Raw genomic sequence first — 72,089 nt, forward strand, 5'->3', positions numbered from 1 at the left:
TGAAATTATTTTAGAAAAAAGAAAAATAAGAAATAAAATAATCTGATTTTGTTTTTGGCTAAAAATGCTATTGAAAAAAATGTGCAATTCAATTATATTTTTAATCCTTGGAAATGTAAAATGGCTTGCAAATAAGAAACAACAATATTGTATAATAATAATAATAATAATAATAATAATAATAATAATACTAATCGTAGTAGAAAGAAATTGTATTGAATTTAATTTGCTATCAATTTGTTGTATACCATAAAGAAGTTTAAATTTTCAACACATAAACTAGATTTACAAAAACCATGATAATTACAACAATCTTAACCAACCAATTCCTATAATGTGCTAGTCCTACATATTGATGATGTGATTTTGTTATGAACTACTTTCATCTATATTTCTTCTAAAGAAGAAATAACATGTATCACATCATCTTAATACCTTCTTGTGCTAGTCTCGTTGATATCCCACATCATCTTGTCTTTATCTTCATTAATTCTCACCGTACAAAGAGTAAATAGTATTCTCAACTTCTCATCAGACAAAGAGTACCTACAAAGACTAGGGATGAAAGATGTTGATTATTATCTGTATGAGCCATCAATTTATGCATCCAACTCCAAGTAGTGAAAAATTATACCCTGTATCAACTATATATATCATCTCTCTTATAGCAAGTGGATCCCAATCTATGTTTATTCCAAAATTGTGGGTTTCATGGGTTAATTTTCGTAGGGTGGTGGTTTCGATTTGGGTTAGCGTGTGGTGGGATTGGGTGGCGGTGGTTGGTTGTGATTTGTTGGTGGTTCCAATTTGGGTTTGGTTTGTGGCTTGCTTCGTGGTTTGGTTATTGGTTTATGGTTTGTTGGTGGGTTTGGTCATGATGTTTGTTGTTGGGTTTGTGGCTCGCTTCAAACATGGTGTTTTCTAGGTTTGGGTGCAGTGTATTACTATGGTTCTTGGTGCGATTATGGATGGTTAGTGGTGGTTCTTGGGTGTGTTTTGTTTTTATTGGGTAGTGGTTGTAGTTGTGTGATATAAGGTGGTTGTTCATTTAATGTTAATGGATTTTGGTGGTTGTTGATGAGTGTAGCCTAGTGGTGGAGTGCTGGTGGTGATTGTGGTAGGTATGGCTAATTATGGTTGTGGTTTCAGTTTTAGTTGGCAATGGTGGCTAATTTTTGGTTAGTTGATTTGGGATTGGGTGGTGGGCAGATGTTATGGGTTGTTGAGAGAAAGATACAGAGAGGAAGAGAGAGACACATTTGGAGAGGAAGAAAGAGAAGAGAGAGAGAGAGAGTTGGGATATATTATTTTTATTGAGATATTTATATTATTTTAATGTGTTGTATGTTAAAACAAAAGTTGGGATGTTGGGTGAGTTGTAAAATGCTATAGTAAAATAGATAAAGTAGCAATTTATGTGTGTTAAAAATTTTCCCTTAACAACTACTTGTTTAATATGTTTAGCAAACACTTGATAATTTTAAATGAAAGTGGTTTATCCAACATCATTTAAGAGAGTATATTTTGTGTAGTATAACTTGGTCCATTCTTTATTATAATTTACCATGATGTTTTAGTGAAATATGTGATATGCCTGTGTTTTGAATCTCAATCCTTATATAACCTGTCAATCAAATTCACCAACAATATTTTATTATTTTATTTTTGGTTCATAAAACAAATAGTGTGTCTAATATTTGACTCAAAGTGCTTGGGGGTCTAGAGGAGAAAGGGTTCGAGCTGCAAGGTTAGCAGCATGTTGTAATTATCTCTCAAAAAAAAAAATTTTAGTCAGATTACAATCCTTGTATTCTATAGATGCCTTATGAAAAGTCATTTTTGATTCCTTAATTGAATAAATAAATACTGGCAAAACCGTAAAAACAATACAAATTAAACATTGTGAATTACTTCATAAAGTTTTGCTTTTTGTCATTTGTCTCAATTATTTTTTTTTTACAAATAATCTGAATTTTTACTTTTTGTAATACATTTAACATTAAAGTTACCAAAAAGCCTTATCTTTTGATAAGCAATATGCACATTATAGTAAATAATATGTGTCAGTTTGGAAAGTAGTAAAAAAAAAAATTTTTAGAGCATCCACTTTTTTTTTTTTTTTTTTTTTATTTATTTGAGAAACACACACACATATATAGAGGAAGGGGGATGAGATAAGGGAATACTCTTGATTCCGAGCTACTTTTAACAATTTTCGTTAGACCAATGATCTTTGCTAATACAAGTATGCCCCTCGGCTAACGACCAGGCCCTATTGGTTGGGTCGTCTCTCAGTTGCTAGGTTAGTTAAAAATGAACTAAACTGGTTATCAAGGGTCAAAAATGAAAGATGTAAAATCTAATATTTATAATATTACCTTACCTTTTTCAATTTTCAAGTGTGGCCCATAACAACCATCGTTATGTGATGATAAGTTGATAACCATAAGAACATGAACCAGTTTAACCTCCATGACTTTGCATTCACATCCAGTTGCAACTGGGTTATAAGTTCGATTAGTAATAGATCAAAGGTCCTCGGCTCCGCAATCCAAATCAAAACTTAGCATCACAAGTCACAACACCTTCTCTTGGGCCCACCCATGAAATCCAACACCACATTTAAACCCAAACACAATCAGACCAGCCCCACATTTTAAGCTCATACCAAAGCCCCATTTAAAATAAATTTAAGACTAAAATATAAAACAGACCCTCTAACTTTTACCTTATGTCATTTCAATCTTCCAAGTTTTAGTTTTGTCATTTTAGTTCTCTAAGTTTCAAATTTTGTCAATTCAGTCTTCCTCTGTTAACTGCTGCCATCTACTAACCAAAATGACACAATTTTGGACTCTAATTTTTTTTTTTTTAATTTCTTAATTGAAAAAAAACTGAAAACATTAATTATAAAATATAAAAACCCTTAAGCTCCGCTTGCGAGGAGGGAATGGAATGGAAAGAAATGAAAAGAATCATTTTAGAATATTCTTTCCTTCCCTTGTATGGGAGTTTTAATGGAGGGAATGAAAAGTTCATTCACTTGTTCGGGAGTTTAAGTAGGAGGGAATGGAATGGATAGGAGGGAACAATCATTCCTCTCTATTCCCTTAAAACCTCAAATTTTCATTCCCCTCGAAATTGGGAAGAATGAGAGGGAATGGAATTTGATTTAATGATTTTTTACTAAAACTCCCAAAATACCCCTGTATATTCAATTCTTTATTTTAAAATAGGGGTCTAATAGTAATATTTTCATAAAATGATTCCATTACATTCCCTCCGTGTTACTCCCAAACAAGATTACTTACATTTCATTCATTTTCATTCATTTCCATTCGTTTATTTTAAAACATCCAATCAAGGTTACTTAATTTCATTCCATTACATTCATTTCTCTTACTTAAATACATTCCATTCATTTCCATTCTCTTATGATCATTCCATTCCATTACATTCCCTTATGAACTCCCAAGCGGAGCCTTAGAGGACTGCCAATTGAAAAACAATGCGAAAAACCCCACCCCCACCCACCGATACGATTCCTAGCCTCAAATCATGAAACCAATTTCTCTGAGAAAAAATTTAAGGGGCTGAGGGAGAAACCAAGAAAGAAAGAAGGAGAAAGAGAAAGAGTGAGAGATCGAGATAGGGAGAAGGAGAAGAGGTCAGAAGCCATGGAAGGACAAGTGTGATGTGATTAAAGAAGGACTTCTTGAAGATGAAGAGCGTCGTCGTTGCTTGTTCTTGCTTTTGTGCTTGGGTTTGTCATTCTGTTCACTATCTTTTCTTTGATTCTGTTGGGTGCTAGTAAGCCCATGAAATAAAAGATCACAATCAAGGTATTATTAAAGATAACATTTTTATGGATCTTCTAGGAAAATTGTGAAATGGGTTTTGATTAAATTTGACCAATTTTGTGTGTTTGTTTTGCTTTCTTGTCAACACAGCCCAAGTAAATATTAAAAAAAAAAATGTAAAAAAAACAATAGTGTTATGTGTATTAAGAAATAATAGTGTTTTGTGTTTTTTGTTTTTGTTGGTAGATGATTGCATCTTAATATATTAAGAAATAATGATTTTTGTGTATTTGTCTTGATTGAAAGTTTCTTAATACTATATGGATGTGTATTTGAATTTTTTTTTTTTTTGTTTATCTCCGACCCCCTTAGCTTGAAATCTTCGTTCCATCCCTAGACTAAAATGACAACAAGTAAAAGTTAGAAAGTGAATTTTGCATTTTTGCCTAAATTTAACATGCTTATATTTGGGTTGGGCTGAGTGAGTTTGGTTTGACTGTGGTGCTTTGGATTTTGAGATTCAAATGGGCTAAGCTTTTGATGGGCCTAGCATGTTTTTGGATTGGATTAGTGTACTTGAGAGAGACATTCAGGGCTTGATATATATATATATATATTTTTTTTTTTTTTTGAATTTTCAGTTGGGCCTTTTTATATATTTATTTTTTTATTCTTGAGTGGTTTTGGATTTGATTATTTGAATGGGCTTGCAGCTTATAATGAGAGAGATGGGTTTAATGGACATTTGGGTTAGGCTGGGAATGAGAGTGGACTGCAAGTTTAGGCTATTTCAGATTGGACTGATGGACCTAACTTCTAAGGGCTTGAGATTGCTGATTGGTGGTGTCCGGCCCGTCCGGGTCCCTAGGTTGAAGGGAGGTGTCTGGATCGGAAAATACCCCAATTAACCTTTAGCATAAATTCATTGATTTTTAACGTGGTGATTCTTGTACAGTTGTACGAAACAATTTGTTAGGCACTTGATTTAAAATTTAAAAATATATATATGGAAAAATCAAGAAAAGCAATTTTTTTTTTTTGAGATTATTATAATATGATGCTAATCCCGTAGCTCAAACTATTTTCTCAACTAGAATCCAAAGTACTTTGTTCATGGAAAGTTCCAAATTTAGTTACAAGACCCAGACTAGAAAAGCAATTTGAGAAACACACCTCACACAATTCCAAAAAATATTTAGGACCTTATTGAAACTTTTAAATAAAGGAGTGCACATTATTTAAATATTAAGCGACAAGTTTGTAACTCCAACTTATTTGTTACAAGCATGTAACCCACGCATGCGCATAAAGACATTTAAAAATAAATATATTTTTGTAATCATAAAAATATTCATAATTGATTGAATTATTATTAAAAAAAAATAAACGTAATTAGATGCATATTTAAATCTCAGCTTAAGTTTAATACTCCTTATGATGATTTTTATTCTAATTTTTAATAAGATAAAAAGCATGGTGATTTTTGTTTTTTGTTTTTTTTTTTTTTTTTTTGAAGGAACGTGGTGATTTTTGTTGAGTAGATATATATATATATATGATTGGTTTTTTATTTTTATATTTAATTAATATTGGACTCTTAGTATTTTACATTCATTAACTTACTTGGCACAAAGATTAAAAAACTTTAATGAATACATGGCACAACATTAGCCCACAATTGAAATCTAATTTGGGATCTAATTAAATTGTCTCTCAGCTTTGGCTTTAAGAGTATTCACATCAATCTCCTCAAATTTTTAGCCAAATTAATCCAAAGAACCCTACTTTTTCTAGTTTAGCTTTTTTCTTTTTTTTTTTCTTTTTTAATATATGAATGCATCAGGCTCAATATTATATCACTCTTTCAATTAAACATTATTTCCTTCTCTTTAAAATTTTTATGAAAACAGTGACTTTATGTAATACTGCTAATGAAAGGCTGGTATTACATCAAAAAGAAACAAAGCACCCAATATAAGATCACAATATTAGACCCAAAAGAAAATGGACAAGAGTTTGTTATTTATTTAGAAGACTGCTCTACAAGTCCTTCACAAGCATACGACAACACACTGCACATTAGATACATTCTCCTAGTGTAGCTCCAGTAAATTATTGCACTCCACTGACACCACAAAACAGGACGATAATTTTATTGCAATCCAACACACCTTACTCTCTTTAGGCTATTCCACTATTTTTTTTTTTTTTCATAATTTTTGTCACAATTTTGATTCGACAAACTGTAAATAGTTGCTTATTACTTACACATAGATTAATTATTTTTTTTCCCTACCAATCACACCTTGTCTCATCATAATTGTGATAAATAAGTTGTAAAATAGATTGTCATGCAGCTCATGCTAACTTTTTTTCAGCTGAAATCCAAAAGGATATGAAAAAGAACCACATAAAAAGATATGAGATTCGGCATTTTGAGCCTGTGAGGTTAGGTTTTTTTTTTTTATAATATTTTTATTATTATTATGGGAAATGAAAATTACTTCATTAAGTATTGAAATTATTGAAGTACAACAGAGGATTAGCTACAATCTGCTTGGATAAGCTCTGACAACATACAAATAGCAAACAAGAACATGGGAACTTTTTTATTTTGCTTCTCCAATGGAGTACCCAAATCCAAACGGTCTTTTTTCTTTTTCTTTTTTTGTTTTTTTTTTTTTTTTCCTAGAGTAATATGTGGTGTCGGTGGTGATCTCTCTCTCTCTCTCTTTTATATCTCATTTAAACCTATTTTCAATTGACGTAGAGTCAACACAAAAAATTGAAAATATTAAAGCTTAAGACTAATGGTCAGTGAGAGATCCAAAGAACAGTTTGCACGGAGTGATAGGGATGTTAATTGTCATCTGTATGAGATATCAACTTATACAGTTATACATATTTCCAACTAGTGTCACAAGGGTCGGCCTCAATACAATTTGAAATTTAAGATACTAAATTCAAATGGGTCTTTTTATAATTAAATATTACTTGAATAATATTTAGTTATTAATTATCAATTTCATTAATGTTTGATATTATTTTTATTTAAAAATTATTATTCTTAAGGTGTATTCTATACTACTATTTAAGGGACTTCCCCTATTTGAGATTCTCAAATTTGATTGTTCAAAATACCCTCAAATTTATCAGTTCATAAAGCTTACCTATTAGGGTTATATATATATGTAAAATTGCTAATTTAAAAACTTCTAAATTTTAGCTCTCACCTAAAACATAACCTATAAAATAGGACAATTTCCGGTTATCAAGGCTTACTTTTTTCTTTTTAATTTTCGATTTCCCTTGCTCCCTATTCTCACTACATTTAATTTGGCTTTTTTTTTTTTCACCTCAAATGCATAATATAATTAAACATACACTTAAATCTCAAACAGTAATGAATAGAAAATTTAAAGATTACACCAAAAAAAAAAGATCAAACCTCATGCACGCGCAAAGCATGTGCAAAGAGGCTAGTATGATTAATTCATTTAAGTGATGCTAAGAATACTATAAATTTTATTGTATAGACCTTACAATTTGATGTTTCACCAATAAATAAAAATTGATTCAAACATTCATTTAATATATATTGTTTAATTGGTACATTTAATATTCTTGCTACATCAGTTAGTAAGTTTATTTTTATAGTAAATTTTGTACTATCTTCAGCATTTTCATTCACTCACTTAATGAATGGTTATTTGGTTGGATTACTATTGATTTATAATTTTTTTCGAATAAAATTACTACAAATTTTACTACAAAAAGCTTACAAACTAATGTAAAAAAAGAAATATATATATATATATGTGTGTGTGTGTGTGTGTGTGTGTGTGTGTGTATAGAAACTAAAAAAATATAACTTGGTGGCACTTCAAAAACTATAAGATAATGGTTAAATATTTGTGTGCGCTCCAAAGACGGGCTTGCTGGGGCCAAACCGCTATTTGGGCTCACAATTTATTTGTATGGTGGGTTTGGGTATCCTACCTTGGGTTGTTCTAGGCTTAGGGACCCAAGGAGATCACTTTCCTCTCTTTTTCTACGTTTTCTTCTTCTCAGACCCTCTCTTTCTCTCTCCTTTCTCCCCCCAAAATTGCATCCCCCATCCATTCATTCGTTTCTCCTATTTATAGCCCCTTGTTAATGGGGTGATCATCATTATCTTTTTAACTAGTGCAAAGAGAAGTCCAATGTCAATCAATTTAAGTGGAATTTTAGGTACGAGTGGCTTTGGAAACGGTTTCCACTGCAGCAAATGTGTTCGGCAGCGGAGTTTCCTAGGGTTCTGCCGAGCACTCAAATGGCGATATGACCGAGCATGTGTATACCGCCCGGGAATGGTTTCCCGGCAGTATGTGAACAGGGCATCCACAGTCCGCTTTTCAAGTATCCGGACAATATCCAATTTAGACTAGTAATTATTGTGGGATTGGGACGGAGCTTTTGACGGTGAGGAGGTTGGACCCCTGGCCTATATCATTAATTCATGGCCCAAGGCCCAAATGAACTTGGACGTTAGGTGCCGTACAATTTGAATTAGTTATAATGATAAATGACACAACAATTTGTAAGACTTATATAATAAAATTTGTAATATTATTTTTTTTTTCTTTAATAAGACTTATATAATAAATTTTGTAATATTTATAACATTACTCATTTTTTTCACTTCTTAACAGTAGAGGTAAAAAATATACAACTCAAATTTTTTTATTTTAAAATAAAAAATAATTTATGCTTTATTAGGGCCCTACATGGGAATTTTTCTAAGGCAAAAAATAACTTGGAGCTCATAGGTTTCCTTCTGTCCATAAAATCAGTCTTTATTTTCATTAATTCTCACCGTACAAAGAGTAAACAATATTCTCGTAATCTGCCTTTTTGATCTTTTGCAGTTCCCATGTGGAGTCCACAAAATAGCAGCTAATATATGATCCTCGGCTGCCATGACTTGACAAGTTAGTTCAAGAGATTATTATTATTATTATTATTTGTTTTTAATAATGGGCAATTCAAGAGATTCATTGAATTGCATGTCCTGCTTCATAGTCACTGGACTAGAAGCTTCAGCTTCCGTTGGTCAATGATATAAAACTATTGTTTTATAGTTTAAGAATTATCCAATTATTGTGTGTGTGTGTGTTTGTTTCTCAACAACAACAACAACAAAAAAAAGGGGAGGTAATTGTCTCACATTGTTTAAGAAAGTGTGTTGTGTATAGTATAACTTACCTCACCCACGAGAAATTATATGGTCCTCTTGGTGGACCACGTCATTTGCCCACCATTCCAGTAAAAAACTCCCACCTATTTAAAATTACTGAGTCAATATTTAATTTTTATTTAAAACTTCACAATTTTAAACAAGTGGGAGTCTTTTCCTAGAATGGTGGACAAATGACGTGGTCCACCATGAGAACCTTATAAGTTTCTCCTCACCCTTCCTTAAAAGCTACCATGTCTTTTGAATGGAGTTGTGATGTGCCTTTATGTTAAAACTCATTTCCCTCTCTCCTTTTGTGTGTGTGTTTGTTTATAAAAAAATATATATATATATATATATCTATGGTTTAAGAATTATCCAATTATTTTCTCAAAAAAAAAAAATTCAATATTAAAAGAAAAAAAAAAGTAAACTTCCACATTACTTTGTATCAATATTTAATGAATAAAACTAGGTACACAATATTTTCACAATAAATTTTAGATGGCAAATTGTTAATAGTATGTAAAAAAATAATGGTAGTTGTGAGTACAAATAAGAAACATTAATAAATTGTTACCTAAGTTTTGTTTTGAAAATGTTATAGATTAAGCATTATTCATATTTATTAGGAGAGTTAGAGTAGGATATATAGAAATGTGTAAAAACAATTTCATTAAAAAAAAGATTGAATAATTTTTATGCTGAAAAATTGGGACATATTTTAATATATCATCCATATGCAAAAGAAACTTTTTATGTATTGATTATATTTTTCCTATATTACTTTACACTAGCTTGTAACCTCATGAATATGTATGGATATACTTAAAGATATACAATAAGATGTATAATATAATTTATATATATAATTTAAATACTATTGATAGTCATTTTTATATTTTGTTAACTCTTTAAAAAAATTTGTAAGGATATTATTAGGTATAAAAAGTAAATTGTCCATGTTTTAAAAAAAAAAAATTTGTGAAGCACTTTTTTTTTTTTTTTTTTTACGATTCATTTATTCTAGACTCTTTGATTTTTGTACTTAATAACTTAGATGAATATTTATGATGTGATCCCACATTTAATTCTAAAATTAAGAAATAAAACTCTTTAAGAATAAATAATTTAGGACACATGACGCAAAATTGGAACTCTAATTTGAAAATTTAATTTGAGTTTCTTTCAGCTTCACCTATTATTATATATATAAACTAATATTATGCTCATGCGATGCACGGCTTAATAAAAAATATCTTGATAATATAATTAAATTTAATAACAAATAAAATGAAAAAAGAATTAATTCAAAATTTAAGATTAAAAAATAAATTGTACTTGTACACTTAAAAGAAATTTAATTTTTATTTCTTATTTTGATATTTAAATCACTTGTTTTAGTGTTGATTTTATTCAAATTGTTATAAGTTATATCAACCCTAAACCAAAATATGTATCCATATGTAACATTCTAAATTAATAAATAAAAATATAATACTCTAACTTAATGTAACATTCTAACTTACTAATAAATAAATATAACACCCTAACTTAAAGTAATGTTTGTAATTGTATTGTGTTTTAGCCTTTAAAAACACATATATTATTTTTTTATCATAAAAAAAATACAAATATTAATATTACACATAAAAAAATAATGAATTCATAATTGAAACGGTTGAAAACAAAATTAAGTCAAAACCTCAATTCCTTAATGAAAAAAATATCCAAATTTTTGAATTTCAAAAAAAAAAAAAAAAGAGTCAAGTAAAGATAGACTTACATAGAAATTTGGATGGATGATTCCCTCGTATCCAATTTCATGTTTGATAGCAAATTTTGCTTTTAATTAAAGAATATAGATTACATGCAACAAAGCACCAAACAAAAGCCATTAAAAATTAAATCCATTATAAAATATTGATGTCAACAACAAATAATCATGTAATAAGAAATTAAAAAATACAAATATATTACTTGCTATATTGACTTCTAAAAAAAACACTAAAAGGTGTAATCAAATATAGAATTTCAGCCTTTGTATAAAACTTGTTAATAAAAATCATATTATATATAACAAAATAGCAACAAATACACAAAATCTGTTCAATTTGATGAAGGAAAGGCTGAGAGGAGAAAGGAATAATATAGCAAATAATTGTAAAGTACGTAGTAGAAATAATGAAACACCAAAAAACTGTGTGTATATATAGTGGGAATTTTAGGTTGTGAAGAAGATAATATGAACAAAAAGAAAAACATAGAATTTCAGCCTATCTATAAAACTTGTTGATAAAAATCATATTATATATAATAAAAAAGTAACAAATACACAAAATCTATTCAATTTGATGAACAAAAAAAAAAAAAATTACTTACAAGGTTGTAGGTAGGGCAAAGAGGAGAAATGAAGAATATAGCAAATAATTGTAAAGTACGTAGTAGAAATAATGAAACACTAAAAAACTGTGTGTATATATAGTAAAAATTTTAGTTTGTGAAGAAGATGATATGAACAAAAAGAAGTAGTTAAGGTAAAATTCAAATACTTTTTTTTTTTACTTTATTATTAGAAAAAAGATGACATAAGATGCACATTTATCCATAAAAAAAATAAAAAAACATAGGAAAAAAAATGCAAGTTCTATCTTTTTTTCCTTTTACGTTTTTTTATCTCTCTTTTTTATTTAAATTCAATCCTTAGGTAATTCTATTCTATTGATTTTAAGCTTTGTTGATAACATTTTCGATAAACACAACTGTTATAGTTGTAAATCAAATACTATTTTCTTTCATTACTTGATTTATCATATTTATCCAAAAAATATATATCTATTCTTAAAATCTAAAAATTTATTAAAATTTCTGCAATTTGGTGAAGTTATTTGGCGCAACCACGGCGTCTAAGCCCAACTTTTATTAATATATAATATCATATATAGATATGTTAAAGTATATAAAAGTGACATTTATTATTTAATTTAATTGAAATTAATAATTTTTTGTCCTAGCTTGGAATCAATTATGAATAAAATAAGCTTGGATAAACTACGAACCTAGCCAATAACCATTTCCTTACAACAATGCCAAAAAAAAAAAATATATATATATATATATACAATTTATTTTTATTATTTGTCAAGGTGATAAATTGTGATTTATGCAATATTGATTTTATTGAGATCACCACAAAAATCATTTGGATTTATTATATATCAATGTGATAATCAACTCTCTAATTTTTTTAGTTTCACCGGGTTTGTTATTTATTTAAAGCTCCTAGGAAGTACATGTTAATTTTATTGCATGGTGCTTATAAGAGATCAACTCTTTTAATATAATTTTAATATGTATGTGGGCGAGAGATGAGCCTAAAACATTTTTTTCAATTTTAATTAAAAGATTATTATGGTGCGGTTTGGATCCGCGTTTGCGTTTGCACGTTTTGCGTTTTCTCTTCTTCTTTTTTTCTTTTTTTTTTTTAGCGCTTATGAACAGTAACGGGCACTGTTCATGCATGTGATTACACTGTACGGGAGACAAAATTACTGTTCATGGGACCCACAACTACTTTATTCAGGAAAAAAATATATTAAAAATGGGTCCTACGGCACTATTCACACATTTAAAAATTATTTTGCTACAATATTTTTAGTTTTCAGGAAAATAAGTTGTATCCAAACAAACCTTATACTGGATTATATTAATGGGTGCTCTTAGGTATATGTTAACATTTTCCTATTATATTAACCACCGCTTGAAGGTTGAAACAAATGCTCAAAGTAGCTGGCAACAAGAAAACCAATATTGAAGATATCACTTAAAATTTATTGTAAAAATATTGTGCATGATATTTCACCTTACAACCATGAAACTTACCTCTAGTAAACTCCATTAATGCTCCAGTACAGTAGAGTAGAGTAGACACCACAAGCTAAGACTAGAATTTTATTACACTCCAACAACTTAGCCATTTACTCCAACACAACGCACCTTACTCTCTTTACCAAAAAAAACACTTCCTAATTACTCTCTTTAAGAAAACCCAGCCTAGGTACTGACACAAGTTCTTTCTTTGCTTCACTCTCACTGTTTGCCTCTTTGCTGCTTAAGACTTTTGAGTTATATAATGAAAGAAATGAGCTCCTTTAATTCTTTTCTATTTAAGGAAAATACTAACGAATACCCTTAAGGTATTGGTTAATAATTCATTTAAAGAAAGTTTTTATAGAAAAAAAAAATTAATATTTTGACCGCTTTTTTCATTTCCCATAAAAATAGTGTCAAATCTTTCTTAAAATAGATTGTTAACTGATGCCCTAAGAGCACTCATTAGCATGACCCTATATTTTATACTAGCCACAGGCATTGAAGTTTCCAACTTTCATTATTTTTCTGTGTACAGTAATTGCCAAAACTCATCATGTCACTTTTTGGAAGGGCAATAATTTTCACGCGGAATCCATATATATATATATATATATATGTATGTATATATATTGAAAAATAATTACAACATACTGTTAACCCTGCAGCTCGAACTATTTTCCCCCTAGACCCCCAAGCACTTTGTGCATGGGGAGGTGTCAATTCAGGTACAAGGCCTTTGGCAATTCCATATGTATTGTTGAGTGTGATATATTCGACCTTTTGGCTTGTAAGGAGAGAGTTTTTTCAAGGCCAATAATTATTTGAATAATACTAGAGGTACAAACTATTTTATAAAAAATTTTACAAACTGCTGATGTGGTGAGTGATTATTGGTAAATGAAAAAGTGATATTAATAGTGTGCCTAAATGAAAACTAATAAGAGTTAGCCACATCAACATTTTGTAAAAATATTGTAAAATAGTTTGTATCTGTAACATTACTCTAATTATTTCAAGCGGATCAGTATTCACTACAAAACACGCGGGTCTTAGGCAGCGTTTGTAAAAACGTGGCTACAAACTGGATAAAGCCTCATTTTTAAAAATCGCGGCTTAAAGTGGACAAAAGAAGCCGTATTTTAAACATGCGGCTATAGAATATGTCTATAGCCGCGTTTTTAGTGTTTATAGCTGCATTTTTGGGGGTGGAGCTATTGCCGCGTTTAAAAAACGCGGCTATAGGACTTGACCAAGTATGGGATAAGAAGACCTACAGAGGTTCCTTTCTATATGAAGGTTCAGTATGGCAAGCATCCGATTTATTGATGTAGGTGCCTATAAAAAGATGAAGTCAGGAGAAATTCAGGTAGAGTGTTTTGAGTAAGAGAACGGTTGATATAATTATAAATTCATATTAATTAACTGTTAGAACTTAAAATTGTGGTTGGTATCCGAGTCAAATTTGATCTACACTAAGTTTATAAATAGGATTTCGTTTATTTTACTTGTTTTGCAAGTACATGGACCTGCAATGAGTATAAGCTTTTAACAAAGCTCAAGTTATTAGAAGGTTTTCAATAGATCCAGTCTAATGGCATTCTATCATTATCTATTAAATTAAAATCCAGAGGTCAAATCCTCTTAACCCTCATTTTAAGTAAAATAAAAAGTTATTAGAAGTGCAATCTTTATAAGTTAGGTGTTGGTCTATTGGTAAAACATACCAGTCGTTTAACTACTTTGTTAACTTGGTCCATGAAGAGTAATGAGTTAGCTTTATTGTCTTAAATGGTAAAAGTTTAGAAGACCAAAGATTAGAGCCTCAGAAACCAAGTAAGTGAGTCACATTCATGTGTAAATCATGTAGTGTAATATACTGTAATTTGATGTATCTTTTAAGCTCCTATTTGTTTTTCTTTGAAAATGCCAGTCTTTGATTGATCCACATGTTATGTAGGCCTTGCCGACAATAATACTATACGTAGGAGGCAATGGTGCATGGATTTCAAGAAGGGTAGTAGCTCATTTGATACAATTGTTTTTTGTACAGGATTCAAGAGGTCAACAAACTTGTGGCTTAAGGTAATGATTCTGTACTTTCAGTCTCATATTGTTAATCTTTTATGAGTTCTTCTGTGGACACAAACTTCACCACACACTTTACTACAACTTGTATATTTGTCAATCTGTGATTGGATTACATCACTTTTATACATAGTACCGCCATTGGTACTTGGTGAAAGGTAAATTCGATTACCACTTGACACATATGTAAGTTGTGACAAAGTATGTGGCATAGTTTGTGTCCCTAGACTTTTTGGTCTTTTATTGGAATGTTTGAAATTTAAATTATTAATACTAAGTTTTTACTAAAAATCTCTATTTAAATTAAGGAGAATAGTTTAAAAAATCTATACCATTTTATGTAAAAGACAATGTATTAAATGATATTTTCTTAAATTTTTTAAAGAAAATTAAAAGAAAAATATAAGATGAATCTAATCATGTAGACATTGTGGTTTGAAAGGACCCATAGATAGATTTCATCTGTGGATGGTTTTAAACCTAAGCCCAAGTTTGAAGGCATTGATTATTAACCTTTAATGGTGGCTAACCTGGTACCTTTTCTTTATATCTACTTATTAGATTTGAACTCTCAAAGATTTAATTTTGGAGCATAGCGGTAGAATTCTTGATAAGGTCCATTCTAGAAAAAGCACTCGAAGAGTAGAATCCTTAAAAGACTAAAGGTCCAACTATGGAGAATTGCAATAGAAGCACTTCCTCTAAACATAGATTTGGCCTCAAGATTAAAGATTGAAGAAGAAGACATGTGTTCCCTTTGCGGTCTAGAACTAGAAATTGAAGCTCATCTATTTAAGAATTGTATAGTTGCTAAAAAGACTTGTTTGGATGGTACTTAGGTTATATATCATATGGCGAACATTTTGCCATGTCTTATAATTGAATATGATCAATTGTAAATATTTTCAACTATTGATCTCTAGGTTTTGATGTCTTTGGAAATTTACTTATGATTTTATTGATGGAGAAAATTCTAGCATGTTATTTTGTTGCAATCAATTTTTTTGCATTCAATTCTGGAATTGAATGCAACTAATAAGAAGCGTTTGTAGACAAGCATTTGCCATCAGGCCTAGGAAAAAAAAAAAAAAAAATAGGCTATAGCCGCATTTTTAAAACACGGCTATAGAATTCAAAAAAACACAAAGGGTTATAGCCACATTTAAAAACGCGGCTATAGTTCTCATCTTAGGTCACATTTCTAAAATGCGGCTATAGCTTTCACCTATAGCCACGTTTAAAACACGGCCATTGGTCCTGGTCTATGGCCGTGTTTGAAAAAGTGCAACCATAGACCCCTCAGGCCTATAGTCACGAGGTTTAGGCCCCGTTTGAAAATGCGGCCTAAGAAAACGCGGCTATAGTCCAAATCATCCTATAGCCACGTTTTTCTGAGCTATAGCCGCGTTTTAAAAGCGTGGCTATAGAACTTTTTTTTTGTAGTGATTACAACACCTACCAACTTTACATTTATTTTAACAAGGCTGATTGTAATTGGTGGAATAAAAGTAAAAGGTTGATGTGAAAATGACATGCAATTAATCACAACTAGATCCTTTTTTTATTCTCCAAAAAAAAAAAACACTAATCCTCTTTTGGCTTCATTTATATTATATAAAAAAAATTATTTTGATTTTTGTTGGCCCATAGAAACGAAATTTTGTAGCATTCCCGAATGCTAACTGAGAATAAAATTTTATGCAATAGGAATTCACATAGATTTAAAAAAGCTTGCTTCCCACACTTTTATAGTCTAATAGTGTTGGATGTGACCATTTTTTTTAACAAATAATAGTCTAATAGTGTTGTATCATGTATGTGACCATTTTTTTTCAACAAATAATATATTGAGAAGTGTTGGGATTACAATATTTCACAAAATTTTCTTGATAAATCATGTATGAAATTATTTTTCTTGTTAGTAACAACCAATAATAACTTATCATTTAAGATTTATTGTAAAGATTTCGTTCTTATTTAAGACTTATTATAAAGATACCGTGAATATAACATTTCTTTAATATATTACCATTAGTAAGTGTTGGTCTTGTGAATAGTGATTTTCTTTTTTTCCCTGCTCTCTTACATGCAAGAGATGATATATAATCCCTTGTAGCAATACATGTCATACCCATTTCTCTTTCTTCTTCTATTTCATCATATTCTTTCCTGGGCTGCTGCAATCTGCAAAACCTCCAGAGTGTTTTCAGTTGGATTCTTTTTTGTAGTCAGCATGGTAAAGTTTTGTTTACTATTTTTTTGGGTACTAGTCTGAAATTGTGGTTTTTTGTTTTACACGTATGCTAATTATATGTTATGGTCCACTGCAGAGTGAGGTTTCTATGGAAGTAGACCTATTGCAAGAGAGGAATGAAGCTAGTTCTGAAAGCAATATCTGTAACATACCAATGAAGGTTAGATCCATTTTGGACAATGAAGGTCACCTCGAAATAAAAAAGAGAGCCCAAAAAGTCACTTGTCAGAAAGTCCCACCAACATTGAGAAGAAATGAAAGAAGTAAGGACTACTTTGATCCTAGGGTTATCTCTTTCGGTCCTTACCACCATGGCAAACCAGAATTCTAGGAAGCAATGACACTTAAAACTAATGTCATGTTGGAGTTTATTGCAGAATCTAGTACTTCATTAGTGGAATTTTACAACAAGTATGTGAAATGAATGACTACACTCGATCCTGTTACGTTGATGGTTCAACCAACAAATATTGTGATGATATGTTTGCACTGATGATGCTTTGAGATAGTTGTTTCATTCTATATGTAATGGAAAAATTGGTAAGTACTAGATGGAACAAGCTCAGTAAAATATTTGCTCATCATGTAGGCCTTTTCGGAAGTTTTTATACATGCAGAGACATGATTTTGCTAGAGAACCAAACTCCTTTCTCAATTTTGATACTTTTGATGAGACTTAGATACAGTGATGAAAAAGTAAGACTAAGAATGATCAAGCCATTCGTTTATTTCATAATTTGGGCAATAAATCTAGAGGAAGTTACAAGAGACAAGAATAAGGAGCCAATAGCTCGTCATCTCCTTGAATGTATATATCAGGAATTCTCCAAAGTTGGTGACCTAAATGAGAAACCTCATCATTGTTTCAACTAGTTGAGTTCCCACACGATATTATTCCAAATCAGACTTAGATTCTGCCTTTGGGCTTGTGAAGTGAGGGTCTCTTGAAGTGCATTCATTATTTCACATGGACTCAATACTACTACAACCAATTTTATACTTAATTTCACAGCTATTTAACATGGCTGACATTGAGTGATAAAATAAAAATTGTAAGTTCATATGAAAGTAACATGTAGTTAATTACAATATGCCAAGAGAGTAGAAACATTTATTAATTTTTAAAATTTGTTGAAGTAGTAACTTCTGATTTGGAATAACATCTTCTTCTTTTTTAATGAATCCTCCATTATTAATATTATTTTGATTTTGCCCTAATTCACAACATACCACCTCATCAGTAAAATAAAAAATAAAAAAACTTTTACATTACAAAAATGCTTTTTGCAATCTATTGTAATAACATAAAATGAAGAAATTGTTGCAATAACTTGATACCAATTATTTTTGCAAGTTATTGCAACAAAAAAATCGAAATTATAGTTTATTGCAATGAAGTTATCATTGCAATAACTTGATATAAATTATTTTACCATCTATTACAATGACAAATATTAAGATATCATTACTATAACTTGGTATAAATTATTTTACAATCTATTTCAATGAAAAATATTAAGATATCATTGCAATAACCTAATATTAATTATTTTATAATTTATTGTAAAGACAAACATGAAATTATTACCTATTACAATGAATATATTATTGCAATAATTTTATCTAAATTATTTTTGTCAATTATTTCCAATATATTGCAATAAGATTTTTAAAGCAGTAAATTTTTTATTGTAACAACATATATATTATTGTATCAAGATTGTCATCAAAATATTTGGAGTTTATTGCAACAAAATAATATAAAGTGTATCTAATTTCTTGTTCGTGCTTACTCCAAGGTAGTCAATACCATATTGGAAGTCCTATCAATTTGATCAAAGGAGCGAAAAATTTCGGTACTAGTTAATACTATTGTACTGCTTCCATATTATTTCTATTTATATATTATAAAATTAAATTATATATATATACACATAAACTTATTTATTTTTATATATAATTTTAATACATATACACATTATTTACTTCTTCGTATGGTGTGTCAAATTTAATTTCCGCAACACTCTACATTAAATTTTTATTTGTTGGTGCCCTCACAATATTTACATGTAATTTGATCTAATTAATCAATTTGAGTAATTGAATTAATTAACCAAGGTCAATCTATAACCCAACAAATATAATATAGAAAACATTAAGCTTGGGAGTAAAAATTGACAAAGTCAAATTGTGAAAAACCCCTACCTAAACACAAAAAATACCAAGCTCAGGTGTAAAAAATCTAATGGTGCACACAATTCAAGGGTCATCTAAAGTTTTGGATTTTTTTTTTCTTTAAAATTAATATATACCATCTTTTCAACTAAAAGTCGTTCACATTAAAATGCTTTTTGTTTCAATAACAGACAGAGTATTTGTTTGGGAGTAATTTATTTAACCTTTTGAGTTTTGTGTTTTGTTGAAATTGTTTTAGAAAAAAGATAAATAAGAAATAAAATAATCTGTTTTTTTTTTTTTGTTGGCTAAAAATACTATTGAAAAAAGTTATATGTGCAATTCAATTATATTTTTAATCCTTGGAAATGTAAAATTGCTTGCAAATAAGAAACAACACTATTGAATAATAATGATGTTAATAATAATAATTATTATTATTATTATTGTAGTATAAAGAAATTGGTTTGAATTTAATTTTCTGTCAATTTGTTTTATACCGTAAAGAAGTTTAAATTTTCAACAAATCCATAAACTAGATTTTCAAAAACCAAGATAATTACAACAATATTAACCAACCAATTCCTATAATGTGCTAGTCCTAGATATTGATTATGTGATTTTGTTATGAACTACTTTCATCTATATTTCATCTAAAGAAGAAATAACATGTGTCACATCATCTTAATACCATCATGTGCTAGTCCCATTGATTGATATCCCACATCATCTTGTTTTTATCTTCATTAATTTTCATCATACAAAGAGTAAATAGTATTCTCAATTTCTCATCAAACAAAGAGTACCTACAAAGACTAGTAATGAGTGATGTTAATTATTATCTGTATGAGCCATCAATTTATGCATCCAACTCCAAGTAATAAAAAATTATACCCTATATCGAGTATATATATCATATCTCTTATAGCAAATGGATCCCATTATATGTTTATTCAAAAATTGTGGGTTTCATGGGTTAATATTTGTAGGGTTGTGGTTTTGATTTGGGTTTGGGTGTGGTGGGTTTGGGTGGTGGTGGTTGGTTGTGGTTTGTTAGTGGTTCCAATTTGGGTTTGGTTCATGGCTTGCTTCGCGGTTTGATTATTGGTTTGTGGTTTGTTGGTGGGTTTGGTCATGATGTTTGTCGTTGGGTTTATGGCTTGCTTCAAACGTGGTGTTTTCTGGGTTTGGGTGCAGTGTATTATTGTGGTTCTTGGTGTGATTATGGATGGTTAGCGGTGGTTCTTAGGTGCGTTTTGTTGTTATTGGGTGGTGGTTGCAGTTGTGTAATTTAAGGTGGTTGTTCATTTAATGTTAATGGATTTTGGTGGTTGTTGTTGAGTGTAGCCTGGTGATGGAGTGTTGGTGGTGATTTCAATTGGTGTGGTAAATTATGACGGTGGTTTTAGTTTTGGTTGGTAGTGGTGGCTACATTTTTTATGCAGAGCATTTTCTAAGCTGTTTTAAGATGTTTTTGTTTGAGTTCTAGCTAGCAGCTTTAGCTGTTGAAAATAGTCAGTTACAACTATTTTTGTGCCCAAATAAGAGCCTTAAGACAGTTAGCTTATATGGCAGTCATTCTTATCTAAATTAGTTGGTCTTGTTAATGAGTTAGTTACTTGTATTAGATGTAACCAGTGTTAGTTTGACACTTAGCAAGATACTAATGGTTGTTAGTTGTAGAACAGATTGTATACGTACTCTTGTACTCTCATGTTGTAACCAAATTTTTTAGAATTAGTGATTTTAAGTGGTGCCTAACCACCTACTATATGTTCTAAGCAACTCTCATTGCTAAAAAAAACCCCAAAATAGTTTAGCTTACACACATTCCCTACCCAAACTGATGCAGGGAATGTGATGGGCTATTTGTGTATGAAAGGGCTGAGTTACTTAGAACACATTGATAGATGGATAAGTACCTCTGCAAGAAACACTTATATCCAAATAGCACACAAAGACTAACAATTCATTCAATTACCAAAACTCATTTACAAAGAGCTTACATTCTCCTACTTATACTAGTTGTTTGGCATTGGCAACCTCTAGATGTTTAACAAGTGTATAAATCCTATAGGCTAATGCTTAAGAAATCATCTAACTAACTAACTAACTGACTAATCAGTTACAGGTGGATTATGATATAGGCATATAGTTACTTGAAATGCCTTGCATCAGTTTTGGTGGTTTGGTTGATTTGGGATTGGGTGGTGGGCAGATGTTATGGGTTGTTAAGAGAGAGACACATTTGGAGAGGAAGAAAGAGAAAAGAGAGAGAGATGGGAGAGGAGAGAGATTGGGATATATTATTTTTATTGAGATATTTATATTATTTTAATGTGTTGTATGTTAAAATAAAAGTTGGGATATTGGATGAGTTGTAAAATACTATGGTAAAATAGATAAAGTGCAGTTTATGTGCGTTAAAAATTTTCCCTTAACAACTATTTGTTTAATATGTTTAGCAAACACTTGATAATTTTAAAAGAAAATGGTTTATCCAACATCATTTAAAAGAGTATATTTTGTGTAGTATAACTTAGTTCATTCTCTTTTAAAATTTACCATAATTTTTGAGTGGGATATGTGATATGCCTTTGCGTTTTGAATCTCACCCCTTCTATAACCAGTCAATCAAATTCACCAACAATATTTTATTATTTTATTTTTGGTTTATAAAACAAATAGTGTGTCTAATATTTGACTCAAATTTCGGTTGGATTACAATCCTTGTATTCTATACCTGCCTTACGAAGAATCATTTTTGGTTCCTTAATTGAATAAATAAATACTGGCAAAACCACAAAAACAATACAAATTAATCATTGTAGCATTCCCCCTCCCCCCCACACCCACACCCCCCCCCCCCCCAAAAAAAAACAAGCAGCATAGAAATTAGGACAGATTTTACTTTAACCTCTATAGTTTACAAATTAAACTCTATAATTTTAAAAGTACTAAATTAAATTTTGAAATTTTGAAAGTTCACGCACGACACCAATTTTGACATCAGGAAAAATTTGTTGTTCGATTAAATTTGGTATTTTTTATAATAATTTTGCAATTATAAGGTTTTAATTTGGACTACCTTTATAGTATTTAAAGTGAAGTTTTGTCCTAAAAAATACAAAATATATTCTTGAATCCCTTCTCCTCTATGTAGCATATTACCATTGCCAATCTATTAGGGTGCGTTTGTGAACTACTTCATAGTTTTGTTTTTTGTCATTTGTCTCAATTAGTATTTTTTTTACAAATAATCTGAATTTTTACTTTTTGTAATACATTTAACATAAAAGTGACCAAAAATCTTATCTTTTGATAAGCAATATACACATATAAGTCACCAAAAATGAACAATTCCCAAACTCGCACATATTTTTTACTATAATCAACTTAGAGTAAAAAAAAAATTACTACTTTGGAGCTTCCACTTAATTCCGAGCAACTTTTAACAATTTTCATTAGACCAATGATCTTTGCTAATACAAGTATTCCCCTCGGCCAACGAGGCAACGACCCGGCCTTATTGGTTGGGTCATCTCTTGGTTGCTAGGTTAGTTAAAAATGAACTAAACTGGTTCTCATGGTTAAAAAATGAAGGATGTAAAATCTAAAATTTATAATATTACCTTACGTTTTGAATTTTCAAGTGTGGCCCATATATAACTAACATGTTTATGTGATGATAAATTGATAACTATAACAACAGGAACCAGTTTAACCTCCATGACTTTGGATCCACATCCGGTTGCAACTGGGAACACATGAAATTATCTGGATATATGTTTCGATTAGTAATAGATCAAAGGTCCTGGGCTCCACAATCCAAATCAAAACTTTAGCCCCACAAGTCACAACACCTTCTCTTGGGCCCAACCATGAGATCCAACACCACATTTAAACCCAAACACAATCAGACCAGCCCCACATTTTAAGCTCATACCAAAGCCCCATTTGAAATAAATTTAACATGCTTATATTTGGGTTGGGCTGAGTGAGTTTGGTTTGAGTGTGGTGCTTTGGATTTTGAGATTTAAATGGGCTAAGATTTTGATGGGCCTAGCATGTTTTCGGATTGGATTAGTGTACTTGAGAGAGACATTCTTTTTTTTTTTGATGCAAACCTTTGAATCTGTATTCCACCAAACAAAAAGAAAGTGACTTACAACAGAGAAAAGAAATACAAGCATTAAACTACCCTGTGCAGTCAGCCTGAATCATCTCTACCAGCGTAGGAGGAGGAACTCCCACCCACATGTGATTAGATTCACTATCTCTAGCTATATGGGCTAACTCATGGGCCACTCTGTTGTACTCCCTTTTCACATGTTTGATTCTGCAGCTTGAGAAAGAACTCAGCAAAGCAAAAATTCCTTGGAACAAATGGCCAAGATGACCATCCACAACCTTGTTATTAATATCACTAACAATGGATGCTGCATCGGATTCAATGATAACTTGAGGTATTTTCATATCACGGGCTAGTAAGACTCCACACTCCACGGCAAGAGCTTCTGTTTCAGCAACTGAAAAATGGCCTTGGAAATATTTGCAGCAGGCAGCAATGACCGTACCACAAGAGTCCCGGATGACAGCGCCAGCACTAGAGTTTCTCCCATCCATTGAAGTCGCCCCATCAACATTCACCTTGAACACTCCAGGCGGTGGAGGAGACCACCCACCATTTTCAGCACCCTGTCTTTTGTTCACTGCCATCCTTGCTGCCCTGTATTCATGAAGATAGTTACTAGCAAATCTCCAAATATGGCTTGGCAGTCTACATGTTGACTCAAAAACAACTAAGTTTCTATTAAACCAAATAGACCAAGCAACAGTAAAGAACATTTCTAGATCACGGACTGATTTCTTATCAATGATTTGAAAAGCAATGTCCGGCACATCATATAACTCCTGTCCATCCTCAACTAAACAGACATCCCAACAGTCCCACACCCTCTTTGCTACTTCACAGCGGATAATAGAGTGAGAAATTGCTTCTAACTCACTTCCACAACAAGGGCAAAACCCATTCTCTCCAATACCTCTTTTCTTCAAATTCACCATAGTAGGAAGGGCGTCTAGACAAGCTCTCCATGCAAAAATTTTTATCTTTGATGGAATGTTGAGATGCCAAATCTTCTTCCACAGCCGCTCCAAAGGATCCCCAAAGGAGCTTTCTCCCTCATTTGAACAATCCATCAAATTAAGAGCAACATAGTAGGCGCTCTTGACTGAAAAAACACCCTTCCTATTTCCAACCCAAATGAGATTGTCCTCCGGAAGATTGTAACTGATTGGGATATTAAGAATCGTATCAGCTTCAAAGGGCAGGAAAATGGACTTCACAATATCAGCCCTCCATCTTCTAAGGTCATGATCAATAAGAGCCGAGACCATGGGGTAATCATCAAAACCACAGGGCGGAGAGACCACCTTGAATGTTGTGGGAGTAGGCAGCCATTTATCATTCCATATGTGAATCAATCTCCCATTACCCACCCTCCAACGTGTACCTTTTCTAACAACCTCAAGACCTTGCATTATGCTCCTCCAAGCATAGGATGGTTTGCAACCTAGGCTAGCATTAAGAACATCTCCATGGGCATAGTATTTAGCTCTGAAAACCCGAGCTACCAACGAGTCCGGATTTGTAAGAAGCCTCCAACCTTGCTTTGCTAACATGGCAAGGTTGAAGGCTTGAAGGTTTCTAAAGCCCATCCCACCCTGAAGCTTTGATTTGCACAAGCGTTTCCAACTCACCCAAGCAATTTTTGACTCTTGACCACGCTGCCCCCACCAAAATCTCCTCATCATACCCTCTATATCATCACATAAACCTTTTGGTAATAGAAAACAACTCATAGCATACGTAGGGATTGCCTGGGCCACCGCCTTAATTAAGGTCTCTCTACCCCCTATAGACAAAAGATTCTCTATCCACCCTGCTAACTTCCTTCCCACCCTTTCTTTAATTTCCGCAAAAACTTCATTCTTAGATTTACCAATAATAGATGGCAGGCCCAGATACTTCCCATGCCGAGAATCTTGCATAGGCCCAAGAATCATCAAAATTTCATTTCTCTTTTCCCCCGCCGTGTTAGCACTAAAGAAAACAGAGGACTTATCGGCATTAATTTTCTGCCCAGAGGTAGCCTCATACAAGCAGAGAATTTCAGTTAACTGCTGACATTCATGGCTATTAGCCTTACAAAAGAGTAAGCTGTCGTCCGCAAAAAAGAGATGTGAAATTTTAGGACCACCTCTACAAATGGACAAGCCACTCAACATCTGATTCCTAACAGCTTTACTAATAAGGGAGGAAAAGCCATCTGCACATAGTAAAAATAAGTAAGGGGATAGGGGATCTCCTTGACGAAGACCCCTCGAGGGAATAATATTGCCAAAAGCTACCCCGTTAATAAGCACAGAATAGGACACAGAAGTTATACAATGCATAATTAGACAAGTCCAGCTATCATGAAAGCCTAATTTAGCCATCACCTGCTCAATGAAGCCCCATTCCACCCTATCAAAAGCCTTGCTCATGTCCAATTTGATTGCCATGTAGCAATCCTTCCCCTCTTTTTTGTGATCCAAATAATGCATGAGCTCAAAGGCTATAAGAACATTATCCGTTATAAGCCTTTCAGAAAGAAAGGCACTCTGATTTTCAGATATTATTTGAGGGAGGACTAATTTAAGACGATTAGCTAGGACTTACGAAATAAGTTTATAAATCACATTACACAAACTAATCGGTCTAAAGTCTGTCATTTTAGCTGGATTGTTAATTTTTGGGATAAGAGTAATGTAAGTTTTATTTAAATCTGTCATAGACATATTGGAATTCAAAACATTTAAAACCATGCACACTACATCACTACCCACAATATCCCAATAATTTTGATAAAATAGAGCAGGCATACCATCTGGGCCGGGAGATTTGGACGGATGCATCTGCTTCAGGGCTGCCTCAACCTCCTCTCTTGTGAATTGCTTGATCAAACTTTGGTTCATTTCGGCTGAAACTTTAGGATCAATAGCTTCAACAACTTCCGCAATCTTATCAGGATTGGAAGTCCTATATAACTTCTCAAAATAAGACACAGCCACCTCTGCTATCTCCAAGGCAGATTCTCTCCACATTCCCCTTTCATCCAAAATCTTAGAGATGGTATTTTTCTTTTTCCTCTCCGAGGCCTTTGTGTGAAAGTATCTAGTATTACGATCCCCCAGCCCCATCCATTGAACCTTAGACCTTTGTTGCCACATTATCTCCTCACAGTCCAGTAAGTCATTAATCTCTTTTCTAATCTTATTAATTTCAAAACCATTGCTGCCATCATGATCTCTCAACACTAATTCATTAAGGACTCTCCTCTTATTCTGAATCTGTCTAGGAACCCGTCCAAAGACCTTCCCGTTCCACCTTGATAAATCATCTGCACACTGCTTAAGCCCTGCCACCATGCCATTCGGACTATAAAGATTTACACTATCATTCCACGCTGTCCTGATGATATCCCTGCACTCATCTCTTCTCGTCCACATTGCTTCAAAATGAAATCTTCTTTTCCGGGGGCTTTGCAAAACAATGGAGTCGGTGATCAAAAGCGCACAATGGTCGCTCACCGATTCCACAAGATGATGAACTCTCACATCCTTATAGTGGTCAGCCCAATCCTGTGTAACTAGAGCCCGATCCAGCCGAAGATACATCCTGTGTCGGCCTTCTTGCATATTGCACCACGTGAACTCCGGACCACAAAATCCAAGATCCATAAACCTACAACAGTCAATAGCTTCCCTAAAATCATCCATCTGCCTCTGAGATCTTCGAGCTCCTCCCATTTTCTCCGAAGTCGACACAATTTCATTAAAATCCCCGAAACATAGCCAGGGGAGCTGAAACTTTCTGCTAAGAACTTTTAATAATTCCCAAGATTCCTTCCTTCTATGAACCTCCGGGTTTCCATAAAAACCAGTTATTCGCCATTTAAACCCCCTGTCCTCAGTAACAATGGCGTCAATATGTCTATCTGAGAAGCTTTGAACATCAACATTAATTTCCTTTCTCCACAGCAAAGCCAGACCTCCACTTCTTCCATGGCTTGGAATCACTAAACCGTTAGTAAAACCAATACTCATTTTCTTCCTTTCCATACTCCGCACTCTCAGCTTTGTTTCTGAAAGAAACACAAAATCGGGATCCCATTGTTGCACAATATTGCGCAACACACGAACTGACTGAGGGTTCCCAAGCCCTCGACAGTTCCATCCTAAGGCCCTCATTTTTCTCGGCGGTGCTGCCTAGCAGTCACCGCCGTTTCATTCAGAGAGTTGGAGTCATTGTTGCTTCTTTCCCCTCCACGGACCTTTTTCTGACTTCTACATTCAGCTATTAGTAAATCCTCAATACATCCCACTCTTTTATTTCCTACTTCCGGACCATTAAGCTTCATTTCTACTTCTTGGGCCTTACCCTTTTCTCTAGCAATTTTTTTCCATTTACCTTTACTAATGGGTTCTTTTTCAGCTTCTAAATTAGGGCCCAAACCATTTACACTAGGGTCTTTAAAGGCCTCCTTATTGGCTTTTACTGGGCTGGCCATTTCGGGTTCAATATTACAAGGCCCATCTTTTTTAAAATAATTTGACCTGGCCTCTTCACCCGGTTTAAGTTGCTCTCTAACTAGACTCCAACAAGTCCCATTACCTTCTAACTGAGTCTTCTGCTCAACCTGCAACCCACGTACTGCCCCATCACCCTTGTCCCATCCAGTCAGACCAGCACCCACACTCAAGATCGGATTCAAATCTTTTGACAGGTCCGCTAAGTTCACAGCTTTCCCCTCTGTACGCCCACTGTTACAATCCCGGCCACCTGCCCCACAATCCTTAGACAAAGCTGAAGGACCAGGATTTGCCACCGAACTTCCTGGGCGGGAGTAATTCCGATCAACCGCCACCCCTTCCGAGCTTCCTTCATTCACCCCTTTTCCTTTATCATTACCGTTTCTAATCACTCCTCCAGCTCTTAACCAATCTCCATACTGCCTCTCTATCACTCCCTCTATGGAACTCACTTGGCAATGTTTCTCATCATGTCCAAGAATACCACACATATAACAAAAGGTAGGGAGACGTTCATACCTGAAAATGATTGAGCATCTTTCCCCCTCCGAGTTGGTGATGTTGCCTCCTCTTCTAAGAGGCTTGTCAATGGGTATCTCCACCCGGATCCTCATAAACTTCGCTTGCTCCGCTTGTAATGACCTTTTATCCACTTCAAGGACCCTACCCAGTCTGCCTCCTATGTCTTTCCCAGCATCTTCAGACATGTACTCAAAGGGTAATCCCCAAACTTGAACCCAAAATGGAGCATGGGAAAATGAGATGTTTGATGCCGTTAAACCCTTCCTCCATCGACACAGAAGAAGAAGGTTATTATCAAAATTCCATGGGCCACTTCTCTCAACCCATTCCAACTGACACACTGAACCAAATTTAAACTGGAATACATTGTTCCCCACCTCTACAATCCTCAAATCCGAACCCATTTTCCATGCAGTCTTCAAAGTATTCTTGAAAGCTCTCTGGTTTTGTTGCCGGTCAGTGAGGAGGCGCCCAAAGAGACTCAACGAACATTCTTCAAGAAGCTCTGCTCTAGTAACACTTGTTATGATTATATCATCTGCCTCCTCTTTTGTTAGCTGTAGCTTTTGAAAATTACACAGAACCTCTTGCTCCATAGACTTGCGATACCCAGGTCACAACCCAAATCGGTGTAGATGAGTGGACCAAGAAAGACCCTTACGGAGAAACCAAGGGAGAAACTGACTCTATCTGGAGAGAGAAAACGCTCCTACCAAGGGAGAGAAAGTTTTGTGTTTTTGAGAGAGACATTCAGGGCTTGATATGTATTGGTTTTTTACTTTTATTTTTATTTTTTGAATTTTCGGTTGGGCCTTTATATATGTAGTTATGTACTAGTTGAGCAGCACGTGCACAGTGAAAAAAGAATAATGATTAAGGTCAATTCTAAATTTTATTTGTATCACAAAAAATATATATATAAATTATTTGACTTTTAAAATACATAGAGATTTACATTAATCAAAAGAGACATTAATTTTAAGAATTTTGATAATTAGATCATAAAAAGTTAATCTCATTCGTATAAAAATTTTGATCAACCGCAAAGTTAGGGTAGCTATTTAACATATAAATATCTATTTTACTATAATAGTTTTTTAGTTCCTATTTGCTAAAGGTAATATATTCACTCACTAAAAACTTCTAAGAATGATAACAAATATCATCTTATTCCAATAATAAACAACTAAGTTTTGCTAAGAAAATTAAAAAAATAAAAAAAGATAAAAAAAAAATTGTATGTATCATCAAATTTTCCATTAGATAAATTATAAGTTTAAAAAATTTAAACCTCGAAAATTAATGTTCTTTAGATAACAAATAAAACACTTTATATCATCATTTCAATTTTCCAAGAATTACTACCGTCTAAAACTCAAAATACGTGAAAAAATTTGTTGGAATGTCAAAATTTAGTGAAAGTATTTTAGACATTACACAATAAAATATTTTAAGAATCATAAGTTTTCATTATGATTTAACTGAGAGAACAACAATATAACATATTTGCTCTTTTCCAAAATATTAAGGGAAAGATTGCCTGATTTTAAAGTTTAAGGAGGAATTGTAAATTACCCCAAACATAAGGATGAAAAGTGTTTTTATCCTAAGTTTTTGTGTATAAAACTATGTGTTTTTACTTAAAATGGTGCACAAAGAAATAAAAAAATAACAAAAGTCAACTGAAGAAAATTGTATGTGAAATGGTGAATTTTGGCTCAACAAAGCTGACTAGACCAACAAAAAAATTCTAAAAACACAACAAAATGGCACAACATTTTCATAATACCTTTATAATTTTGTTATATTTTATTTTGACTTGTAAAGAATTGACAGCTAAGCGGCTTTGAAAATATTGTGACGACAATAAGATGTCATAACATTTTCATAAAAAAATGTTATGTTCACGACATTTTCACAACAAATCATTAGTAGATTATTATTGGTGGGAAAAAAAGTAGTTTCATTGGTAAATCTAAATTAGAACCAATAACAATTTACCGTTTATGATTTTTTATGAAAGTATTGTGTAAAATAATATGAATGTAGCACTTCTTTTTTTACAATACCTTTATTTTTAGTTACGGTTGGTTTCAGTATGATATTTTTTAATTTTATTTTAACCAATAAAGAATTAACACCCTAACAACTGTGAAAATATTGTGCCAATTTGTTATGTTAATATTTTATTACAATGTGAAACAGTGCGAATTGGACAAACCAAAAATACTATAACAAATATATTGCGACCATACACATTCACACAAAAAAAAAAAAAAAAAATCCTGTCAGCAAAATAGTGAAAATTGGACAAACCAAAACTACTATAGTGAAACTATTATAGCTTTTTCCATTCATGCTTTCTATATATAGATTTACTTTTTTTTGTAAATATGTATAATATTTGCCACTTTTTGTATGTCTACAACATAAGTTTACAAAGTAAACATATAAAGATTATAAAAAAAAATAAATAAATAAAAAAAAAAAAGCTCAACGATTGAATAAACCAAAAACACTATTCATGAGCTATTGGCTCTTTTTATATAGTTAATAGAATAGAAATAGATGGAGAAAAAAAAAAGCCTCAACGATTGAATAAACCAAAAACACTATTCATGAGCTATTGGCTCTTTTTATATAGTTACTAGTGTGGGTTGTACATGCAAGGCACGTGCTGCCCCTTTGGTGAGAAAATTAATATATATATATATATATATTTTTTTTTTTTTTTGTTGAAGAAGTATGAAATCATATACTTAAATTTAAAATAGCTATTTGAATATCTATTTAGTATTTACTATGACAATTTCTTAGAACAACATCTTTACTAAATGTAATATCTACTCACCGAAAAATGCTATGAAGAATGATAATGAATGTCATCATCTTTCCACAATATTTAAATTTTCGCAATGAATGATGATATATACTACAATTTTTTTGAAGATCTTCATCAAATTAAATACTTGCAACCATCTACAATGAAGATTTTGTTATTCATACTTCATTCTTTGTCATCTTATTTTATGAGTCTAACTACGATATTTAGTTTACTTATTTTTAATGAACACCCTTTTAAGTAGGAAAAGAAATTAAAAAAAGAACAAAATAACAAAAGACACCTGTCATCAAAGTTTCTATTAGATAAAATTATAAGTCTAGAAGATTTAAACCTGTGAGAGATTTCAAAATTCGCTCAAATACCAATGGACTTGGTCTGCGATCAAATGCTATAAAAGATTTATGCCCCGTCATCCTTCAAAAATTGGTCGTTAGATGGATCGGTAAGGCACACGATCCGACAAGTGGTATCAGAGCCCGGTCATAGGTTCGAGTTGTTGGAGCCGCATTGTGAGGGAGGGGTTGTGAGGGATTTCACAATTTGCTCCAATACCAATGGGCTTGGTCTACGATCGAATGCTATAAAAGATTTGTGCCCCCTCAACCTTCACCAATTGGTCGTTGGATGGATCGGTAAGGTACACGGTCTGACAAGTGGTATTAGAGCCCGGTCATAGGTTCGAGTTGTTGGAGCCGCATTGTGAGGGAGGGGTTGTGAGGGATTTCACAATTTGCTCCAATACCAATGGGCTTGGTCTACGATCGAATGCTATAAAAGATTTGTGCCCCTTCATCCTTCACCAATTGGTCGTTGGATGGATCGGTAAGGCACACGGTCCGACAAAACCTAATAAATTATTGTTCTCTAGGTAACAAATATAGAACACCATATATCATCATTCTAACTTTCCAAACATGACTACCAATTTACCACATAATATTCAAAATACAAGAATAAATTTTTTGGGACATTAAAATATAGTAGGAGTATTTTAGACATTGCATAATTGAATATTTTAGAAATTATAAGATTTCGTTAGGGTTTAACTAAGAGAGTAACATTAGGAGTATATGCTCATTTACAAAATATAAAGGAAGAAATTATTCAACTTTAATTTAGGGGGGAATGAAACTACCCCAAACATAAAGGAGAAAAGTGTTACTTGGTCAATTTGTGTGTGTGTGTGTGTGTGTGTTTTTTTTTTTTTTTTTTTTTTTTTTTTTTTTTTTTTTTTTTTTTTTTTAACTTGAAACAATGTGTTAAAAAAAATTAAGCATAAAACAATGAATTTTGGTTCAAAAAATTGACTAAACCAAAAACAAAGTCTAGGAACACAACAAAATGTCACGATATTTTTACAATACCTTTATTTCTAGCTATGGTGGGTTCTGGTCTGATATTTTATTATTTTATTTTAGGGTAATACTACATCTACAACATTTTCATAATAAATTCTAGGTGGTAAATTGTTACTGGTTTTAAATTGGGCTAACCACTTTTGACCGTGCATTAAAAAAAAACACAAAAAACAAATAAAAAGCTATTTGAAGAAAAATGTGCCTAAAACAATGAATTTTGGCTTACCAAATTTGACTAAACAAAAAAAAGAAGTCTAGGAAGACAACAAAATGCCACACAAAAAAGAATCCAAGGAACATAACAAAATGTTACAATATTTTCGCAATTTTTTTTATTTCTAGCTGTGGTAGGTCTCAGTTTGATATTATTATTTTATTTATTACATCCACAACATTTTTACAACAAATCTTAGATGAAAAATTATTACTGGTTTTAAAATTATGCATTAAAAAAAAAAAAAAAACAACAACACAAGAAAATTGTGTGTGAAACCGTGAATTTTGGCTCACCCAATTTAACTATATTAAAAAAGAAGTCTAAGAATACAACAAAATATCACAACATTTTCACAATACCTTCATTTTTATGATCCGAATAGATATTTTTTTATTTTATTTGAGAGAAATGCTACATCCATAACATTTTTAGAACAAATTCTAAATGACAAATTGTTATTGGTTTTAAACTGAGTCCACTACTGATATCACTTTTTTATCCATCAAAAATACCTTGTCGCATAAAATTTGGTGTGAAATTATTGTGAAAATGTTGTGAACATAGCATTACTCCTTAAATTTTAAAATCAAGTAATTTTTCCATTGATATTTTGGAAAATAGCAAATATGTCATATTGTTATTCTCCCAGTTAAATCTTAATAAAAGCTTATGATTCGTAAAATATTTATTGTGTAATGTCTAAAATACTCCCACTTAATTTTAATATCTCCAAAATTTTCTTCAAGTATTTTGAGTTCTAGATAGTAGTTGTGGGGGCCAGTTACTCAGGAAGCATTGTTAAAAGTGGTATTAACTAGGCCTATGGCCCTATCCGAGGATGTTGGACCATCCGAGGAGGCCCAAATAAGGCTATGAGTAGAATAAAGTTAAGAGAGGAGTAGAGGCAATGTAAGATGGGTCCAATAAGTGTCCGAGGACAAAAGTATCCTCAGTAACATGTGTCCGAGATGAATCTGAGTACCTTATCATCACGAACTTACTTCGGGGCTACGTCACAGCTGAGAGTAGGACATTGGACCAAGGATAAGGATAAAAAGGTAGACAAATATCTTCAAAGGCTGCGACCTCTGCATTAATTGCCTCTCAACCAACTCTCTGGCCGTATTAATGAGGAAGTGATGCCTGAACAGTGATCAAGCAACCTTACAGCTACTGGTTGATGGTTTCAGGAAGTGTTGGATGGGACAGGAAGGAATCCCCCTAATCTAGCATACAAGTGTGTGGTAAAGATGACACGAAGATTGCAGTATATAACCTGGAAGAATGCACTGAAAGCGGCATGGGAACCCTGATACAATTTCTGTCTTGAAGAAAACCATATAAAACAAAGAACTTATTTTGTTCCGAGGACAACATTTGATAATCTTATTTGTGTCAAACCATCTTGAATCGTTAAGTTTAATCATTTTTCTTCTGGGATAAATTTAGTTCTTCTATCAACGCTCTACAAATTTATTGTTTAGGCCATTAGAGTTTGAGCCCAATCCGGTTTTGGGATCAACACAATTTCAGTCCTTACAGTAGTAATTCTCAATCTCTTATTTTATTATTTATTTTGACCTTTAAAAAATTGACACCTCAATAATTGTGAAAATATTGTAAAAATGTGTTGTGTCAGTGTAACTGTGTATGCACATATAAATATTTAAAAGAAAAGACAAAAAGAGCACAAGCAAAACTGGCATACAGTGAAAAAAAGAAAAAAGAAAAAAAAAAAAAAAAAAGGCCTATGAACAGTGCAGATTGTCAAATAATTGTTAAAATATTGTAAGAATTTGTTAAGTCGGTGTAATTGAATATGTACATATAAATAATAAATATTTAAAAGAAAAGACAAAAAACAAAAAGCACAAACAAAACTAGCAAAAAAAAAAAAAAAAAAGGCCAATGCACAGTGCAGGTTGAACAAACCAAATGCACTGTACAAAAACACTGTTTGCGCATTGGTGCTTTATATATATACTAGTTAGGGCAGCACATGCAAGACACATGCAAGGCACATGCTTGTCATGGAAAAAAATAGTAATTAAGGTCAATTTTAGATTTTATTTGTATCACAAAACAAAGATATGAATCATTTGATTTTTAAAGTATATAGAGATTTATATTAATCAAAAGAGACATTAATTTTAAGAATTTTGATAATTATATCATAAAAAGTTAATCTCATTTGCATAAGAATTTTGATCAACCACAAAGTTAGGGTAGCTATTTAACATATAAATATTTATTTAACTATAATAGTTTTTTAGTACCTACTTGCTAAAGACAATACATCTACTTTCTAAAAACTTTTAAGAATGATAACAAATATCATCATCTTCTAACAACAAACAACTGAGTTTTGCTAAAAAATTTAAAAAAAATTAAAAATTAAAAAAAGATAACAAAAGACATGTGTCATCGAATTTTTCATTAGATAAATTATAAGTTTTGAAAATTTAAACCTAGAAAATCGACGTTCTTTAGATAACAAATAAAACACCTAATATCACCATTCTAACTTACTAAGAATTTCTATCATTTAAAACTCAAAATACGTAAAAAAAAAAAAATAAAAAAAATAAAAATAAATAAAATAAAATAAAATAAAATAAAATAAAATAAAATAAAATAAAATAGAATGTTAAAATTTAGCGGGAGTAATTTAGACATTACACAATAAAATATTTTAAGAGTCATAAGTTTTCATTAGGGTTTAACTGAGAGAATAACAATATGATATATTAGTTCTTTTCCAAAATATTAAGGGAAAAATTGCTTAATTTTAAACTTTAAGGAAGAATTGTAAACTACCACAAACATAAAAAATGAAAAATGCTTTTTTCCTAAGTTTTTGTTTTTGTTTTTGTGTGTAAAACTATGTGTTTTTATTTAAAATAGTGTGTAAAGAAAAAAATATACAAAAAGTCAATCCAAGAAAATTGAATGTAAAATAGTGAATTTTGACTCAATAAAGTTGACTAAACCAATAAAAAAATTTCTAAAAACACAGCAGAATGACGCAACATTTTCATAATACCTTTATAATTTTGTTATAATTTATTTTAACTTGTAAAGAATTGACAGCTTAGCAGTTTTGAAAATATTGTGACGACATTAAGATGTCTTAACATTACACAAAAAAATGTTATGTCCATGACATTTTCAAAATAAATTACAAGTAGTAGGTTACTACAAGTTGTTATTGGTGGGCAAAAAAGTAGTTTTATTGGTAAGTTTAAATTAGAATCAATAACAATTTACCATATTTGATTTGTTATGAAAGTGTTGTGAAAATTATTGTGGATATAGCACTTCTTTTTCACAATACTTTTATTTTTAGTTGTAATTGGCAAAATCTTCAGATCCGGACCATTCATTGAACCGTAAAAGGGAAAGGTTCAAGATTTTTGAGGTTGAACCGAGGTCGAACCGTGATTATGTCATAATTAATTAAAGCCTAAATATAGATATTAAATTTATAAAACTAGCAAAATTGACTAATATATCTATATATGTGAGGGAAATTTAATGATTTTCAAGCAAATATTTAATAATTAAATAAGAAATTTAATAAAATAAAATAATAACCATGAAAACATTAAAATTTATGATTAATTTTTGAAGTAAAGTTGAATATCTTTGAAGGATTTTAATTATAATTTTTTTTTTATTTCTTGTAAGAGATGGATAATTTAATTAAGTAGAATAAAATTGTGTTAAGTTGTTTTTATAAAAAAAAAAATTAAAAAAAAAAATTGCTAAGGGGTTGGACCGCACAGTTCTTGCCACTGGTTCATGCGGTCCAACCTCGGTTTTAAGGGTTCATGGAATTGCCACATATGCCTGGTTCTTTATGTTTAAAAAATCGGTTTTCATCCCGGTTTTCACGGTCCGATCTCCAGGTCCGGTCCGGTTTTGAGAACTATGGTAATTAGTTCTAAAATGATATTTTATTATTTTATTTTGACCTATAATGAATTAACACCTCAACAATTGTGAAAATATTGTGCCAATTTTTTATGTTAATATTTTATTATAATGTGAAACAACGTGAATTGGACAAACCAAAGATAATATAGCAAATATACTACAACTTTATGCATTCAAAAAAAAAAAAAAAAGGGCCAGCAAAACAGTGAAAGTTGAACAAACCAAAATTACTGTAGCGAAATTATTGTAACTTTTCCCATTCACTCTTTTTATATATAGAAATATACATTGCACTTACAATATAAATTTATGTTGTAAACACATAAAAATTGGCAAATGTTGTACACATTTGCAAAATTTGTACATTTTTTTTTTTTTTTTTGCAAATGTATATAATATTTACTACTTTTTGTGTGTATATAATGTAAGCTTATATTACAAGTAGAAAGTAAACATATAAAGATCCTTTAAAAGAAAAAAAACAAACTCAAACCAAGTTGGTGAACTTGAAGAAATAAAAAAAAAAGGGAAAGAGACAACTCACTAAACCAAAAATACTGTTCATAATACTGTTCATGAGCTTATTAAATGTATATAATATTTGCTACTTTTTGTGTGTATACAATGTAAACTTACATTACAAGTACAAAGTAAACATATAAAAATCCTTTAAAATAAAAAAAAATAAAAAAAAAGCTCAAACTAAGTTGATGAACTTGAAGAAAAAAGGGGGGGGGGGGGGGGGAAGGTAAGTCACTAAACCAAAAATACTGTTCATAACACTATTCATGAGTCTATTTGTTCTTTTTATATATAGAAAAGAGCACAAATCGATAACTTAAAAAAAAAAAAAAAAGAAGAAGAAGAAGAGATGAACAGTATAGATTGAACAAACCAAAAGTATTATAGCTTTTACATATTCACCTAACAAGTATCACAACATTTTCACAAAACATTTATTTTTCAGTTGTGGTTGGTCACAGTTTCATATTTTATTATTTTATTTTGACTTATAAGAAATTGGCATCTCAATAATGGTGAAAATATTGTGAAATTTATTGTGTCAGTGTAATAATATATATGCAAATTCTTATAGATATTTAAAAGAAAAAAAATACAAACAGAAGACTGAAGAAAAAAAAAACATTGTAGCTATTGTAACTACTGTAGCTACAATGCCACTTGAACAAACCAAAGTGGCACTATAGCAACGGTTCACAACTTGAAAAAAAGAAAAAACAAAACACAAAACACAAAACACAAAACAAAATAAAAAAGAAAAAAGAAAAAAAGAAAAAGAAAGATAGACTCAATAAACCAAATGTGTACTGTAGGGGCATTGGAGCTTTTTATATAGTTAATAGATATATATATATATATATATATAATTATATATTATGCTTGAGTAGTTTTGGATTTGAATATTTGAATGGGCTTGCTGGTTATAACGAGAGATATGGGTTTAATGGACATTTGGGTTAGGCTGGGAATGGGAGTGGACTGCAAGTTTAGGCTATTTTAGATTGGACTGATGGACCTAACTTCTAAAGGGCTTGAGCCTGGTGATTGCTGATTGGTGGTGTCCGGGTCCCTAGGCTTAAGGGAGGTGTCTGGACCGGAGAGTACCACAATTGACCTTTAGCATAAATTCATTGATTTTCAACGTGGTGATTCTTGTACGAAACAATTTGTTAAGCATCTGGTCTAAAAATTTTAAATAAATAAAAAATCAAGAAAAGCAATTTTTTTTTTTTTTTTTTGAGATGGTTATTATATGATTCTAACCCCATAGTTCAAACCATTTTTCCACCTAAACCCCCAAATACTGTTCATGGAGAGCTGCAAATTCAGTTACAAGCCCTTGACTAGAAAAGCAATTTGAAAAACACACCTCACGCAGTTCCAAAAGATATTTGGGACCATATTGAAACTCCTAGAAAAGGAGTACACATTATTTAAATACTAAGCGACAAGTTTGTAACTTCAACTTATTTGTTACTAGCATGTTACTCATACGTACACATGAATATATTTAAAAATAAATATATTTTTGTAATCATAAAAATTTACATGATTGACTGAATTATTATAAAAAATAAACATAATTAGATGCATATTAAAATTTCTGCTTATGTTTAATACTACTTATGATAATTTTTATTCTAATTTTTAATAAGAATAAAAATAATTTTTAATAAGAATAAAAACTGTGGTGATTTTTGCTGAATAGATATATATGATTAGTTTTTCATTTTTTATTTTTATATTCAATTAATATTGGACTCTTAGTATTTTGCACTCATTAACTCACTTGACACAAATATTAAAAAACTTTAGGGGACAAATGGCACAACATTAGCCCACAATTAAAATCTAATTTGGGATCTAATTAAATTGTCTCTCAACTTTCGCTTTAAGAGTATTCACATCAATCTCCTCAAATTTTTAGTCAAATTTATCCAAAGAATCCTACTTTTCTAATTTAGCTATCTTTCTTCTTCTTCTTTTTTTCTTTTTTTCTTTTTTCCCATTTCTAATTTAGCTATCTTCTTTTTTTCCAATCAAATGCATCCGGCTCAATATTATATAACTCTTTCAATTAAACATTATTTCCTTCTCTTCACAATATTTATCAAAACAGTGAAAGGCTGGTATTACATCAAAAAGAAACAAAGCACCCAATTTAAGATCACAAAATTAGACCCAAAAGAAAATGGACAAGAGTTTGTTAGTTATTTAGAAGAGTTCTCAACAAGTCCTTCACAAGCATACGACAACACACTGCACATGAGATACATTCTCCTAGTGTAGCTCTATTAAATTATTGCACTCCACTGACACCACAAAACAAGACGATAATTATATTGCAATCCAACACACCTTACTCTTTTTAGGCTATACCACGAACTTTTTCATAATTTTTGTCTCAATTTTGATACGACAAACTGTGAATGATTGTTTATTACTTACACATAGATTTTTTTTTTTTTTTTTCCCTTCCAATCACACCTTGTCTCATCATAGTTGCGATAAATAAATTGTGAAATAGATTTGTCATGCTAACTTTTTTTTCAACTGAAATCCAAAAAGATATGAAAAAGAACCACATAAAAAGATATGAGATTCGGCATTTTGAGCCTGTGAGGTTAGGTTTTTTTTAAAAAAATATTTATTATTATTATTATTATTATTATTATTATTATTATTATCTTAATGGGAAATGAAAATTACTTCATTCAATATTGAAATTATTAAGTACAACAGAGGATTAGAAACAATTAGCTAAAATCTACTTGGATAAGCTCTGACAACATACAAATAGTAAACAAGAACAACTAGTTTTCATTCTAAAAACAATTTTTTTCCATTTCAGTTAATATTTTATACACTAACTGATGCGTAGTGAAAGTCCTAAAGGAACTTTTTTATTTTGCTTCACCAATGGATTACCCAAATCCAAACGGTCTTTTTTTCATTTTTTTTTTTTTTTTCCTAGAGTAATATGTGGTGTCGGTGGTGATCTTTCTCTCTCTCTCTCTCTCTCTCTTTTATATCTCATTGTAGGGGCCTTTTCTGTGTGATATGGTATGTTGGGCTACTTCCTGCGGTAATGGGCTGGGTTGCCTCCTGTGGTGATGGGCCCTAGTGTTTCTGAGTAAGGGAGCTGGGGCCGGTCCAATTGTAACTCAACTTGGGCCGATTTGTGCACAAACTTATGCCTTGTCTGCCAAGAGCAAGTTTACGGCAAGCAGAACTGTTGCAGACGAATTACGGCAGGCGGAACTGCTGCAGACGAGTTACGGCAGGCAGATATAATAATAACTAAAACAGAGTATTTTGACTTATTTAAATAAACAGCTATGTATTTCCTACTTAATAAAGCATGATTACAGTCATAATGATATCGATCATAGAGAAGAACGAAGAAAATAATACTGGTTAATTTAAATGGGCATAAATTAAGTTTTAAGTTTAGTCTGCCGCAGCAAAGCCAAAGAGGGGAGAACGTCTCTTCTCAATGCAAATAACCCCATTAGGAAAAGGATCCTGCCGTGGGGATTAATGGCTTTGAGGGAGTTGGACCTAAATGGTTGTTGCCCAAAAGAAAAAGTCCTTGTTTGCGTTTTGGAAGAAGGTAAGATCTGAAAGGGGAGAGGGAGAAAACGATCTATGGGTGCATGCCCTCTTTGAAATAACTCTCGTTTTTCTTAGTTTTTTTCTTATCTTTTTCCTTTCTTCTTGCTCTGTTTTCTCCTTTTTACTCAAGAAAATATACTCTGTTTTTTGATCTTCTTTACAGGGCATGGCAAGAGCTTTTTTATAGTGCCTGCCGCGACCATGGTTTTACCATTTTGCCCTTTAACCACCTCTGTCTGGTCTGGGCGTACTTGCCGACCACCAGAGGTGTGTGCCACTCACTCTTACCAGACAGAGGCAGGTTTCAGTTCTCCCCCTGCCGTAGCACTTCTTTCCTGCCACGGTATAAATGCTTTCTCTCTCTACTTTCAAAGCATGCACCAACGGTTCCCTCTCAAACTTGCCTCTTTTGGGTGGTCTATCATCCTAGTAGGACGTACCTCCCAAAAGAGGCTTGGGCAGGAGCTGTAAATAGGTATTTTCCCCCCTCCCCACCACCAAACCACACCCCCTTTACCTTTTACCTTTGGCCCATGGCCCTACCATGTCCTATATTGGCTAGGTACAGGCTAGTGGTGCCTTGGCCTCGCGCGTGCTTCCCTTTCAAATTTGTCCAAGAGTCTGCCTGCTGCTCATGCATCTGCCGTGACCTGGAGACTCTCCATCTGCATTTTCCTGGCCTTTCATGTGGGCTTTCCTTTGGTTTTTCGCTCCATTCAGGAGCTGGGCCTTGTATGATAATGGGCTTCACATTTCCTTGGCCCACTTTTGATTTTCTTTACTGTCTGTCATGTTGAACTGTTATTCCTGCCGTAATAACTTAATCCTGCTGGACCTCCTTTTGGGCTAGCCGTTTATCTCTTTTATTAGTGGCCTATTGTGGGCACTGTTTTGCTTTTACTCATGGGTTCCTATGTCCCTTTGGGCTTTTCCTTTGGACATCCGTGGTCTGATTGCTTTTCTTGGGCTTCCTCGGCCCGTTTGCTAATTCCACACTCTCATGGGCTTTTTACTAACTTCATTGGACTTCCCCGGCCCAATAACCTTATCCTTATCTTTGGAGTTCATGGACCTGCCATAAACTCCTTACTCTCTTAGTTTACAATTGCCTTGGGCCTGCGGCGGCCCTTTCTCACTTTTCTACCTCATACTCTGCCCATGGGATGCTACTTCTTTCTTTCCTGGCTTCTTTGAGCCCGCTTGCCTTTTCAAGACCCATTTATTCATTTGTTGAGCCTGTGATCCATTATTCCTACCGCTTGGGCCTAATGGGTTCTTTGCTATTTATCTTGTCAATTCTTTGTGGCCCTCATTATTGGGCTTTTCTGTCTGCTGGGCTTCCACAAATGGCCCTCAACACTCATTTAAACCTATTTTCAATTGACGTAGAGTCAACACAAAAACCTTTACACTCATGGCACTGGATAAGGGTTTCTCTTATATGCCATGCATGAAATGCTCAAAAGAAAAAAATATGCAAAGAAAATTAAAAGAAAAAAAAAATCAAAATGTTTTTAAATATGGTTGCAAACGTGTTTCTAGGAGATGTGGGAGTTATAGGATATACCTCGAAAGTGATAGTCCCCATCAAGCAGTTATGATTGTATATGAGTTAAATTGATTTTCTCATATCTCAAATTATCATAATATGAGACACTTATGCACTCTTGCGATACTTTCACATAACACGCAAATTCTTTGCTACTTTGATACATGTGCAGGTACAATGTGATTTGGCCATCACAAGGGATATATGTGTTAATGTATGCTCACTAAACTGTCTTAACTTATTTTTGAAATATAAGATTGGTTAGATTTTTTTTAATGCGTGTGTGTGTTTTGGATCTATGAATGCTTTGCTTTTTCTTGTTGAGAGATGTTTTTGAAAGCTTAAAATGTTGATTGGATCTATGGTTGAGTAGCTTATTTGTTGCATTCATCTCTATATGTTTTTCCTCTCTTTGAAAAATTGCTTTTTATCAAGCTAGACAGCTTCTCGACAGATCCTCGACAGCTTTCTATTTATCGAGCCTTTTAAACTTCTTTTCTCAACAAAAGTTAACGCAATTTCGATCCATTGAGATTTCTAGAGTTCTTCTCAACAGAATCTCGACAGCTTCTTTGATCCATCGAGAAACTTTCTGTCTAGCCGATAGATCTTCGACAGATTCTCGATCTATCGAGGTTGGCTTCTACTCGATAGCAGCTCGACAGCTTCTCGATCTGTCAGGACCCTCTTGCATGCATTGTTTTTTTTTTTTTCACATGTTTTGCATCTTTCTATTATCTTGTCATCCATAGCATGTTGTTTCATTACATTCATGCATTTATTTGGATTCCTTGTGCCCCTTGATCATCTTTATGTTTCTCAGGTGAAGTTTTATAGCTTCTTGTACCCTTTGTCAATTACGACAAAAAAGGGGAGAAAATGTAGTTTCTTTTTAAGATTCTACATATTATGGGGAGAAATACATGCCTTTGTAAGGGGGATTTGTGTTTCATCTTGTTAGGGGGAATGTTTACCTCCTTGTTGTTTTTGGAGCTCCTTTTAGCTTCTTATATACCGATCTTGTGAACATTTTTGCATACATTGTATTTATTTTCACACACACACACACACACACACATATATATATATATGATGATGTATGTTGTTCTTCACCTATCTCTCCATGTGTTGTTTCTTTTCTATCTTTATACACATGTTTTTTTATGTATGCAATCTTTATTTCTGTTTCACATTAAGATGCCTTGATGAGTTTTGTTTAAAGTGTTTCAAAAAGACAGGTTGTGAAAATCTATTATGCCATGAACTCTTTTCTTACAAAGTTTTTCAAAAGTTTGTGTTAGGGTTAGATTTGTTTGTAATTCAACAAGTGTTATGAGTTTAGTGATTTAAGACTTCTCTCATAATTCATTTGTTTGTTGTGGTTTTGTCACGGATTGTCAAAGGAGGAGATTGTTAGGACATATGTGAGATTGTTAGAGACATATGTTATGTAAATTGGCAAATCTTTTGACAAAACGCACTTTACTTATAATTGGGTAGATCTAGAATGGGTTTAGTACTTCAAGAAACATGTTGTTCAAGCCAAGTATTAAAACCATGAAGATTGGACCAAGAAACAAGTGAAGAAAAGTTGTTCATTAAAACTGGACAAAAGTTGGATAGAAGTTGGATGGAATTCTCGACAGAAGCTCGACAAAAACTGGACAGAAGCTGGATAGAATCGCGACAAAAGCTCGATAAAAAATCTATCGAGATCTACGAAATCAAAATTTCCAGATCTGATTTTCAACTCATGCTGACATGTATGTGTAGGGTTTCTTTTCTCACAACCCTAGACATATATAAGACTTATTTTAGAGGCCGTCACATAAGAGAATACAAGAAGAACACATGCAAAAAGTGACCAAGTGCCTTATTCTCTCTGAAAGAAGTTACTGTATCTTTTGCGCCTTAGGGTTTGTAACCAAGTGCTTCTTGATATTCATTGTTGATGAAGTGAAGAACTTTGCAACCAACAACATCTTCAAGTTGCTGGAGTTAGTCACATACTAGGAGTTGTGCATCATTGATTAGTCATGTACTGGGATTCGTGCAAAAGGATGACATTCATATATTGAAGAGTTCAGAGGTTCTGAAGCAGTAGAAGGTTTCTACTATAAATTCACTTACGGGGATTGTAGAGTCTAGGGACAAAGGTTTTTTATTAGATCTAAAACTTCTCTTTACTGTAGTGAATTGCTATTTTAGGAAGGTTTCCTCCCAGGTTTTTTACTGTGAAACTAGTTTGTTTCATTGGTTTTCCTAGGTCATCATATTTTGTCTTATTTACTTTTTCACTGTGCATGATATTGATGTTAGTTTGTTTTAACAAGGTTTATTCATAATAAATCTAATTAACAACTTAGGTCTAAAACTTGTTAATTCTATCAACCGGGGTCTAAATTTCCCAACAAATTTTTCTTTAAAATAAAAAATAAAAAATTACGTACAGTTTTTTTTCCCTTTTTTTTTAACCTATCTACTCCTATATTCACAACTGCCTAATACACGTTCTCAAATTACTTGCCATTTGCCTTTCAGTTTTTTCCCCCCTATCAGAAACATCTTCAGTTTGGGTTCTTTCACAAAAACTTTTCCTTCTTTATTCATCACTCCCCTATTCTACAATCTTTATTCCTTCTTTTCCTCATTCGATGGCCACTGAGAGTCTTAACTACGTGCGCTATTGACTGAGGAAATTTGAAGATATGCTTAAATTTTAAGTTATTACCTGGCCTCTATTATTACCACATATTTTGTGATTGTTTTGATCGAACCAAATCAAAACAAAACCCGAGAAATGGAGCAAATATTGTTGATTGGAATGAAAGCCCAGTACTAAGTGTAGCAATAAAAAGTTATTCAAGAATGGATACATCAAAGGCTGAAATACCTGTATTTAATGCCAATTTCTCTTGAAGGATTGATGACCTTTTTTTTTTTTCTTTTTTCTTTTTTTTGGGTCTTTCAATCCACATTTACTCTTTTTTTTTTTTTTTTGTTTGATTGAGTGGATAGATATTGCTATAAAAATCAAACTGTTCATGCTTAAAACATTTGACTAGATTAATCACCGGTAGGCATCTATTAGTTCTTCTTCAATAGGTGAGCATCCATCTTTCTTTCTTCTTCTTTGTTTATTTACATATATTTTATTTTAATTGGTGAGCATTAAATCAGACATAGAAAGTTGAACTTTGTTATTAGTAGTTAGTATTAGTGTACCACTGCCAATTGAACGTAATTTTAGATTTGGAATTATAAAATGTTTTTTCTTTTTCTTTTTCTTTTTCAAAAATAAAATGAAATAAATGGTGTTGAAACCATCTTCATCTATAGACCTGACAATAATCTATTTTGAAACTAAAGTCTAAGACATTAAATATTTTCGTATATATTAAATTTTGATTGTGATTTGATGTAATTTTCATTTATATTATTTATATTACCAATTATTTTGGGACTTCAATGGCTGAAGGCATATACCCAAACTGTGTTGAATTGATACTTGGCACAAAGTTTGTGTCTTGAGAAAACATTTTAAAATTTTTTATGTTATTACTACTTCACTGTAGTCATATTAATTTGTGGTGTAAAGATCCTTCACCTAAGGCTATATATGATTTGTAGGAATCGACTTACCTATGATGGGCGTCCACAAAGGAATTTACCATGTGTGTATGTTTTAATGAATGTATTTATTTCAATAAATTCACTAGCCTAATCCTATATCTGATTTATTTTTCCACGTAAGTAATGTTTTATTATATATTCTTTTATTTAATAACACTATTGTGGTTCTTTTTCCCCAATATTATGGTGGTGAGGGAGATTCGATGTAGATAGAGGTGGTAGTGCCAACAAATATAAAATTTGATGCAGGTTCGGCTATAAAGATTTTGAGGCATGGAATGCTAATGTTTTAATTTAGGTAGAGAGTGTGTTGCTCTAGAAGATAGATATGTCAAGTTTAAAATGGGAAAAAAAAAAATCAAACACAGAGAACATTATGATTGGTAGATTATAAAGTGGAACACAAGATATTGTACAAAAGATTGTATCCATTCATGCAATCCGTATATTGTAGTTGTAGTTTTTTCTCTTTTGTAGTGTTTGGCCCTTTTTAGATGGGTAAGCTTTACATGAGAAACTTATGCTTTCAATTGGGGTTGATGGGTCTTTTCATGGATTATTTTATGAAAAATTTTAGGTTGTTACTTTGACAGAAATGTTTATACTTTAAAATGTACAATACCCAATTTCAAATAAGTGAAATGGGATATGATAAGATTTATATACAAAAAAATTATTTAACTCACATAAATCTTATCACATATCTACGTATTTTTGTGATTTGAAAAATGTAATAGCCTTGAATTATGATTAATGGAAGGTGTTGACCTTTAAAAAAAAAACAAAAAATATGTTCATAACATTTTCACAACATTTTAAATTGTTAATATCTTTTGCAACATTTCCTTCTTCTTTTTTCTCCCTATCCTTCACGTTAAGTTGGTTTTTTTTTTTTTTTTAATCGGAAAAAACCCTTATCCTTATCCCCTTTTTTATAATTATTATCTTTATCCCATCATCTCATGTAATTTTTATTTTTTATTTTAATGAGATTATTCAATTTAGTTGAAAGAATATTCAATCATCCACCAACATATCTCACTTATCTAAGTATAAAAAATAAAAATAAAATTTAAATCAAATCCCTCTTTCATCCATTTTTCTAAAATTTAGCATACCTCTTCAAAATTTAAAATTTAAAATACTCACAACTTTTAAAATCTTTTCTTTTTACAATTTGTTTACTAGAGGATTCTAAACCACAACTTCTCCTAAACTCAAATTACGGTTTTTATTTGAGTTTGTACTTAGCTGTAAAGGTTGTAATTATCTTTTAGTTGTAACTCATGTATATTTTCATCAAGTGTATATTTTGAATATAAAACATTGCCTAAAAATATGGGTCACTCTCCTGTTGATTTTCAAATTTATTTATTTATTTATTTATTTATAAATTAGATTCTCAAAATAAAAATTATATGTATAAAATAAAAAAACATAGATTTTTTTTTCTACTACCACTAAAAAAAAAAAAATCTCATTGCACACGTGAAGCGCATGTGATGAGTTTAGTTTGAATAAAATCATCACAAACTTATTTATGGAAGTAATTTGTTAAGGTGATGAGACTAGTTTGAATAAAAGAGAAATGATGTGTTCACAATATTTTCACAACATTTTTACAATAAATTCTAAGTGGCAGGTTGTTACTAGTTGTTATTATTGGGACAAAAAAGTAATCTTAGTGTTAAGTTCAAATTTGAACCTATAACAGCTAACCACCTATGATTTGTTATGAAAATATTGTAAAAATATTATGGACATAGCATCTCTCTAGAATAAAATCACCGGAAACTTATTTATGGAATTAATTTGTTGAGTCAAGGATTTATTGTCTAACAGGTAGCTAGTCTTTTGCATATGCCGTTCCTAAAATGGATGTGCAGTTTTTTTTTTTTTGATGAATAAATGGATATGCAGTTCCTAATATTTAGGACTTATCTTGTATAAAAGGAGGAGTAGTTTTATGCAGAGCAATCTGTCGGGGTCCCATACCCAGATCCAGACCCAGACTTCGTTTCTTACTTCACTTCATCAAAGCCCAAAAAAAGCAAAGGTAGCTTGTTCATCACGTACACTCGGCGCCTCAACCCGATTTCTGAAATGGAAACATCATCAAGAAAGATGTGGTACCAGGAGAAAGTGATGTCTTACTGGAAAAATCAAAACGATTGCATGGAAAAGGCTCGCGGTGCAATAATGGTGCTCGCCGTTTATACATTAATCATTTTCCCACGAATGGCTGAAGATTTCAAGAGGAAGGTTGAAGATAGAACGTTGGATTCTTCGGAAGAACTGGCATACTTCTACTTCAAGATATCCACTTCTTTCACTTTCATTGCATCTCTCCTTATGACCCTCTTGCTTCTTACTGGATTCCTGGTCAAGAGTAGGTTTTGTACGGGTCTGTTGAGTATAGTTTACCTTGTTACTCTTTTATCCATGATTCCTGGATACTCTTCCTCTCTGTACTTGGTGACCCCGTCCCAACTGCACGAGCGGTTGTATTTGTCACATTGTGCTCTGCTCATTACGGCTGCTGCGGGTGCTTTGGTCTGTGTGTTTCAGACGATCTGTTTTCTCACTTGGCTGAGTGTACGCGAAAAAATGGAGTGAACCAGTCACTGACGTTTGAGCCAATCTCCACCCCTTTTACTGTTTTACCAATCGTTTAATTAAACATTTCGCCATTACTATGTGCAAAATGTTTAATTTTATGGTACTATGTAATTTGTTTTCTGTTCCTTAGTAACGTGTTCTGAGTGAAAAAAGAAGGTGACAAAAGATATATATATGTCTCCAGTTTCCTGCAACTGTAAGATATGAACTAAATCATATGATGGGTTTCAGTCTACATTTGCAAGACATCTAACTTGTTAAATAAGCCAATAAGTTACTGCTCAAATGGCACACCTCTTAAGGGCAATGTGAAGGGAGAGATCATAGATTCAAAACCAACCCGACATTTGTGCTATTTCCAATTAAAAAAACTATTTAAAAACAAGTAAGCCTCCATTTGGGAAGCGCATTTTGCGTTTCCCAACGGTGCTTTTTTTTTTTTTTTTTTTTTGGGTGAAAAGCGGGATGATTTATTTAAAAAACTAGGTTCATACAGCACTTATAACTGTGCTGGGGTTACAAAGCCGAGTTTCCCCCAAGCCAGTTAAGTCCCTCATATATGATACATAAACAAAAGTGGGACATTTACTATACATAGTCATCCTAGTTTGTAGATGGGTCCTCCGCTTTGCTAAAGCATCTGCACAGCTATTTGCCTTACGAAACACGTGTTGCATGTGCACTTCCCATTCCTGCTCCAAAAGGTTATTGCAATCACAGATCAAGGGCAGAATATTAGTGGCGTAATTTAAATTTGAATTTGTTAGCCAATTTAGGATCACTTTGGAATCTAGTTCCAGATGTAGGCTCTTTACTCCCATACTCCCAGCCATTGCCAGCCCTTGTCTAACTGCCTCTAGCTCGGCCATATTGTTTGTTGCGAGGCCCACATGCATTGAGAATCCTACAATCCATTGTCCTTGGCAATCTCGAAGAACACCCCCTGCTCCGGCCAATCCTGGGTTATCTAGGGCACTCCCATCAGTGTTAAGTTTAAGAAAGGGGTAGGGGGGGCTTGCCAACTGACAATCTGAGGAATCAAATCCAAGGGTCGCTTAGTGGTACCGGCAAGGAAATGAAATTCAATCGCCGCTTGAACAGAGGAATAGATTAGGCTATGTTGGGATCGGGATTTGTTTGTAAATATTCTTTCATTCCTTGCTAACCAAAGTTTCCAACAGGTGAAGGGAAAATAGACCTGCCAAGGGGGGTGGTGGGGTAAGGCGGGCCTAACCATCGTAGTATTATGTCTCAGCCAGTCTTGAAGCGGCAACTGGAAGAAAGACAAGGGCAGGATACCTGGAGATTTGTGCCATACCTCTTTTGTCCAAGGGCAGTCCCGGAGAATGTGAATGGTCGTTAATGGGTTCCGTGTACTGTTTACAGGATCCTCAAACTACTTTTAAAAAAAAAAAACAACTTTAAAACTGGATCCCACGACACTATTCACATATTTAAAAATTATTTTGCTACAATATTTATAATTTTCAATAATAAATAGTATCTAAACAGACCCTAAGTCATCCTTTGAAAAGATAATTTGAATTTGCATACCTCCATTTAAAACTTTTCCTTTAAAACTTTTCCACAACAGTATGTCATAATCACATTGGCAGCATTCAACTAAAACAACTCATTCATTGAACTGAAAGGCCGAAATTGATGAGAATAAAAATTCTAAAATTTGATCATACAAAATCTAAAACGGTGTAACAGAGAGGTGCAAGGTTCAAATTCCCTCTCCCCTATTGCAAGTTGCAACTATCGAAATCTCAAAAATAAAATAAATACATTATCATCACATCTACCAAAACTATCCAACAAAGTACACGCAATAATTCCATTTCATGCATTATTGAAGATCTTGAATAGCTTCCAATTCCATGCTTAAGTCTTGAAAATCTATTATTGGTAGAGTAGTCGGTGCCCTTGTGCCAGTCTAAGCTTCACATACTTGTGCTGGAATTTGGAAGAACTGAGATACTAATATCGTAATATCTCTTCACCTGAACTCCAGATGTCTAAAATTTCCTTCAAGGAGCTGAGAAACCAATACACCTGGGGTGATGAGCTGCTGAGCAACAGATATTCCTCTAGCACTATAAAAATTATAGAGCAAAAAGATCAGCATCATCCTTCACAACTGTTGTGACAGCAAAGAGCCTCAAAACTGCTAGTTAATCAAGTATATAATTCTAACAAAGTAAGTAATTTAACTGTCCATGAAATGTGTTACCATGTATCTAAGAACCTTAGAATACATGATTTTTTTATTTGTTTTCTCTGATTTTATGCACAAGAAAAAAATAGCTTAAATCTGAAATTGCATTTGAGAAATCAAACTTACCAAAACTATAATAATTTTCATGGTCTAGTACAACTTCAAGAGGCAAGTTCATATGCCTGAGCCTCATTTGTTTGTTTTTGGGACTCCAATCCTGGAAATTGTCCAATATCATGTCCTCCAAGTGGTTGAAACTCATTCATTAAACCAACAGCAAACTCTTCAGGACGAGCTCCACCACTTTGGAAATAATCTGCCATCTGCGTGGAAAAGACCAACTCTGGTGTGAATATTAAATATTTTGTTGATATTGTGTTTTACTTTAAAGTTTAAACTATTTAAACCTTGAACGAAAACAAAACCACAACTTTTACAGTCTTTTAAGTCCATAGACTTTTTAGTTCAACTACAGAAAGAAAGTGTTTACTGGATTAGAAGAACATGGGTTGAAACCATGATCAACTTTTTCGAGTTTGTAGTTATAAGCAACTACAAACCAATAACCAATATAAAACAAATCCCATAAAAAATTAGTAAAATAAAATAAAAGCAAATAGAGAACTAAAGTGTCGCTTACATGATTGGCAAGAGCCATTCCACTCAAGGCTGCCGATTCTAAACTTGAACCAAGTAACCAATCACCACATATACCAGCTCTTCCCTGAGGATCAAAGATGCAGGGGATGCCAGGTGTATTAGTTGGAAGAGCTGCACCCCTGTGATACTCCAGAAGATAGGACAAACTCCCAGTCATTACAGAAAACTTTATCCCATTTTTAGTTTTTAAATAAAAGAAAACAAAATTTTCTTCAAGCAATCATTATAAAGAACCAAAATGAACATTTCCAATGAATAAATCCCAAAGGCAAATTATTCCTGAAAAACAAGTTGATTGTGATGATTCCAATGAAAAAATATAATGTACTCACTAGTGATAATGCAGAGTGGTTCCTTACCATAACTGAACACGGGTATAGAATGGTTTCTGAAGTGATTCTTTTGGTAACCCAAGCGCAGCTTCAACACCCCCAAGCATGCCCACCTTCACCTTCTCTGCCGTTGCATTTGGGATGTTTTCCTGGTAATAAAAATTGTTCAATAAAGTGACCCAAAAAAAATCTGCATATACCTAAAAATATGGACAGTTGCATACATGATACAACTAGATACACAAGCATAGAAAATTTTTTACTACCATCATTTTACACAATTTCTTGCTTCTAAAATTTTAGAAATGTGGTAAACACCATTTAGGCATTTACTGTTTGATTATGCATGGCAGAATTTATAAGACTTGCAAGTGATTTGAAGCAATATATTATAAAATGAATAGTATGAAGCCATTTTATACATATTATGGGAATTTGAATGACAATAGAACTTTGGGGTTATACGTAAAAATTGGGTCTCCATAAGCATCAATCTCTAAAATTTACTTTAAAAGGGGATAATTACAATCACCACTCACATAGGTACCCTGTGGAGTCTCAGATTTTATTTTCGAAGTTTGAATTTCTGATTTTCTAGATTTCACTTTGGAATTCTAGAATTTAATATTGTTGATAATTTTATGGTAATTGTGGCTTGATGTCCTCCTTATAACCTATTAAAAAAGGCTCCAAGAATGGTTTGAAGCAATGCAATTTGAATAAAAAATCTTTGTATAGATATGTTTCTTTAAGCTTGGTGGTGATTCCAAGCACCCTTAGGTGGTGAAGCTTAAGATTTCAAGAAAATTCTAAAAGCAATTTTTAAGTGGTGAAGCATAGGGGTTGTCCTGTTCTTTATTCCTTTTCTCTTACTTCTATTTTCCACCCTTTGTCCTGCATCAGGATAAAAGCTTGTCCAATTAACAAAGTCTACATGTTCAAATGCACATAACTCATGATTGCCGTGTTTAAACAAGTTGGTGTTGGCCAAATGAACTCTTTTCTACCAGTACTCCCTATCTATTGTCACGTTTGCTAAAGGCTTAGTCAAAAACCAGAATCTTCAAGACTTTTATCCCTATAAGTTCTGTTAATGATCCAAAACCATCAATTGGGTGTGTGTTTGCCCACACATATTCAACTTAGTACTGACCTGTGGAACCTTGTTCCGCTTTCCATAAGCTGCAGTACTAAGAAAGGTCCAACAGTGAGGGCCACTGTTTTGGGAATGCAGAAGTTTCTTGGTATTGTTTGCCATCCATGAGACAGAATCAACCCCTTTGACAAAAGCTCCTTCAAAAGGAGATGAAGCTGCACCACCTGGGATAGGAAGAGGGTCCTCAAATGCTGCAAGGAGGGCCCATATAGAACTTAATTCCAGCCTCTAGCAACACAGACAGCATTAAATGAGCAACAATCTGAGATAAGCCAATCATCACTAAAAGCAAATAAAGTGGAGAATATAGCAGATTGCATCAAATAAACTGAATTGAGAAGTTCTGGGTATACCTTCATCTGTCTTGCAATTAGTGGCAAGCCTGACGATGCAAGCAAGCGATTTGCACACTTTCCTGTTGTTGACACAAAGTAATATTAAAACAAACTCAAGTCACTGATCAAACATAACATCAAACTCCACTGACATTATTTTAGAATGTTCCATTTTTTTTATAGGTAAGTAAGAAATTTTATTAACTATGCACTAAAAAAAGGGACAAAGCCCAAGTATGCAGGAAGTATACAACACCCAAAAAATCATCAAAAAAATACAAAAATCACGAAACCCAGGAAAATTAGAAAAATGACTACTCAAAGCAGCCATCCAAATCTACATAGCAAGTAAAAATATCAATTTCAGCTCCAATGCAGATTGTTCAATTCCTTCAAGTAGTCCACATTATACATAAATGAATTGTATTCCAAATATCTGGACTTCGATATCTTCCAAATCGCCCCTTCAAGTTATCCAACAAATCAACTACCCTCTTAGGCATAACCCTATCCCAAATAAACACAAGACCAATGACCAAAATACTTGAGCGATATCACAATGGAGAAGCAAATGATCTATGGACTCCCCACTATTTTGCACATGCAGCACCACTCGTCTACAATTAAATTTCTCCTTTGTAACTTATCCATTGTGAGAATCTTTCGCAGTGCAGCTGACCATGTGAAGAATGCCACTTTGGTGGGGACCTTAACCCTCCAAATGCTTTTCCAAGGAAAAGTTTGAGCATTTCCAGCATGCAACACTCTATAAAAGGACTATACCACAAACATACGGCTTCTTGTTGGAATCCAGCAGATCTGGTCTTCTTCTTCTCTTCTTATCTTTATAGAGTAGATGAAATTAAGGAAACTTGTTAGAACTTCTAACTCCAAATCATTTTAAGCTCTAATAAAGGAATATACCAATGAATAATGCCATCAGTCCACCACATAAGCCACTTTAGATTGTGAAATTCTATACAAATCTGGAAATGCCCCCTTTAGAACCACATCTCTGCACCACAAGTCATGCCAAAAGAAAATATTAATGTCATTACCAACCTCAAATCTAACGGATCCGGAGAAATTTTCCCAACCACTTCTAATATGCTTTGAAAGGTTTATACCATATGTTCCACTTCTACCCCCAAGCAGCAACCACTCCACTCACTTCCATATTTTTGATCCATTATTTTCCTCCATAAAACACTGTTATGCCAAAGCCTTCTCATGAGTTTGCTGATTTTGTCTTTTGTCTTTTCCTTCTTATTCCTTTTTGTCCTTTTTATTTTCTTGAACTGCCTGGTCTTCTGCCCATATACGAGGGCACCTTTGTATTTTTTTCCTTTTGCATTTTATTGAATTTATTTACCAATCAAAAAAGAAAAAGAAAAAATAACATACTCCTTATGCCTAATATTCCATATTTAATTGGTTCACAAATTTTTCAAATTAACAATATGGAACATAAACTTGTCTCCTATACCACACCTAAGAACATCCCATTGTAATCCTCAATACTATTAGCAATGCTAATGGGAATAAGATATAAAGAGAAAAAATATATATATGATTGTAAATTCAACAACATTCTCTTTATCAATATAAGTTTACTTCCCTTTTTTTTTTTCAGGTATGCAGTTTACCTCCCTTTGAAAGGTGAACCTTCTTCCTTCCCACTAAGCTCCCCTCCACCTTCTCAAGAACGCAATCTGATATTGCTCTTGATTTAAACTTAGAACCCCAGACAAACCCACGTATCTCACGGGAAATTTGAAACCTTATAGTCGAATCTAAGTAAATTTTTCATTTTTTCAACGTCGGGTACAATACCAACAGGTATCAATTCAGATTTCACCAGGTTAATCTTTCATCCAGAAACTACTTCAAAGCACAGCACACATTTCAAGTACCTAAGCTGTTCCAGGCATTCCCACAAAAACAAAAAAAAAAAAAATCAAAGCATCGTACCAAAATAAGAGGTGAGAAACCATCAAAAGATCAAATGTTCTACTTCCCACTGTGAAACCAGCAAGATGCTGTCCTGAATTTCACAAGATACTGTCTTGCCACTGCTCTTACCAATAACTTACTCAGTGCCTCTATCTCTATCATCAATAACAATTGTGACAATGGATCACCTTAACACAAACCTCGAGGACTATAAAAAATTCCACTCAAGCTGCCATTAACTAGAATAAAAAACCTAATTGTGGAAATGCAACAACTAATATGCCTGTATTCCTTCACATCTAGAGCACAGCCTTTTGGAGAATTAGTGCAATAAAGTAGCAATTAGGCTTCTCTCAAACATACCCTGGTGTTTGTCTCTCTCCTCTAACCATAAGGCCCTAGCTAGGATAATATAAAAATCATAATAACTTTTCAGAGAACATCTAAGTTCAATGGTATGTGATGCAGTAGGAAGAACTCAGACTAGTGTAGATTAAGGGTTTAAGAAGAAATTTCAGCAACAAAACAAGATTATAACAAAGAAAAGATAATAGGATTAAATTTGTAATAAGCAAATATCAATTTCTAAGCTCAAAGAGCTCAAAAAAATTCAGATATCAAATTTCGTAAAGTAGATGAGCTAAGGCTGCCTACAATGACTCAAAGAGAGACTATTTGAAAAAACTGTTAGTAACCCTAGAATCCTAATTCCCAAGTCTTTATATTTTATCTAACAATTAAATCATAATCATCCAATTTCATTAAAAGTCATGTGTTCATCACATGACCTCTTAATATGCTTAAAAGCATAATAATAACTAAAACATAACATAGAGATAGAAAGTACTAGTCTTTTAGTAGCAACTGACTAAACAAAAATAGACTAATGGGCCTTCTTTCCTTTGGACTTAAATTCTCCTACATTAGTGTAGCATTCTCTACCTGGACTGCTCTCTGGAAAGAAACATTTGAGCTAGACAATAGTAACAAAGAGTATGGAAAATGGTATCCAACATTTAATGCGTTCAGACATTCAAACCATGGAGCATTTCTGGTAAAGACAAGCATAATCAGATATTCTTTTTGCCATGGCAGAAGCCAACTCTATTACATATATATTAGACAATTGAGAATTCTAATATGTTTCAATTCTAGGAACAGAAACAGTGCACATAGATACAGTATTTTTTAGATAAGCCTTATGATGCAATAACAAGTATAACAAAATATTAGAATCTTCATATAATGTGAAGATACTGCAGCAAAGGTAAAAATAAATTTAACAAGGGAGGCACTAAGTTACCATTATGTGCAATGACAATCGCATCAAACTGTCCCTGAGGTTTTCCGTTTTCACTCAAGTACCACATCCCATTAAATGGATCAAGTTTACTTATCCAGCAAGGTCTCACCACATTAACCAAAGAAGTCTGCCACAAAGTGTAAAATAATTTATTAGCTCATGGGCACAACAGAAGAAGCAAAGGGCTAAAACTAGAAGCATATGAGAGAAGTTCTTCGTTTTTTTTTTTTTTTTTTTTTTTTTTTAATTTTGGTACTGGAAAAAGAACCATAGCATATTTTAAAAATGAAAACACGGATATAAAATCACAACAAATTTTGACATATTCAATTTCTTATGAAGTCATGCTAAGTTTTCTTTTAAATTAAAAAAAAAATATATATATATATATATATATATAAACAAGTTTTCTTATAAAATGATACATACTTATCATAATCATAATTGCATGTTCAAGTCCTAACACGCATCCAAAGCATTATTTGAATATCTATGAGCAAGTAGCTTTTCCAATTTCGTCCATTATAATATTGATGCCCATATACTAATCAATATTAGAACAACTAAGGACCTCTAAACATTTTTTTAATTACAATGTAAATTGATAGATGAGTTTTGCCAAACCAAATAAAAATAGCTCCTAGCCCCCTTCCCCCACCCCTGCAAGTTAGAATGTTCTCTGAAAATGGATTGCAGCCCTTTAGGATTATTCAATTGTTCACTAGAAATCTTTTTTCTTTTCTTTTTTTCCCTTTTTTATAAAGAAACCTTCTTGATAAAAACTTTATTGATATAAAAAAGGAGTCACCCAAAGTATATAAAAAGTATATAAACGGGGACAAAGCATTCAAGCATGCAAATTACAATGATCCATCAAATCACAAATTGAACAAAAAGAAAAAAGAAAAAAAAAAATCCCATAGCTGACAATCAATCTAAAAAAGTTTGAAAAAAGAAAAGCTTAAGATCTGGCAGGTTCCTTTCAACATTTTCAAAACTTCTAGAATTACACTCTCTCCATATACACCAAATTAGACAATGGGGCCACTTTCCAAATATCAACATAACGATGTCAACCTAATCTTTTCTTATAAAAGAAACCTAATATGAGACCAAAATTATAAAATAAAAAATAAAATAAAATAACCGAGAAGGAAGAATAGAGGAAAATCACCTCAGACAGTAATGAGTCAGCAAGGGGGCGCATGCCATTAACTCCTACATATCTTGGAGGCGAAGAAGGAAGTGAAACAAACTGACCACCTACGTTAAGCTTCCCAATTATACCCTGCCACTCTTGAACCAGACCTTTCTCCAACCAGCTATCCACCAACTCAGCAAACTGAGAATCACTCACTGTAAAGAACTGAGCCGCATGGTCAAATATCAATGGCTGAGGGTCAATTATTCTGGTTCCCATTCGTCCTCCCAAACCATGAATCCCCTAAAATAATAAAATATTGTAAGAAACTCTGAAAATATGGTCGTTATCACTGAAATGAAGCACTTGAAAGTTAGTCTACTGAGAGAAACTTATATGTATCCTGGAAAAAAATGGCTGATATGATATTTTCCTGACTTATTGTAGGTTGAAGTCTATTCAATCAACATATTTTGAAAGTTTGAATCAATAAGTAGAATTCCTAACATGAACAGGAGTAAACAAATGAAAATAGTTGAGTTGCATAAGAAACTAAAACATTTTAAAGCCTTCTTTCCCTTTGTTTCTTTTAACCTTTCAGTGAAAACACAATGGAGGAAGAATTTATAGAAGAAAAAGATAATTCTTCCATTTTTCACAAATGACATCCTAATACCCACCAAACAATATAACCTCCGGTATCCATCTTGTTTTATCTCTTCCTAGGAATCTATGAAGCACAAAATGTGATAATAATATTATGAAAAAAATTATTGCAATAATAAAATTTTAAAGAAAGAAAATTGAGTATCAAAACATATCCAAGAATATACTCTTGATTTGATTTGCTGGCAAAGTTGGTAAGAACACAGAAAATGGCACCTCCTCCTCCCCAATAAGAATGGGGTGGAAGGTGAAGAAGTGGATTAAAAACCATGAGTTTTCCAATTAAAAAATTTTAAAAGCACAAAATTAGAGTAAGAGAAACACTATTTTGGTTGGTTGGTGTTGTATGTGTAAGTCGGACGGGGAAATGGTGCCTCATTTGCTCTTGCATTGCTCTTTTGCTAGAGAAATATGAGAATGGTTTTTGGGCTACTTGGAGTTCAGTGGGTGATGCCCAAGGATGTGTAGGTTTACTAGCTTTGCTGGCAAGGCCGCTTTGGAAGACATAGAAACAGCACAATATGGAAGGTTATCCCTCATTTTTTGATGTGGTGTATCTGGCGTGAGAGAAATGCTCGAGTTTTTGAGGGTTGTGAGCAAACGATCCTAGAAGTGAAGTTACAGTTTTCTTTTTTTGATAAAAGTAGTTTTCTGAACATTGATGGAATGGATGGTGGCAATAGGAGCATATCCTTCTTATGATGTACTAGAATTTATGGGTCATTGTAACCTCAGAACTTAATTGTGCATTTATCTAGTATAACCTCTGTATGCTTGATGAATCAACTTTTTTTCTTTTTTTCTCATCAATAAAATTTATTATTTACCCAAAAAAAAATTACCAATTATGAAAAAGTTGACAAGAACACAACATTAAGTATTGACCTTTAGTGAACTGGTAGTTCAGCCAATGAAGTGTCTTGTCATTATACAAGAGACCAGGGATGGAGTCACGCCTATACCAAGGATTAGGAATGGTGTTCAGCGGGCAGAGAGAGGGCTACCTCTCAATGTGTAGCCCTTAGGCCCAATGGCCTTCCAATGTACTAAAAGGAAAATGAGAACAACAACACATTACACATATCAATAAATTCAGAACCACTCATCCTCATTCCCATATAAATTCATGAATGTAGACTAAACATAGATTGCTTACCATAAGATACAAACTTTCCTCAACATAACTACCCAGTCTTAGCAGGGTCAACTATATTCACTATTTGTTCTTGTTTTACCAAATTGAACATTTCAATAAACTGAAAATTTCCATTTTCCATTTTCTTCTATTTTCGCCGCACACATTCTCAACAATGAAACAGTAAGTAATACTGAAACTTTTTGAACTACACTCACCAATCCAACCAACCATCCTCTCTAAACATTCAAAACCCACATCAAAATTCATAAAAACAAAAAAAAGACCCAGATGGCGAAAACAGCTAAAAAAGGAAGCAACTGACCAACCGTGTCGAAAACCGTGGACCGGACCCCTCTCTTCTCCAAATTCAAGGCACAAACCAGACCGGCCATCCCTCCGCCGATAATCGCGACGACGGGGTCGTCGGAGACGGGAGCAGTGAACACAACTTGCTCCTGGTTGAAGGTTTTCTTGAGACTAGACCTTCTGGAGGTACCATATGATGATTTCCTGCTGTTTTTGGAGGTGGGTCTTTTACTGGGCTGGGATGTGGTGCAGGTTAGGGTCAGGGTTCTGGGGAAGAAGGTGGTGAGGAATGAGGGTTTTAAGGGTTTTAGGGGTTTGGAAATGAGAGAAGAAGGAAAGGAGTGAATGGAGGATGAGGTGGGCATGGTTTTTTTTTTTTTGGAGGGAGAAGGAAATGGAGTGTGAGGATAAAAAGCTCTGGGTTTATCTACTCTCTACTCTCTGACTATACACACATGATGAACGGCTCTATTTGACTATTTCACTTTTTTTTCTTTTTTTTTTTTTCCTTGAGATATTTCACTAGATTTAAAGAATTTAAGACTTCATTTTATGAGTAAAATACTATTTTGATCTCCAATTTTTTTAAAAAATTTGTCTTCTATCCTCCAAACAATTGAAAATGCTTCACCTTTTGTCCTAAAACTTTTTTTTAAAAAAATAAAAATTTCATTCCTAAACTATTGAAAGAAGTTCTTTTTCATCCTCAATTTTTTGTGTCCAAACTATTGAAAAAAATTTCTACAAAGACGAAAAAAGAATTTTTTAAAGTTTAGGGTAGAAAAATAATTTTTTAGTAAAGTTTAAAAACCCAAAATAATATTTTACCCTAATTTTATCATTTAGTTGCAACACAATGAGTATTTTTCAGTTTTAAGTTCAGGTTCAAAAACTATCATCTTTCAACTAAGGAAATTATTATTATTATTATTTTAAAATGTTAATTGTCACTTTTTAAATTTTTATTTAAATTATTAGTAATTTAATTCAATTATTTCAAAGTGAATAGATAAAATTTTAGAAATTTTTTGAAAAATGTTACCTCAATTATTTTAAAGAATCTTATTTCAACTCATTCATGAATCAAATCAAGATTAGTGTGGTAATATTGTATTGGTTTTTTTCAGAATATATATATATATATATTTATATGTATGTATATTTCCATTATTTGAGAAATTTGTTATGAAAATGTCACACATTTTAGTGTTCATTTAGGATCTGTTTATTTTGCTGAAAGTACTATAAATAAAGGTATAAGTTAGTTAAAATAGTATAGTGAGACCTATAAATAATACCAAAAAGTACAATAAAACTCATAAATAATAGCAAAAATAAGCTGAATAGTAAAATAAGTTGACAAAAATAATTCATGCCTAACACACACTTAGAAAATATGATGTTGTTGACTTTGACCATTCTGACAATCAACTGTGTCAAAAAAATGTTACTTAACATGGTTAGTCAAGCGATGAGTTGAACTCAAATCCAAGCTCAATCGGCACACAAGTACCCCTAATTTTAGTTGAAACAACTACAAACGCAATGTCTGACTCAATAAAAAAAATTACAAATAATTTATTGTTTCTTTTTTTTGCTGAGAATTAATATATTGTTTCAATGATTAAAAAATATAGGGAAATCATGGTGCATGCTAACAATGAGCAACCATTCCTTCCAATCTTCTCTTGTATAGTATAAACCAAGAAAGCGGTGAGTGACTCAATAGTCAATAGCCTAGGCTCCTGTCCTGGCTAATTCCCCTAAAAAGAAGACAGCTACGTACGACAACACATGGGCCTGAAGCCTGGCTTAATGATCATGTGGGTTTTGAACGTACTGGGGCTGGGCTTGATGGGCTGGTAGATACTTGGGATAGTTTTATTCCAACAGTATGTATTTTGGAAATAATGAGCCTAGCAAATTGTTGGACTTACTTGCTGAGCCTAATGACACGAGGATATACCCAGCTTAGGGGATTCGCAATTTTCGAGCAGTGGGAATTTATTTTTGGAGGGCTATATAAAAATTTTATTTTTATGTGTATGAAATCTAAAATAGTAATGTATAATACTTTATTACTCAATATGTACTATAAACAACAACTAAATACATGTTAATATAAATCAAACTAATCAAGTACATTTATAAATTATAATGTCATACGATATATAATATATTGATTATTATAATAACAAATAATATATTATAATTATTTTTTTAAAAAAAATTAAATGAAAAGTAAAGCAAAGAAGTCAAACACGAAGAAAATGAAAAATAAAGTAAAACAGGAGTACTTTACAGGAGCGAGGAGCCTACGGAAGTTTCAAGCTTGTCTTTCACTCTTTCTTGTCTAGTCTAGTCACGTAAAACTTTTACTTGTTATATTGTAAATACAAAACTACAACAATGTGAAAAGGAAAGAACAAAAAAAAAAAAAAAAGAAGGCATACGCCAATGTAGAGAGAGAGAGAGTAACCTGTGAGAGCATTATGAGCAAAATGTTCTACAACTGTGTGGGGGACTTGGTGATGCAGCGAAGCAACAAAGCTTCTGACCTTTCGATTTTTCTACTGTTATGTGTTGGGATGAAAATTAGAATTTTTTCCCTTTTATTTTCTAAGGTAATTATTAAAATACCTATGTGTTCATTTTAAAGATGTTAAATGTTTAATTATAGTAATTATATATATATATATATATGTTTATGGATTGTATTCTATTTAAATAAAAGTTATGTTTATTTTTATACTTTCTTTAATATCTATCTATATATATATATATATATATATATATATATATTATCGGGTATGAGGGCCAAAATGATAAGGTTTTTTTTAAATTTTCAAATTATATAGGATAATTCCAAAAAAAAAAAATCCTTAATTTTTTCAAAATTTGGGTTGTGGGGGGGGGGGGGGGGGGGGGGGGGTGAAGGCCCCCCTCGGTCCTCATGATGATCCACCACTATTTTTGAGACTGGGGTGCACCAGGGTAATGGTTTTTGTTGCTGAGAATGTATAGACTTTCCCACAAAATCTATAGACTTACTGAAAAAATACTTTCCCACAGAATATACAAACATACCTACTAAATGTACAGGCTTTCCCATAGAATATACATACTTTTTTACAAAATGTAGAAATTTTTTCACAAATGTACATGAACATTAATAAATGAAATCAAATGGAATAAACCATTTAAGTGATAACCTAATGGTAATGACATCCTTTTGTGATGCCTGAATCCAGTGGTTCTAATATTCCCCCTTTACTATTAACCTATTTTAAAAAATATACATGTTATGAATTAATATTTTGATATAAATGTAAAGTCTTTTTTCTGAATTGAAAGGCTAAATGAGAAGTCATTTTTGAGAGTTAAGAGGAGGGGACTCATTAAACATGGCAGATTCATATTTGTGGACTTGTGGGACTATGTCTGGGTTAGTCCTACCTCCTGAAGATCAGGTAGGAGTAGGATCCATAAGGAACTCGGTTAAGACAAAAATGAATATAATGGAAGTAGGAAACAAAATGAGATCGCATATTCATTGCGGGGACCCCAGAAGTTATATGCATAATTAAACATGAAATAAAAGGCTGTTTCTTTGTTAGTTTTATATTTAGGACCTTTGGATGATTACTCCTTAAAAGCACGGTCCACGCAGATTCAGCTAGAACAAGAAAATATTCCGGCTTAATAATTGAGATAGACCATACCGTAGTCATCACAAAAACCAACTAGGCAACAACTCATTTAATGATGATAAAAGAGTAATATAATACAAGTAGAAGAATGTATAGAAGCAAGCAATTGAAACTAAATCCCCACTTGGTCCACATAATAATGGATGACTCTTTTTATATATAACATATGTACCAATATAGCTTACAAAACATATACAATTCACATTAACACAAGTCACTTAAAACAAGTCATTCCTGATGAAAGAAAACAGGAAATTTCTTTTTAGAACAACCATAAGGTAACCAAGGAAAATGAAGAATTTATCCCACTTGAAAGTTAGACAAAAAAAAGTTAAGACACAAATTCATTAATGAACAGTAATGTCTGCATTCATCTGCTCATTGATCTTAGGCAAATTTGTTTCTGTTGTCTCCTCTTCCTGCTTTGGACTCTCCTTGACTTTGTGATTGCCATTAGTGTTCCGATCACTGATCTGACCCTTAGTTTTGGGAATGCTCAAAGTAGCAGGCTCCTCTCTTTGACCACCAAGGCTATGACGCTGAGCCCGTCTGCATATACCCTCCTTTTCCTCCTGAGACGAGTTGATTACTTCACTGCAGCTCTTTCTCCGTAATACACTGATTAGTTTTGGTGATTTGGGCCGAGTCAATGGCAACTGGTATCATATAAAGAAAAGAGTATAAGATTTCTCGCTTGCTTCAAGAAAATATGTACAATAATACAGCACAGAAGCAGTAAAATAACAAGTATCACAAATGTGAAAAGGCACAAGATTTAAAGGAGTTTCAGCAGATTTTTGTTGTTGCGGGTAAGCAAGTTCAGCAGAAGGTTAACAATTTATAGACAGGGTTGGTCTGAAAGTGCCTAAAACACCAAAATTGTTGCAAATCAGTTCAAAGGATTAAGGAATCAATGTTGATCTTCAAAATTTGGACTAGGGCCACCTCTAATGGCATAGGTAAATCCTAGTCCTTGAATACAAATTAAATTCACTGTGATTCAATTATCAGGCCCCATGATTTCTGTACAAATTCAGAAACCTTTTCCCAAGTCCATATACATCTGGAACTTAAGGGACAAGTAAAGAATTGGGGAAAGAAGAATTAAAAAACAGTACCTTCTTGAGTTCAGCCTTAGGTGGTGGGCCCTCATAGTAAAAACTAGGTACTGGTTTTGCCTTGATTACCAGGTTCTTTCTGAGTTGCTTGATAGCTGCTTCTTGCTCTTCCTAGAAACATTACAGTAGATTGTTTAAAGAAAGTGTGAAAACATCTTCATATGTGCAACAAGAAGCACATAAACGCAAGAAGAGACCAACATGCAGCTGTACACACGCAAAATGGTACATCAAAGCTACTAAAAAATGAGACATACCTTGGTCCTTGCCTCGCATGCACTTTTCTCTGCCTCCAGAGCTTGGTGTTTCTCCTCTAACTTCATGTAAAACTAGATAAAGGAATGATAACAAAGATAAATGACATACTGGATTTGATACAAATGCATTGACTACAAAACGGATCAGCTGAGTATACATCGCAATTACTGGTTCAATCAAGAAAGTACCTCCTTCCGTTTCTCTGCACGCTGAGCACTTTTAAATGATGGAGCTGATCCAACAGTCACCCTAGATTTAACTGTTCGCACAGATGCAGCAGTACTAAGCACAGCTAAGGATAATCCAATTCCAAAAGGGCATATACCAATCCACCATGTAATATTGAAAATAATTCACTCAAATATGAGCTTTTTAAAGTCAAACAAAGGATACGAGGAAGCAACAGAACAACTATCTTCTTCATCGTGATACTTCTTTATATCAGATAGAAAGGGCTTCCTTAGTGACAGAGGTGAGTTTGGCTGAAAACAAATAGCAATTTTCAAAAATTAGAACCATATATAACTCCAAAAATATACACATGTTAGCAAACAAAATACATGATCTTGTCCAGTCTCTAACTGCACTTCATATGACACAAGCAGCTAAGATTGCTGCCTTTTTTTCTAACCTCAAAACCTGACCCATTCAAATTGAAATGAAAAGGTATGCAAATTTCAGTCTTCATTGTAAACATAAAATGCTTAAAGAGTATCTATACTACAGACGGGATCAAAAGTTATAACCAAAAGTAACAAATTGTACCAGTGTTCCTTCTAAACCACTTTAACCTTTTTCCTACAAAAATCTAACTCACATAGGAAATAGACACTGGCTACTTTAGTTATAGCATATTCCATGCTGGGATCTATGTTTGGCTTTGAATAAGAATAAAATTGGTTTGAGTTTAGGCCAAATCAATGGATTTGATTCTCATTGCATTTGTTGACTCAGAATTTGCCATCACAAGTTAAAGAAGGAATAGCAGGGTAATAAGATCACATGACCTTATTGAGGATTTCAATTACCTGTGAATTCTTTGTAGCTTGGGGGGAGTTTGTATTGTTGGCTTTCAGTGAAGAGGTCACACCATTACCAGCACTTTCAGCCACAACAGAACGCGTGCATGAACCACGCTTTTCAGTTGCCAGAGAAAATGGTTGTGGAACAGTGTGGGTGCGTACATTCCCATTAGCAGCAGATCTTGATGCAGGTGACCTTGACTTCTTTTCTACACTTGACTTCTGAGCCCCAGTTTTCTCTTTTTTTCCCTCAGGCACACTAGCATCAAGATTTGTGGTTTTAATACCTAGCACTTCTTGATTCTCATGATGTTGGTCAAAAACTGAGTTTTCTTCAGTGCATTCCTTCACCTCATAGTCCCTTGCTTCAATGCTGTCTTCAGATATTTTCGGAGACACATGAGCTTTATCATGAGAAAATCCATTTGTAGTCACTACAACACCATTTGGCTTCTTTTCCATGTGCTGATCTGTAAGCTCTCTCCCCATAAGACTGCATAAAAAAGTTATAGCTGGGCATCACAATGTGAAGGGGAGAAAAGAAAACCACACAAAATAATAGAGCAGTTCTGCCCATCTATAGTTTCAAATTTCAATACTTGTACGCTGTACAGAACCTTATCTCCAAATTAACAAATTAACAACTTCCCAACATGCCAAATTTGACAAAACACCATAACAACATCAAAGAATCTTTCCTTTTCCACAGCAGAGCACGTAAAACTCCCATGCTTTTTAGATAGGTTATTGAAGGACTCTCTAACTCATGCACAATAGCATATGATTAGCATCTAAGAACTCATACAAACATATGACACTAAAAATAAAAGTAGAAAAAAAAAATTGAAAATTATCAAGAAACCTATGACATTAAAAAAAGACCACCTCAAAATAAGCAACTCGATTTACAACCATAAAGGCCCCCATTTTCTTTAATCAAAAAATATATATATATATATATATATGCACTAAAATTGTAAAATCAACAACCATAAATGATTACAAGAAGATGAAGCTCATATTTCAAACGTAGTTTTATTGACATAGAAAACTCCTGAGTCAAAAAACAAAGGAATTTAGTACTCTAACAAGGACGTGACATGCTTCCTATATTGTCAGTTCATTCCATATCACACCAGGCAACCCCAAAATTTAGAAGCAAGTGAAAGATCACCTCAAGAGACAAGTTTGAGATAGAAAGAATATGTGAATCTACATCTTAAGGCAAAGCAAAATTCTCACACAGATCTGGTAGGGGAAAAACCTTATTACAGCTTCAATATAGAAACTTTTGTGCATGCATAACGTACATGAGGTTGAGTAAATCTTAAATTTTAATGGAATTCTTAGTTTCTCTTCTTCATTTTTTTTCTTTTTTTTTTTAATTTAAAACTTTATCCTATTCTTTTCACTTTGTTTCAACATGGAAAAAGGAAAAGGTAACATGGGTACTAGGAAGTATAATTCACAAGAAGAACCATAGAATCTCTTCTGTTTTTTGGTAAGTAGAATAAACACAGAATCATGTGGAAGCTCCCAAGGAAATTTCCATATTAAAAACAAAAGAGGAAGACAGAAACAAATCAGAAAAGAACATAAAAAATATTTTCTACAATCATAATCATGTTTATTGATAGGGAGTGAAAGAAAAAAAAAAGTAATTTCACAAAGAAGCATATATCCTAATTTACTCAGCCCAAATCCTCAACCCCCACCCACCCCCCCCCCAAAAAAAAAAAAAAACGAAAAAAAAAAAAAGCAAAATAACATAGAGAACAAACTTATGTCATATTAACATAAAAGATAGAGGGTGTTCAATTTGTAGAGAAAATTCAAAATAAGAATGAAAAATTTTATAGAGCACCCAAATGTTAAAGAAGCCTAATGAACCGACAAATTCAAGCAAAACACCACCTATCTTCTATGCAAAGCATTACAAAAATCTGCCATTTCTGAGCCAACAAGAGAAAAAACAAAAACAAAACCATAACTTTAAATAGCCGCCAAGACTCAAAAAATAAAATAAAATAAAGCAAAAGGCTTCATTTCTCACCTAAAGATTGGAACTTGAGCAAACCATCATAATTTTCTTATATAAGGGGGGGAAAAAAGTTGCCAAAGAGAAAAAAATAAAAACGAAAAAAAGAAAACCCATTAGAGATTATATGCTTAAGAGAGAGAGTGAGAGAGAAAGAGAGCTTCATAGCTGAACTGAGAGCACCCAAACAAAAGAGATCGAGAAAAACAGCCACATTGCAAAAGAGAGTGAAAGAATACAAAGAGACACATGGGGATCAAAGAAACACAAACAATACCCAGAATTTGAAATATACGTGAGAGAGATTTGCTTACACTTTGTGGTCCGATCTGACAAGATCTTCTTCCTCCTAGTTCTTCTTCAACACCCTCTCTCTCTCTCTCTCTCTCTCTCTCTCTCTCTGTCTCTTCCTCTGTGTGAGAGAAAAAAGAACAAAGACAGAGAAAATGTTTTTGTATGATTTTCCTTTTGTATAGCTCAAAAACCTTTTTTTTATCTTACCATTTTTTTTATTTTTGGGTTTTTAACTTATGTTTTTGAGGTTGTTGTTGGTTACTAACTTACTATATATTTAGCGGTTATTTTAGATTTTACTTTTAACGGTTGTGTTAATTTTTATTGGTTTAAAAAAAAAAAAAAATGTAGGTCTTTTTGTTTTTGGACGGAGAGAGAGGCTTGACGACGTTAGGCATTAAATAATAAAAAAATTTAAAAAAAGAAGAAGATACTTTTATAGATAAGGCTATTGGTCATGGCAAATAAGGGGTCCACCACACACGTAGGTTGCTGTAGGTTGTAACTATCTTGGACTATGTGGAAACTTTGGGTTTAGTTGTAGTTAATTAACTAAATCATTTTTGGACTTTAAAAAAAAAAAAACAAAACAAATATTTTTTCGAGTGCACTTAAGCATTAGACATATTAAGATTGATATGTGATCAATTTTATATATATGTGTCGTGTTCATATCACGTCTAGTGCTTTATTGTGTTGGATAAAAGTCAAACTCATAAAGAAAATTAAAATTATTTTAGGATAAAACCTAGATAACTTTTTTGGTATTGTACTTTAGGTTTTGTTTAATTATAGTTTATAGAGATAATTAAATTCAATGCAGGCTATGCAACTATGTGTCTAAATTTAAATGAGGAATATAATATATGGTACTTAAGCAGCTTTATCTAAGTTTATCCATCATTTTATTTGTAAGGTACATTTTGGAGTAGAAAAATTGATAAATTATTATAGTTATATTTATGTCATTTTTAAACATGAGATCAACTTGCAGGATAATTCTTTCTCAATAAAAAAAAATAAAAAATAAAAAATAAAAATAAAAACTTGGCAGGATAATTCGCTTGATTCTAATTATAAATTGTGAAAAATAGGAGTAACATAGTCAAAGTCAATTGGATTTGCTTGCGTATGATTTAATTCATCTAATAATTGTTAGACATTAGAAAATAGAAAGGAAAGTCAACAAATTAAAAAAAAAAACTAATATTTTAAAATTTAATGAAAGAATTCAAGTAAATTGATTATAATTAAGGGGTCAAATAGCATTATATTGAACTTTATTTTAACTTTCTTATGATCAATTCAAATTCAGGTACCGTTGTGACTTGTGACCGAACCTCTTCAAGTACAAGCCAAAACCATGAATAATAAAGCAAAAGGAATGAAAAGAACTCAAGTACTCAACCTTAACTCTCCCAAAAAAAAAAAAAGACTCTTTAGTTATTTTGTTTCCAACCAAAAAAAAACCTCTTAGTTATTTATATAAAAGAAAATTAATTGAACCGAGTTCTTATGTTTGGCTCCCCATTATGCTTAATCACTAATACACTAATATGGTAATATGGTAATACCTATCATTTTGAATTAGTTTTTATACATAATTAAGATCCATCTTCAATTATTTAGATTCCGTTATGATAGTTTTTTTTTTTTTTTAATCAACTTATACAACACGATAATTATTGCATCTAATTATATTTTTTTGATGATTTTTACTTTGATATGCAGCTTTTTATAAAATAACTAGCTTATAGCCACTGCATACCCATTGATAAGATTTTTAAAAAGAACATGATTAAATATATACATGCATACACTAATACGTACAAATATATATATATATATATATATATCTTTTCTGTATATTCAGAGGATTCAGAAATTAGTTATGACTTAAAAAAATGTGGAAAATACCCCTAATCTAATTAGATAATTCTTATTCTAAAAAATAAAAATTGTAATTCAACAAAATTTAAAAAAAAAATACCAAATAAATTTTTTTTTTTCTAAAAATTAGCACACTCTCTATTTGAATATATTTCAAGCATGTTTGATACATTTTTTTTCCTATAAACTAGCACACACTAAACCCAGCCGTTTACTCATTTTCAAACCCTAAATTTTAGTTTCTTAAAAATTAATTCATGTGTAATCTCACTAACAATAGATAAATTCAAATTGAAAAATTACATTAAACTAAAAATAAAAGAGCCCCATCACATGTGCAGAGCGCATGTGATGAGGCTAGTGTGTGTATATATATTATACACATTCATACTTTTTGTGTGTGTATAATTTGATAGTTACAAAGAGAAAGAAGATATTTGAATCTTAGATATCTTCATTAAAAATACCAAGAAGTGCTAACCAATTGGGCTATAAGATTTTTAGCAAAAAATTGAAATATAATTAAGATCTAATTTGAATTCTTAATTCAACTTCAATTTAAATATATTGAATATATGATGCATACAATCTAACCAATTTTAAAATCTTTTGTCACTTAAATAAAACATATTACATTTCAATAAATAGCACATGTTAGATTTTAACAGTCATCCAATGATCCGACAATAAATTACACAGAGGAGATACAAAAGTTTAAAGAGATAATTGACAAAAGAGAGGTGCTACGTCCACAATATTTTTACAACATTTTCACAACGAATCATAGTTAGTTAGTTGTTAGTAGTTCAAATTTAAACCTAACACTAAGATTACTTTTTTACCCCAATAATAACAACCAGTAATAACCTGCCACTTAGAATTTGTTGTAAAAATGTTGTAGACATATCATTTCTCTTAACAAAATAGAAAACTAATTGAGGTATGAAAAAAGTTTTTTTTTTTATTTTAGAAAAAAAGTTTATTTTATACATAGTTTGTCTAGATTATATTAAACTTTTTTGGTGACATCATATATTCAAAAATGCCAATATATATATATGTGTGTGTATATATAACCTTTAAATTTAAAAAAAAAATGGAAGGAATGTGCATTTAAAAAATTTAATTAAAAAATATATGTCTTTTTTATGAAAATATGTGGCCCGATTTTGAAAGAGTATTCTAAAAAAATTAATTAACAAATTGAAAACAATTGAAATCAGTTGTATTATACTTAACTAGCTTATAACCCCATACATATACATAGATATATTTAAAAATATACATTAAGCTGCATAGTATAATTCTTATATATATAATTTAAATATTATTGATAGTCATTCTTATATATTTTATTTTTACTCTTTAAAAAGTCTTATAAGAATATTATTAGGTAGAAAATGTAAATTGCCCATTTTTTTAATTTTTTTTTAAAATTTTTATGTTCATTAATTTTAAACTCTTTGATTTTTGTACGTAATAACTCATTTGGATGAATATTTATAATGTGGTCTCGTATTTGACTCAAAAATTAAGAAATAAAAATCTCTCTAAAAATAAATAATTTATGACACATGGCGCAAAATTAGACTTTAATTGTAGAATCTAATTAAATTTTCTCTAAGTTTTACCTATTAATATATACTAGCTTATAACCTCATGCATATGCATTGATATACTTAAAATATGTACA

General features: G+C 32.3%; 4 protein-coding genes across 7 annotated transcripts; all 4 read right to left on the bottom strand.

Annotated features, from left to right (window-relative positions):
• Positions 1-23,599: 23,599 nt before the first annotated feature.
• On the bottom strand, positions 23,600-27,697 carry LOC115980671. The gene is made up of 2 exons (XM_031102900.1): positions 26,332-27,697; positions 23,600-26,022 (listed from the first exon to the last, which is right to left on the bottom strand). Exons 1-2 carry the CDS (start codon positions 27,695-27,697, stop codon positions 23,600-23,602), a joined length of 3,789 nt encoding a protein of 1,262 aa, XP_030958760.1.
• On the bottom strand, positions 27,694-29,157 carry LOC115980672. Its single transcript, XM_031102901.1, has one exon. The coding sequence runs from the start codon at positions 29,155-29,157 to the stop codon at positions 27,694-27,696; it is 1,464 nt and encodes a 487-aa protein (XP_030958761.1).
• Positions 29,158-50,498: 21,341 nt separating this feature from the next.
• On the bottom strand, positions 50,499-60,487 carry LOC115981672 (renalase). Of its 4 annotated transcripts, none has more exons than XM_031103964.1 (9): positions 60,087-60,487; positions 57,990-58,259; positions 56,816-56,942; positions 53,578-53,639; positions 53,222-53,452; positions 52,096-52,217; positions 51,717-51,855; positions 51,203-51,399; positions 50,499-50,896 (listed from the first exon to the last, which is right to left on the bottom strand). In XM_031103964.1, the coding sequence occupies exons 1-8, from the start codon at positions 60,429-60,431 to the stop codon at positions 51,238-51,240; spliced, it is 1,458 nt and encodes a 485-aa protein (XP_030959824.1). In that variant the 5' UTR covers positions 60,432-60,487; the 3' UTR covers positions 50,499-50,896; positions 51,203-51,237. The 4 variants fall into 4 exon arrangements, with proteins under 4 accessions (XP_030959824.1, XP_030959822.1, XP_030959823.1 ...); XM_031103962.1 differs by having other exon boundaries at positions 50,499-50,954; XM_031103963.1 differs by having other exon boundaries at positions 50,499-50,998.
• Positions 60,488-63,889: 3,402 nt separating this feature from the next.
• LOC115982102 (protein WVD2-like 2) lies at positions 63,890-68,729 on the bottom strand. The gene is made up of 7 exons (XM_031104618.1): positions 68,527-68,729; positions 66,181-66,667; positions 65,546-65,634; positions 65,341-65,434; positions 65,152-65,223; positions 64,895-65,005; positions 63,890-64,432 (listed from the first exon to the last, which is right to left on the bottom strand). The coding sequence occupies exons 2-7, from the start codon at positions 66,661-66,663 to the stop codon at positions 64,124-64,126; spliced, it is 1,158 nt and encodes a 385-aa protein (XP_030960478.1). The 5' UTR covers positions 66,664-66,667; positions 68,527-68,729; the 3' UTR covers positions 63,890-64,123.
• Positions 68,730-72,089: the final 3,360 nt, after the last annotated feature.

The sequence above is a fragment of the Quercus lobata genome, chromosome 3, assembly GCF_001633185.2.
Source record: "Quercus lobata isolate SW786 chromosome 3, ValleyOak3.0 Primary Assembly, whole genome shotgun sequence".
Taxonomy (NCBI): Eukaryota; Viridiplantae; Streptophyta; class Magnoliopsida; order Fagales; family Fagaceae; genus Quercus; species Quercus lobata.

Bases quoted from the DNA above. Each gene is read 5' to 3' on its own strand.
- LOC115982102 (XM_031104618.1), bottom strand. From the start codon at position 66,663: ATGGGGAGAGAGCTTACAGATCAGCACATGGAAAAGAAGCCAAATGGT. The intron at 65,435-65,545 runs GTATCCTTTGTT...AGCTGTGCTTAG, and splicing joins AGTTGTTCTGTTGCTTCCTC to TACTGCTGCATCTGTGCGAA. The intron at 64,433-64,894 runs GTACTGTTTTTT...ATATGATACCAG, and splicing joins CTAAGGCTGAACTCAAGAAG to TTGCCATTGACTCGGCCCAA.
- LOC115981672 (XM_031103964.1), bottom strand. From the start codon at position 60,431: ATGCCCACCTCATCCTCCATTCACTCCTTTCCTTCTTCTCTCATTTCC. The intron at 56,943-57,989 runs GTGATTTTCCTC...ACTTTGTGGCAG, and splicing joins CTGACTCATTACTGTCTGAG to ACTTCTTTGGTTAATGTGGT. The intron at 51,856-52,095 runs GTAAGGAACCAC...GGAGTATCACAG, and splicing joins TATACCCGTGTTCAGTTATG to GGGTGCAGCTCTTCCAACTA.
- LOC115980671 (XM_031102900.1), bottom strand. From the start codon at position 27,697: ATGAGGGCCTTAGGATGGAACTGTCGAGGGCTTGGGAACCCTCAGTCA. The intron at 26,023-26,331 runs GTATGCCTGCTC...ATGTTCTTATAG, and splicing joins CAAATCTCCCGGCCCAGATG to CCTTTGAGCTCATGCATTAT.
- LOC115980672 (XM_031102901.1), bottom strand. From the start codon at position 29,157: ATGGAGCAAGAGGTTCTGTGTAATTTTCAAAAGCTACAGCTAACAAAA.